General features: G+C 44.2%; 1 protein-coding gene across 1 annotated transcript; it reads right to left on the reverse strand.

The window, feature by feature from the left end:
- Positions 1–12,846: 12,846 nt before the first annotated feature.
- CDS1 (CDP-diacylglycerol synthase 1) lies at positions 12,847–41,926 on the reverse strand. Its single transcript, XM_063156774.1, has 13 exons — positions 41,837–41,926; positions 33,696–33,823; positions 30,620–30,716; positions 27,361–27,458; positions 26,940–27,079; positions 25,329–25,387; positions 22,914–22,996; positions 21,371–21,458; positions 20,337–20,405; positions 19,267–19,419; positions 18,615–18,734; positions 16,732–16,835; positions 12,847–15,585 (listed from the first exon to the last, which is right to left on the reverse strand). Exons 1-13 carry the CDS (start codon positions 41,915–41,917, stop codon positions 15,456–15,458), a joined length of 1,350 nt encoding a protein of 449 aa, XP_063012844.1. The 5' UTR covers positions 41,918–41,926; the 3' UTR covers positions 12,847–15,455.
- Between the last annotated feature and the right edge of the window lie 12,484 nt (positions 41,927–54,410).

Consider the following 54,410-nt stretch of genomic DNA (forward strand, 5'->3'; position numbering starts at 1 on the left):
ATTATGTTAAGTTACACAATCTGTCTTTTCCTTCATGACTGTCTAAAGACTATATGAAGGCAAGAAAAAACAAAAAGCTCAAATTATATTGGCTCACATGACTGACTCCTAATACTCAGATAATCACATTTCTGTGACAGTTTTCCAGCAGTAAAAAAGCTTCTAAATGAAAGGTGAGATTGCTTAGTCATCAGGACTTGATGATGTAGTTGTACCTGCCACAGGGGATTGTATTACATGACCTATGATTACCATTCTATTCCTATTTCTCTGTTGCACAAACTGCCCAGCAGAATTCCTAAAATTGAAAGGTGACTCAATCTCCCTATCCAGAAATAACGTTGATATTTTTTTGCAGGGGTATAAGCTCCAGCTTGCAGTGTGATGATAAAATCCTTCCTGAGACACCCAGGGAAGGTCTCTACCATGTAGGAGTTTCCATCACTGTTCCTAGAGGCTTACTGAGCAATTCACATGCTTCCCACGTACCACATTTCCACCATCTGCAGCTTCCACGTGGTTTCCAGATGTCCTATTGCCACCAGCAGCCGTTTGTGCGGCAGCCTCCAGAGCAGGGCTTTCTCACCGTTTCCAGGGCAATGCAGCATGGCCACACATGTAGCCAAAGCTCACCAAAACACCATCTCTGGCTACACAGCATCCCACCACCAGCCAGAAGGCTAAACTCAGGCCAGACCTTGTCTTAATTGCACAAAGTGATTCAGAGCAAGAGGAATTGTGTCCAGCAGGCTGCAGAGAGGATTTTTTGAAGGTGGATTGCAGAGGGCGAGAGCTGCTTGCAAGAGACAGGTGCCAGGAAGGGGACAGAGCTTTTGGAGGATGGGAGTGTTTTCTAATGAAGATGGCCTGAAGAATATGATTTGTGTGCTTGAGCACGTCCAACCAGTATGGCCACCTTCAGTTAGGAAATGTTGTGTGCTCCTTCCTGATCATGGAGACTGATCTCAGAGTTGGCTATTTTGCACAACTGCTTTCATTTCGGGTCATTTCAGTCCATTCAGAAAAAACTTCATCTGCTTCCTCTATCATTGTCTTTCCAAAATACAGAAAAGCCTTCTTTTAGATTTTGGTTTGTTTTTTGGGTTTTTTTGCTCAATGAGCAGGTAAGAAGCATAAGTGGCCAATTCAGAAAGATTGCTTGTCCCAAAATTGCAGGAAGCATTTGCATGCTCTTGTGAAAAAGATGTGGCACCTTAGTTGTTACTTGATTTTCAAGTTGTTGCACCTAGACGAAGTCATAAGGTAGAAACTCACTTGGTGTTTTAAATAGCTAGTTCTGGCGAAGTGTCACCTTTCCCTCAGGTTTGGGGAGTTTGGTGTGTGAATACAGCTAATTTAGGCATTATACTGCATTCTCTTGGCTGGGTGGGTGTTGGATCAGGTGTTTGTGGCTCTGTGGGACCACCAGATAGGTGCACTCTGCAAGACCATCCTCAGTGCCAAGGGCTGCAGGTTTGCATTCAGGGTGGCTGGAACATGAGAATGTCACCCCCAGCACCTGAAAAACGCCCATTCTCAAGCTTCTGGCTCTGTGTTGAAGGGTTTTTTACAATACCTTACAGAGGAGATGCCTGGTGCAATCTGTGTTTTGGTGGATGCTGCAAGAGGGCTGTGAGTTGCAGACAGTGCAAGGGAGAGGGAATCAGTATCTCCTGTGAAGCTGCAAGCAGCTTCTTCTAGGGACAGGCACACAAGCAAACTTCCTCCTCTTATCTCTCACTGTACTTGTCAAATCAGACAGTGTTCAAAAATACTAGTCTGGTTTTGTGGAAACAAGGGCTGTTCTCTAAAGACATTGGAAGCAGGTAAAGCAGCTACCTTGGTCCTTTTGTCTAAAGGAGACAGGTTTCATTTGAACTACCAAAATATATTGTAGTTTTTTAGTCCAGGACACAAGTACTGTTTTTCAAAATACTGCATTCAGCTGCCAATCTCTTCCTATGAGAATGCACTGGATTTCCAGGTTTCCCCTCTTAAGTCTTGCTTTAGAGATTTCTGCTTTAGGGTTATGTGTGTGTTTTTTAAAATAAAAATAATTAACCCCCTCCAACAAAAGTTCATCTTTACATCTAAAAAGACAAACATAAAATAACCTGCTTACTGATGGCTAGATGAAGAACAAAGCTGAATGGTGAGAAGGTTGATTTATAATGCATTTTCCCAAAAAACAATTGCTGAAAGAAGAATACGAGAACCAGGCTTAAGCAATGGAAAAATTGCACATCATTTAAAAATAATAAAAAACCTGCTATAATAATCCTCAGTGAAACAATAGTTTAGTCCTTCTCCACTCTAGAAGTAAACTACAGTCTGAGCAAATGTAATATTATTCACCCAACTGTGTTCTCACTTAGGTCAAGTTTAATTAAGACTTGTCTTAATTCAAACAGTAATATCACATCCCTGATAAAGAGCAAGTTAAACCTCCCCTTGCATTGAACACCATCACATTCCCAAGAGTTTCAGTGTTAGCTCAAGTTAATTATGTTTAAATTATTTCCTTTAGTGTGCTGCTGTAAAGATCATCATCTGACCCCTCAGAACAGGAGCAGCAAATTAAAGCTTTCTGCACTGCCAGCAAAGGCTGCCTTACCACTGCACCCTCGTGGTGGTTTGCCTGCCTTGAATTTTAACACTGAAGGGCTACATCATGTAGAAATCATTGCTCAGTTACACTGCTTGGCTTCTTATCTCTTAAGATTCTTCCAGGGAGGTTTTCAAAATTCTTATCATCCAAATATCTTTGTCTGGCACTGGCACGGAAACAAAAATCACTGAGCATAAATGCTCCCCTGTGGAAGTTTTTAAGCATGGGAATGTGTAAATTGGAAGCTGTTTCTGTCTTACTGCACAGCTAATTACACAAAACTTCCAGGTGAGACAGTTGAGAAAAAAACAATGTTTCTTGGGCAGCATTCCCTTTTTGATTGTTTTAAAATGAGCCCTTCAAATAGACAAGGGACAGGAATGAAAGAAACTGGATGAAATTGCCTTGAATCTGTTTTACAAGTTTTCAAAGTTTTTAGCTAAGGAACATTCAAATTATCAGAAAATTGGGATCTTTTTCATATATTGTGAGTATACAGGTGCTCTGGTCATAAAATCAAACCAAAAAACAATGAACCAGAAGAATTTGTTTGTAGTTAGTGTTATCAGAATTCTTGTGCTGAAGACATGCCGAATGTCTGCACAAATTAAAAACCATGAAGTACACAAAGGGACCTTTTCTGATTCTGGCAAATGCTTCCTTCTGACCTATTGTGGTGAATTTCTCCACTATAAATAAATAAAAAATTACTTAAGGCTTTCTCCTAGACACACTTTGTGATCTGATGGGTAGGGATGATGCCATCTGAAGAAGACAGACCATTCTTTTTTCCTGCTGTACAGGGGTTTTCACAGAAAAAAAGCTTAAAAGCAGCAGAAATCTACAAGCTGTTTTTTCTTACAGCCTCTGTTCAAAAAGGGTGGCATTACATTTGCTGCATATCAGATGAATAAACATGATAACCTCAATGCTGAAAAATTGTTTAAGAGAAGGCAGAAGGCAAATACTATGTTGTCTTCTAGCCAAAGATTCAGAGGACTTTGTCCTTGGTTTAAAAATTAGGTCAAATACACCAATGCCTACAGACTAGCGCTCGTTTCAATGCCACCCTAGCAGGGAGCTCAAAGTCCCATCCAACCTGGCCTTGAATGCTTCCAGGCATGGGAAGTTTAAAGCCATTCTTCCTTTCTCTATCACTACCTGCCCTTATAAAAAGTCCCCCTTCATCTCTCTCATAGCCCTTTTCAATACTGGAGGGCTGCTAGAAGGCCTCTTCAGGGCCTTCTCTTCTCCAGGCTGAACAACCCAAACTCAGCCTCAACTTTCACAGGGGAGGTGTTCCAGCCCTCTGATGATCTTTGTGATGTCCTCTAGACTCCCTCCAACAGTTCCATGTCCTGCTCATGTTGGGGACACAGTACTCAGGGTGGGGGTCTTAGGAGAACAGAGTAGAAGGACAGAATTATCTCCTTTTACCTGCACATTGCTGGGTCATGTCAAGCTTCTCATTCACCAACAACCCCAATTCTCCTCTGGGCTGCTCTCAATCACTGCCCAGCCTGTACTTGTACTTGGGATTGCCCTGACCCAGGTGCAGGATCTTGCACCTTGTTGAACTTCATAAGGTTCACATGGGCCCACCTTTCAACTCTCCCAGGTCCCTTTGGATGGCATTCATCCCTCCAGCATGTCCACCACACCACACTGCTTGGTGTCATTGGCAAACTTGCTGTGGCTGCATGCAATCCCCCTGTCCACGTCACCCACTAAAATTTTAAACAACTTCTTTTCTAGCTAAGCCTTCTTTTTCCCTTTGAATCAGAAGTGTTTGTAAACATGTATATTTGCAACATGAATTTACTTTAGTTGCATAATAACTATAATTTGTCAGTTTACAGCAGAGCAGGTTAAGGTCAAATTTACATGCTCTGTTTGAAAGTACATCTGGCATTAGAAGAGCCAAGGACGCTGCAAGCTGGAGAAAAAAGCTTCCCCTCATGTCCATTCACTTTGCCAAGTAGTCTCCCTAGTTTTTGTTTGAAGCTGAAATTAGCTAGTTTGGGACTGGTTTGGAAATTTGTTTTTGCTGAAGAGAGAAGGGCCATTCAAGTGTGGGAAAAACTGTTTAGTAACAAGGTGTCAGATAGCTTTGAGCCCAAGTTGAAAATCTAAGTTTTTCCCTTCTATTTGCTAACTATGCTTAGCCTTGAAGTAGTACTGACTGCATGGGGTAGGAGCAATTTGGCCACTTTGCTTAAGTGCCTGGGTATAAAAGCCTCTAGAAGAAAATCCATCAAGATAAAAAAAAATCTTTCAGATCAACACAGTATTTTTCTATTAAGCCTGTTCCAGTTAATGCAAAATCTAGAGTTTCATTTAACCTTTGCTGCATATTTGGGAAGCCATAATCTCAAAATACATTTGAAGTCACTTTTGCTCAGACAAACAGAAAGGTTAGGGTGTATTTAAATACCCAAATCCACATATGTGTTCTGCAGGATTCCTGCTAACTGATCCTGAAGTTCTTTGACAACACAAATGCCTACAAGCTTTCAAATTAAAGCTCCCCAGGTTCACCAACTTCTGCTTCTGAGACTACTCAAAACATGTCTCTTTCAGCCTGAGGATTAGCCTGCATATCCATGTTTATCCTGAACATACCAAACCCAGATCACAGCTTGCCACATCCTCCCCTCTAAGGTGCTTGGCATGCAGTGTCTGCCAATGACAGCTTTTTCCAGAAGAGACCAGAAAGACATGATTGCTTCCCAAGACAGAGAGAGCACTGGGAATTGGGACCTGCAGCTTTGGAGGTAAATGCCTGTCCCTTTAGGATAACTAAGCATTGAGTTTCCTTCTCAGACAACCTCCACATCACGGAATTCTGCTACAAACAGCCACTGTGGGAGACAGGATTTCATTCCTGACATAGTACAGAGGTGCTCTCTAGAGACAGGGAGGAGACTGGAACCTGAGCTGGCCACTATTGTACACTGGAGTAGACAAGGAGGGGTGATGGCTGCATTCCTGCCCTGCTGCTGGTTGTGGAGGGAATGATGGTCCTTGCTTGGCTCTCAAGAGAGAAGAATTTGTTCTCTCTTTTCAGCAGCAGGAGGTACCTCACTATAAACACAGTACCAAAAGACACTGAATTCTGACCAGAAATTTAAGGGGTCTAGGATGTACAGGAAGTTGTCTGCAGCTGACTCTGCCAACTCCTCATTCTGAAACACCCAATTCTTACCAACATTTTTAAAAATGCCTGTTACCAAGGTTATCCTGAAATCACATCAGGACAAAACACATCAGGACATCCAGATTTCTAGCCTCAGAACAGTGTATCCCTGGTGCCACTGGAAGTCTGCTGAGACACAGCTTTGCTCAGTAGAAGCTGTCCTTTATTCCTGTGACCTCTACCACGGCTGGCTGTCCCTTGCTATTCTTTCGGTGAAGAAAGTTTCCTAATACCCAAGCTGTATCTCCCCTAGTGTAGCTCATCCTGTTGCTTGCTACTTGGAAGAAGAGACTCCCCCCACCTCACTACACCCTTTTCTCAGGATAAGGTGTCCCTTGTGTCCCGATTGCGCAGCTCGGCCGCCAGGCGCGTTCTCCCGCAGCGGCTCCCGGATGAGGGAGGGATGAGACGGGATGAGGAGGAGCGCGGCGGGATGCGCGGGCGGCGGGGACACCTAGTGGCGCCGAGGCCCGGCCGGGAGAGGTTTTGGGTCCTGCTGCCCCACGCAGGTACCTGGTGAAATGCTTATGGGAAAAGGAAAGTCAGTATTTTTGGACCTCTCTGTTCAAAAGAGGGAAAAAACAAGTTCAGTGTGACTAATTGTCACAAAACCGGGTCCACAAAGCGTGGCTGTTTGCAAGTGATGCACACATTTATTTAGCCTAACACTCTTTAAGTCTTGCAAATCAAGCTTCAGGAGGGAGATTAACTGTTAGAGAGGAGGAGGGTGCATTCAAAAACAGGATGTACTCAATCCAATCAAGCCTCATCCTAATGTCCTGTGTCCAACACTGACATTAAGCAGTTGACACCAAAAGCATAAGGCCAGAGCCTTCCTTAGGGACACTCCAAATACTCTTTTGACTTCATAATTTTCAGCTCATGCTAGGCCACGTACTGTTGTTGTCCATTTAGGATGTCTCAGTGTGGTGCAGACATGCCTTATACTCATGGGGCTGCAGTGCTGTGGCACAGTGGCTGGCCCTGGGCAGCGGGAGGCCCATCCCATCCCATCCCATCCCATCCCATCCCATCCCATCCCATCCCATCCCATCCCATCCCATCCCATCCCATCCCATCCCATCCCATCCCATCCCATCCCATCCCATCCCTCCCATCCCATCCTGCCCATGGCACTCACCAGTCTGGGTCTGCTATGGAGCCACCAAGACCATGTCAGGGAGGCAAGAGCTGCTCCTTGCCCTCCTACTACAGGAGATGTTTCTTAAGCAGATATAAGAACTACAAGTCAGATAGTTCTGATGCCTGCAGGAGCCATTGCCTGTTTTTAAAATTTAAAACTGTACTTTTTCTCAGCTTTTTGTGTTGAACCAATTTTTTTGTACACACACAACTCAGGTAATTGGGCTAAACTGACAGTTTTATTGAAGAAAAATTATAACATATTATATACAAATACATATAAAACACAGTCTGTTTGCAAAATGTATGTGATAAAAATTAACTAGATCTAATCATAATGTCTGAAGGGGAGTCACAGACTGGTGTCATGAAGACATGGCCAAGAACAGTCTGGCATCAGGATGGCCTGGGGACAGCCAGGTGCTTGGGGCACTGTCCCTGCATCCATCCCTGCTGTGTTTCCCTGTGTCACTCTCTCAAAGGACGCTGCTGAGGCTCGGAGCAGCGGTCTCCAGGCACCTGCCTGGCACTGGGAGCAGGACACTGCTGCTCCTGCTCCCGTGGGTGGTGGGTGCCATGGAAGGCCCTGCGCACAGCCCTGAATGCCCTCCTGAACAGGGACTGTCCCTGCTGCTGCACTGTGGCGTGACGGGTTGTGAGGGAAGGAGAGCTATCTCCAGGGGGCTGTGAGTGCAACAGGCAAGCTCCTGCCTGCCCTCCTGGCACGAAGGGCACTTTCCAGGAAGAAAGGCCAGTTTTTGTGGGTCTGGTGCCACTGGCCTCCCCTCGCTGCTGTGGTGCTCGAGTTGGGAACATGGCTGGCTCATCCTCGGTGTCCATGGAATCAGATGTGCTCTGCAGTTTGCTGATAGCCTCTCCTGTTCCTGCTGTGCCCTTATCCTCTTCCCCTTGAAACAGCTCTTGGTCACTGTGCACTTCAGATGTGCCTTGGGACTCCTGGCATTTGCTGCATTCTTCCCACACGTCTGAGGGCACTGGAGATGTGACATCCTCTTCCAGTGTCTCACGTGACTGCTTCTTGTCAAGCTTGTTTTCACCGTTCTCTTCCTCATTGGCCAAGGTCTGTGGATCATTGGGAACATAGAATTCAAGCCACTGCAGCACCTTCTGCCTGCTCGAAACGGCCTCCAACCTCTCCAGACCTGTTGGCAATGGCTGCCCAAGGTTGAGAGATGAGCTCCCCTGGGAGGTGAGAAAGGAGAGAGGGGTATTTCTTGAGGAGTTCTTCCCCAGCTTGAGTAAGAACTTCTTTACATTGAGATGGCAGAGCCCTGGAATAGGTTATCCAGGGAGGTTTATGGAGTCTCCCCCTCTGGAGACATTCCAAAGTCACCTGAACTTTTCTGCATGTAACCTGCTCAAGTTGATCGTGCTTTGGCAGGGTGTGGGACTGGACTATCTCCTGAGATCCCTACTAATCCTAATATCTGTGATTCTGTGTGATTCAGTGATTCTGTTATTTGTAAAGGTCACCTGTCTTCCTCCAGGAAATACCTGCTGGAGACCTAGCAGCAGCAGCTGCTGGAACAGTGCTGTGGGAGGGGGATGGGGCTGCAGAGGTGCAGTGCAGTAGCCGGGCCTGGTCAGAGGGAGGCTCATCCCCCTGTCCCATCCTGTCCCATCCTGTCCTGTCCATGGCAGTCACCTGCCTGGCTCTGCCATGCAGTCACCTCCCTGGCTCTGCCATGGAGCCACCTCCCTGGCTCTGCCATGGAGCCACCAAGACCAAGTCAGGAAGGCAAGTTCTCCTTGCCTCCTGGCCCTCCTCAGTGGAGCCCTGCACATGGGATGGGCCTGGCCAGCTTTCTTTAGCCCTTGCAAGGGCTTCCACTTACTTCACATGATGGCTGGGGAGCCCTCCATCCCATGAGCTCTGTGGGTGGAGGAGCGGTCTGAGCCTGCCCCCATGGAGGGACAAGGCCTGGGCCTCTGGCTCTCCAGAGGCTCTGCCTCTGGCGGCCTGTGACGGACCCTTGGGAAGCAAGACCAGGAGGAGGAAGAGTGGGATGGAGGCACTGCCTTGGCAGTGTCCCCCACAGTGCCAGAAAACCCAGCCCCAGCCCCCAGGCAGCTCCGTGCAGCCCTGGCCCACAGCCGGCCTGTCCCTGCTGCCCCGTCCCTCACGTGGTGCATCACGTCCAGGCTCAGCAGCTTCCTGTGCATCTGCAACTTGGCATTCTTCACATGGCTCTCTGTGTCTGTCTGACACTCTCTGCTGCTGGGGCTCCAGCACCTCCTGGGGGAAGGGCTCTCCTGGGAGTGGGCACCCCAGGGCTCTGCACTCCTTCGATCCCCCAAGGCCAAGGCCAGGCCTCGCAGTGTCACAGTGGTCTCTGGGCACGATGCAGCCCCTCATCACAAAGCCCTGGCAGCTGAACCCAGGCCCCATTGCCTGTGCACATCTTCCATGGCAGACAGAAGAAATTATACAAAAAAATTTATCCCTCAGTCCTTATACCTTAAGCAGATATAAGAACTATAAGACAGATAGTTCTGATGCCTGCAGGAGCTGTCACCTGCTTAGAGGTAATAAGAATACCCTGTGAAATTTAAAACTGTACTTTATTTCAGCTTTTTGGACTTGAACCAATTTTTTGTATGCACGCAACTCAAATAAATTGGGTAAATTGACAGTTTAGGTAAGAAAATCAAACAGTTACTATATAGATATGTGCAATACATTTTATTTGTGAAGCATTTGTAGTAAACTTATGGAACATATCTAATCATAGTCTGTCTGAAGGGGAATCATTGGCTGGTCTCATAAAGCCACGGCCAAGAGTAGTCTGACAGCAGGATGGCCAGGCTGTCATCGATCCATCAAGACCTGCATACATGTCAGGGTTGGAAGTTGCTCCTCCTGCTGTGGGAGTTCTCTTTCAGTGTCTCCTGCTGCCATGGCAGGGTGGCATTTCTTCTCGGAGCCCTGCGCTTGGGACGGGCCCGGCTGTTCCACTGCAGCAGCTGAGGAAGGCCCTTCTTGCTTGGCAGGGTGCTGGGGTGCTTCCCACCATCCCGAGAGCTCCGTGGGAGCAGTGGCAGCCTGTCTCCATTGAGGTCTGAGGCCTGGGGCTGGGTGTCTGGAGGCACTGCCTCTGGCTGCCTTTGTCCCCCCTGCAGGAAGGAAGAGGAGTGGGATGGAGGCAGCTGCCTTGGCACAGTGTCCCTCACAGTGCCAAGCAAGCCCAGCCCCCAGGCAGCTCCGTGCAGCCCCATCCCACAGCCGACCTGTCCCTCACCTGGCACATCCAGACCAGGCCCAGCAGCCCCTTCTGGCACTTGGCATTCTTCACATGGCTCTCCATGTCTCTCTGACACTCTCTGCTGCTGGGGCTCCAGGGGAGATGCACCTCCTGCGGGAAGGGCTTTCCTGAGAGTGGGCACCGCAGGGCTCTGCACTCCTTCAATCCCCCACAGCCAGAGCGGGGCCCTGAAGTGTCACAGTGGTCTCTGGGCACGATGCAGCTCCTCATCACAAAGCCCTGGTACCTGATTCCATTTCCAGTGCATGTGTTCCATGGAAGATATAAGAGACCATATAAAAACATTATTTTTGGTTTTGAATCAATTTTTTTTATGCATACAATTTAGGTAATTGGGCTAAATTGAGTTTTATTGAAGAAAAATTATATTATATGCAAACACATATAAAACATAGTCTGTTTGCAAAATGTGTGTGATAAAAATTAACTAGATCTAATCATAATGTCTGAAGGGGAGTCACAGACTGGTGTCATGAAGACATGGCCGAGAACAGTCTGGTAGCAGGATGGCCTGGGGATAGCCAGGTGCTTGGGGCACTGTCCCTGCATCCTTCCCTGCTGTGTTTCCCTGTGTCACTCTCTCAGAGGACACTGCTGAGGCTCGGAGCAGCTGTCTCCAGGCACCTGCCTGGCACTGGGAGCAGGACACTGACAGGTCATTGCCAAGAAGCCCTGCGCACAGCCCTGAATGCCCTCCTGAACAGGGACTGTTGCTGCCATCATGTCAGGGACAGGGGAGGAGATCTGTCATGGGAACTGTGTGGACATCAGACAAGCTCCCGCCTGCTCTCCAGGCACTGGGGGATCTTCCCAGGAAGGAGGGGATGGTGCATGGCCAGTGCTGGTGGGTGTGAGGGTGCTGAGCTAGCCTGGCCAGTGCTGCTCTCTGTGATGGCTGGGCCTGGCTTGCCCTCGCTTGGACAACACTGGACTCAGGCATGTGGCTGGCTCATCCTTGGTGTCCATGGGACCAGCTGGGCCAACAGACGTGCTTTTATAGGTTTGCTTCCATCTGAAGTCAGAAGCTTGTTTTTAGCAGCTGGACATGACACAGCATGGAGTCTGGCAGAGCTTGCTTTTCTCTCTGTCCCGGAACAGCCCATGCTTGTATCACAGTTTGTCACATCAAAAACAAGGTCAAAGTATGCAGAGCTACACACACCCTCCAAGTACATACAACCCCCAATGATAAGCCTCAGTTAGGTAGGCAATATAAGCCACTATTGGGCAATAAGAGCTCTCGGTATGTTTTCTTTAGAGGTGTGCATGATATCTGCCAGATAGCATGAGTATTTCCCTTCCTGCAATCAAAGAGCAGGGTCCCAACAGCAGAAGTAAAAATCAGCCTCTTGCTCTGAAAACTGCGTGGGACTAGCTCAAAACTTGAGTTCCTGCTGAGCTGGGGACAACTGGCCCAGTCACTTCATATGGGAGCAGCAGCCACTTGAGGAAGCAAATTGCTTCTATTGCACCTCAACACAGACAAGTGCAAGTCACCTGGTGGCAATTAAAGGGGGCCAAACCTTGACTTCCCTGTGAAAATATTTACACAATCACTTGCAAAGGATATGTGCATGCTAACAAAATCCTTATAATAAGCAGTCTTTGTCATCACCTGTTCCTTGAGGGATCAAAATATGTCCCTGTATTCACCAAAGAGCAAGCATCAGAATTGAGAGGGCAGGGTGCAGTATGTATGCAATGAACAAATCCCAGTGTCTGTAGTACTCAGCTGTACATTCATGGAGGACTTGGAGTGCTGGGCTAATGGCTAGACTCAATCGTGTTGAGGGTATTTTCTGACCTAAATTGGGTATGTGTTTATGGGTGACACATTCCCACCTGTTTCTGGCATCCTGTCATATACAGGACTCATGCTTAAGTTCATGCAATTTGAAATTGCTGAACAAGGAACTGAATATCCATTTTATAATTGGGAAACTACTTGCAAGAGAAAGGGAAATTGCAACTTAGGTAGTAGTACCAGCTGGACAAAAGGACTCTGTGTGAGTCCCAAATGTTACCTGTTTAGCAGGAGAAAACTCACTGCTAATTTTCCCCTTCCTTCCCTCAGAAGACCATTAGGAAGCAGATGTGGACCACAGGAAAGCTCTGTGCTTCTCCACAAGCTTCCTAAAATCCAAGGAGGTGCACAGCACACACCCAATTGGCTGAGAGTCAGTGTTTAACAGATGTTACACTCTGTGTAATTCAGAAATAAAGATGCATTTTTTACCTGGCTTGTTTGAGGCTGCAGGAGGTGAAGGGCCTCAAATCCAAGACTTAAAAAGGAAAGAACAGGAAAGCAGGGAGAGGTAGCTGCCAGCTGCCACCCCTTCAGCACCACAAATGGTGAATTGTGATAGGCCTATATCAGTATTGTTGGAGTGAGCACCTTCAGGAAAAGATGACAAGCTTGCATATCTTTGGACACGAGGCACATTGTACAATTTTCAGCAACAGACATGGATAGTCTGAAGCCCAGAGGGGCAAAAGGTCGGAAATTAAAAGCAGACTTTCTATTAAGAACATAAATGTAAGGAATCAAAGGAATATAAATTCTTGTTAAGAAAACTCCACCCACTACACATGCTAGAGGAAATAAAAGACAGGAGGACTTCTGTCCCAATTTTATTTTTTTTTACAGACCTGCTTCAATGAAAGATTGAAACAGTCAAACTAAAACAGACATTAAATGCTCATACCATTTACAATATTTACAGAATATACATTTTTCTTTTTTGCTCAGCAGGTAATTATAGCCACTTGGGACAAAAGTGCAAGTGAAAGGAATCACTGATGTACAAAGTTAACTTCCCTGTTGATCATGTTGCAATGCTTGAACTAACAGAAGTAGCCAGTGTGGTAAATTCTCTTTATAGTAACCAAGCATGGATGTCACTTCACAGAGACAGATCCTGCTCAGTCATACCAAGCCTAAACCAGAAGGAAGCTATTACTCTACCTAGAAAATTGATGAGTGAGTTCACAGGTGATCCCATCTTCATTTTAACATTGAAAAGCAGAATTGCAGTGTTGAATTTTCTATTGTGCACATTGACAGCAATTAATTTCATATGCTCTGTTGTATTAAATACTAAAATATATTTTAACTTCCTTATTGTACATGCTATAAAATTACACTAAAAATTTCAAGTTTCTGAAGTAACAATTACCCTTTTACATATATATTCTCTCTATATTTTTAAAATATTTAGATTTTTTTTTAATACCCAGGATAAAGATATACTAGTTCCAGTATGGCTGCATTTTATCATAACATATACCAGAGTCCCATACATAACCAAAGCCTCATCTAAAAGCTAGTTTTGAAGATATTCTACTTTGGTTTCCTTCACATTTTTTTTCTTCCCTTCTTTTTAAATCATCTTTCTAAAGGTAGCTGTGCTACCTTTTAACTTCAGGTTGTGCTCTACCTGGAGTGTGGGCTGAACTTCAGTCCCCTCCAACTAATAAGCCAAGTCACAGAGCCACTGATGGACAAGCAGCAGGTGATGTTTTTCATCTCCTGGAGTGTTCCTTCAATACAGTACTGCAATCTCCAAGTCAGACATAATTTGAGTCTGTCAATACTTGACATGAACAGGAATTACTTCAGACCTGGATTTTGTTGAATCTACAAGGGGCTGCCTTTCCATACACAAGCTGTACAAGCTCAAGTGCAAAACAGAGTGCACGGTGGTCTCAGCTACGTGCTGTTCAATAAAAAGAAGTTTGAATTTTACTGATACACCCAAATTTTCTCCACAATCATATCCTCAAGTAGCACCAACCATTTAAATTTTAATCTTTAGTATATATACATACATCTTTTAATAATTTATGTACACACACATAGATATGGCATCGGTATGTGGAGAAACTTATTTACAGTTAGTTGGAAAAATGAAATTGTATCAATTTACAGTATATGAAGACAAAATTGGCATTTGTGCTTTCTGTTTGTACAGCAGTAATTTTTGTGATTTCAAAAAAAGTTCATATTTTTATTTGCATCAAGACATGTTACATGATGAAAAAAGTTGTAAAACAACTACGATTTAGAATAATGGAGCATTAATTCTCCTCATACATCCCACTAAGTCTACAGAATAGTTGCTTTTTATAAAAATTCTCCATTTAAACCCCTTTGTGGTTACCCAAGCTTGCTTGAGGATCTTCTTAATAAATAAAGATACACAGCAGAAGAACCACGCATCCTGTCTTGCACTGTGCACATTCATGAGATAAAAGTTTCTGCCCTCACTGAGTAACACACTGATACACACCACTTAAACCTCACTTGTTAGTCAGGACCTCAAAGTGCTTTTAAAAAGAAGGAAATACCCCGGTTCTACAAAGCAGTTAGGAGGCACAAGGAATAAGGCTTGAATTTCTGTCTTCAGACACCGACCTGGCCATGGAAACTAGGGACTTAAGCTTCAGATTCTCCCTGATCTGTTTATTGGGCTGGAGAATTCTGTTTTCTCAGGTAATCTATACTCCTGGAGGTACACACTTGTTTATGATGTGTAATGTTAGCAACAACAACAAAAAAAGCAGCTTCACAGCCCGAACTACCCAACTGTATTTCAATGCCCAGCTGTATTTCCATAAATGTATTTTTCTCTTGAAAGCATGAAATGGTTTCATAAGAAAGCTGTTAAATTAAAAACAGAGCTAAGTTTAATCTTCATAACAACTAAGTAAATACAGGTAGTCTGATAGAGCAGGCTTGAACTACTTCTTTGACCAGGCTAACAAGTGTTTTCTGGCCAATAGTAATTTCAGCATCAGCCTATACAGAAGTTACTGCCTTCCTGACATGTTTACACTTCATTAACCATTGGAGACCATAAAGGTATTGCTAAGATATACAGCTTTAAATAATTAATTAAAAACTTACAGTGAATTTCATAGTTTTTTTCTTAAATACAAAGACTAGTAGGCTGGGTGCTGAAGAACGACTGCTGCCGTCCATCTCAGGAACTAAAATGCACAGCATGTGTACCATTACTCTGTAAGCATTTGAATTATTTTAGGAAGAAGAAATCTTTAGTGTCCTAGTAGGAAGTCATAGCATTCACATTCATTTCAGGAAACATTCACCTTTTCCAGACTACATACTACTCTTCCTTTAGCCATTATTTATGTGCACTTTTGCAGTGTTTTTCCACAGGCTTCTGGTAGATGGAGTTTTCTTCTAGTCCTCTGTTTTGACAAACTACCCTCTTAGAGATGGCTGCAAGATCCCTTTTTCAACGAGGTGAGATTTCAGGGTTTTATACACACTTAGTTGTTGTTCAGGCTGAAGTATCAACAGCTGTTTCAGTAATTTGCTGGGATTTGGACCCCTGTCAATGAAAAAAAATTTGTTTTGTGACCACAGCTCTAATGAGCCTTTTAGATTTCCTCTTGCTGCCCAACCAATGCCTTCCCTGTCTTGAGGGCACCAAGTTACAGATTTCTCCCAATCTGTCTCCTCAGGATGCATGGGCCAGCATTACTGGCAAAGCATACTCTTAGCTAAATATAAACAGAAACTAAAAGCATTTCTATTTGCTGTCCAATGGGGATATTAAGAAGTCTTATGACAAATAAGATTCCTTGATTCATCTTTTATCACTGTAATAAATTTTTTTATTAGCACATCCTCGTTTAGTTTCTGTTGTCTGCCAGATAAGCTATGTACTACTGAAATAAATGGGAAATTGGCCAAGTCAGTAAAGAAAACTGCAAATTAAACTAAGCTTTTCTAAATATCAGCCACATTTTTAGCTAGCCATTTACAATCTACTTCTAAGATGAACCAAATATAAGGCAAAGAATCTGTTGCTGATTAGGTATCTAGTAATTATTTAGCCATATGCATTTACAAAACTAAGAGCATGTCTTGATTTGGCCCCTTGAACCACCTCTGCCTCAGAAACTAAAATGTCTGTTATAAGAGAATTGTGATTCCCATGATTTCATCTTGAAAGCTGGTGTGGTTCAGGAAAGATGAGCAATATTTTAGGAAGTTGTCTCCTTTCTTTAACTATAGCATTTTCATCTGAAACAGAAAATCCAAAGCCAAGCAACTGAGAAATACTGAAACTCATGGGAAGAACTGCAGTCTCTCAATCTACAAGCTCTTTAGGAACCACACAGGGAAAGCAGATGCTGCACACCCCTCCTGCCTGAAACCCCATCCTACACCTTTCTGTAATCAGTAAATTCTAGTAAAACTTCTGCTAGGCTGCTACACAAAACTTTCTTGTATTTCAGGTACACATTATTACCTTCAATAGAAGTCACAGAAATATTCAGGCATAGTTTGAACCTGACAGAATGTCCCTAGGTCGGGACACTTGTTTTCTTAATAGTCCTGTATTTGAAGTGACTGGATAAATCCTATTTAGCAACCTGCAATCTCTGCTATGCTAACATAACTCCTATGCATTCATTATGGCACAGCTCCTGTGCATGTTTCAGTAATTAATATTGTAAAAAGTCCATACCTTATGAAACTGGTGATGTAGACATGAACAAAAGTGGCCATCAAGTACTGACAATCAAAGCGATCCATTATCCCACCGTGCCCAGGGATTGTGTCTGCAAAATCCTTTTGGGTGTGAAGGACAAGAAGGGGAAAGAAAAAAAAAAAAAAAGATGGTCAGTGGTTCCCATGAAACACACCAATGATGTTATCTCTTGGCAGCAGCACATTAGGGCTGCAAGTAAGCCATGGTTTCACTGCCTGGAGCCAAAAGTTAGCGAGAGGCTCCTTTGCTAAAGGAGTTTTTAACTGCAAAGGCAAGCCAAGGGGTGAGAAGAAAAAGAAGAGAAGCAGCAATTTGTCCACAGTTTTGCACAAGAGGACAGTAGTAGGTCAGGTGCAGGTATGCCAGTACTGAGAACAATTGTGTGCCTATATACACTTTGTTTTGTAGCAAACCTCTTAAGCTGCTGGCTGTTGTTTCTTGCCTCTGCAGAATCTAATTCTCTTCTTTAAGACCTTTTTTGCTTTATCATCTACCATAGTTAAAAACCATAATATGTGCAAACAATATAAATTCATCTAACAGAATCAAAAAACACACTGTGAAAAAATTATCACTACTGAAAAAAAAATTTCTGATGCAAACAAAGCTTGATATACTACCTTTGTGTTACCTAGCTCATCTATAGAACAGGTTTATCAATAAAAATACCTTCAGACATCCTTTCTGTCAGCCACATTCACTCGTGTCCTCTCTGAGTGAAAACCTTGACCTTAGCCATGTGGGATGACTGCCAGCAAGTTAAACTAGTTCTGCCCAATGAAGAGCAGGCATTGAGGGCACTGCCTTCAGCAGCAATTCCACAACATCCCTGACTTCTGTCAGTCCTCAAGTCATCACTTTGGGGCCCAGAAGTATTAAAAGGAATCTACTTTTTTACTTATCACTTTAAGAATAAGTGCTGCTTTTCAGCAGCATTTTTTTCACCCCGAATTCCTTCTTCACACAAAGTCTTTTGCTATGTGGCTGTACAGGAATGAGAGTGCTGTGGCCAGCAAAGTGCTGGGCAAGCTGCTGGGACCAGCATGAGAAAGAGGGGTAAGTACAAGCATATGTACAGGAGTTCAGCACAAACAGAGAGGTTTACAGAATTCTGTGCAAAGTACACACCGGCTTGGTGGACATACGGAACAACAACATGAACAACAAGCAACAGGGTAAGAATTACAGCAGTCCTACCAAGACATAAAGAAGGTCGGGAGAAATTTGGGGCTGCCCTCTTGCCATACTCCTGCTGCCATTTAATACCAGCCAAGGACAGCATTGCCACAAGCGACAGCGCACACCTTGCAATAAACAGAGGGTAGCAGGTCACACAATTTGCCAGTACACACTCCTGTTACAAGGCAGATGTTTGGCAAAGGCAGCCAAACATCTCATGCTTTGGTGAGCCTGACACACTAGCATCTGCCTGTGACACCAATGCCACCTGTAAAAACCAGCCAGCCAAAATCTGAAGGGTAAACCACTGTCAGCACTTTTGAGGTGTCTACAGATTGCCCTTCATGTCAAGTACAATATCTCACATCTTGCTTGTCTAAACCACTTCTGCAACATGATTTGGAAGAATAATTATTGTCCAAATTATGTAACCAAATTATTCTTAGATTTCCAGCATTGAAGTCTCATGCTGACTATGCAAAGTTTGAAGAATATCACACACATACACCTGATAAAACTAAGTCCTGCTTCTGATACTAAAAACCAGCCAAAACATTGTTGCAACTCAGTAGAAATACAATTGTAATGAAGGATTTAAAAAAATCCCTAACCCACCAATTTATCTAATCCAAAGAGAAAAACAAAAGACAATTTAGAGGCTTATAGGATTCATTACATACCTTGATTTTGAAAGCTCTTTTAAATCCACTGGCAAAGAATCCTCCAAACGGCCCAATTAATGAGGCAAATGTTGACAGTGCAAAGCTGTGCAACTGAAATGGGTACATATTCACCGTTTCCTACAAGAAAAATAATTAACACTGTGTTTCAATATGTTTGATTGTAGGCATCTTTAGCTTACATATTTAAAGGGTCAGAGAGTACATTACATATAACCAATGCTGGTAGTGCTTTTTCACACAGCACGGAAGTAATGGAACTAACATTCAGGATTCTGTGTGTGGAAGAGAGTAAAACTCCAATCCTAACAGCAGCTACACACTACAGGCTTACTTCAGCCTGCCACTATTTCCAGCCATAACAAGCCCTTGTCCACTTCCCACAGAAAATTCGAAGGTTGCTCTTCAAAAATAAGTTTGCTAAATGCCTCAGTGGCATCCATGTGCAGCACAAAGAGAGCACAGGCCTCAAGAGCACGGGCAGGTTCCCCTCAGGTGACCACATCCCCTGTAGGAGCAATGGAGGGGCTCATGGTATCGATGCAGTTCTTAAGGTTAAGCTTTCCCAGCATTCAGATATCCTTCTAAAATTATTTGGAAACCCATTTAAGCAGGATTTCAATTTTAACCAAAGCCTGTTTTTTTCCCTTACCCATCCCAACACAGCCTGAAGCAATGGTGGCACAGAGTACTTCTTCATTTGGAAGAGCTCTGAAGGTTCACACTCTGTCACAAATCTGTTGGTTTCACTGTTGTATTCCACAGGGCAGACAAAGTACTGATGTTGAGCCAAAAAATAGGAAAACTGAAAAGCAAACAAGAACACCTGAATTAGGCATTTGTTATTACACTCAAAACCCCCACAGTAAATGGCTTTATCACCACAAGCTCAGGGTAATAAAAATCTTTCTAATAAGAGACACCGAATGGAGAAAAATCAGCCTGCCTTAACTAGAGTGCCTCAACAAGGCAGATGCTCCATGAGCTTAGTGAGGATTTCCCAAATTATTTTCCTTTTTCTATCTCTCAGATTCTATCTTCTGTATTAAAAAATCCAAAAATGTCATCCACTCATAATTTTTTTGCAGTTCACTTGTCCATTAAAACTTGAATATTTCCTCTACTAAGTTTGGCTATTATGAGTTCTGCTGACCTTGGTGACAAATTATCACAACAGTTATTTCTGATGGTATTACCATCTGTGCATGTCATTAGAGTAAATTGCTTTCCAGGAGAAATATCATTATAAAGCATGTAACACAGAGGGACTACTTCACAAAGCATAAATAATGCTACTGGTAAACTTCAATTTCAAAATGGGGATGCAACTAATAGATAAAATTATTCCAGATACTGTAACAGAAATGCCAGAAATTGGTCAATATGATCTCTTCAGTAGAGGTTAAAACCTTGCCTATACTTTGCAGCTAGTAATGAATTGGCAGAATTCTCCAGGCAAAAAAACATCCTAACCCTGAGGCTTTCAGGAGCTTGAGATAAAATTAGTTATAAATTTGGATATTTCAAGTAAAAATATGAAGTCTGATTCTATACAAAGAAATTCCCATGTGCCTGGAAATGTTCAAGACCAGTTTATATGGGCTCTGAGCAATCTAGGGTAGTGGAAGGTGTTCCTGTCCATGGCAGGGGGATTGTAAAGAGATGATCTTAAAGGTCCCTTCCAAACATGACCATTCTTTGGTTCTAAGAGTGCTTACTCACAATAAATCCAAATACAACAGTGGAAAAGAAGCCTCCAATGAACCCCTCCCAGGTCTTCTTGGGAGACAGCTAGGCACAAAAGAGATAGTGTTAGTCCATCAGTTAAATCATTGCACCTTTTTTTACTGTATTTCTTGATGTTGTTTGTGAAAATTAACCTCCTGCTTTGTTTTTCAAAGGTTTCTGTGAAATACTGAATGTCAGCAGCTGCAGCTACTGAGAAGAGTATGGTCATGACCCATTCCAGGCAAGGTGTGGAAAAGCCAACCAACCAACTTTGTCTGGTGCCAGTGGCCAATTTGAGGGAAGGGAGAGCTCCCATCCCACCCCATCTGTGGCTGCTGCTGACCCAGGTTAAGCAGCTGAACCCCCTTCATGCAGAAGACTGGGAGACCTGCAGGAGCACACCTCAGCTCTGTTGGAGACCCAGTGCTGGGGATGCTCCTCAGGAGACACCAGCTCTCTGCACAGAGACTGGATAACCAGTACAGCAAATAACCAGAGAGACCAGTGTGACAAGCTGTTACCAAATTCTATCACATTTTCAATTTAAGAGCATTTTAGTATCAGAACCAACTAAATCCCCAAAAGTTAGCATGGCAACCTCATGAAAATAATTCATGGCTTTCTGTGGGGTCTTGCATATTCTACCAGAATAGGAAGATTAATGCTTGAGCCCTTCTCAGTCAACAAGAGGAGCAGGTATATATAACTTAGTGGCTTATTTTAAAAAAGTTACTGTGCAGTAGGTATGCAGCCAAACATGCATCTGAAATCCAAAAAGAATGCAATTATAAATGATGAGGCAATAGGCTCAAACTGCATTATCCTGTAACACCAATATCATATTCACATTAATCCCAGTTTCCCATATTCAAACTTTCAGGAACAGGATAGTCTGAGCTTTTTTAGCAAAGCTGTGAATCATGTAGTACAGTGTAAACTATTTTTTTCCATTAACATGTTTTTGAACAAGTAACAAAATTGCTATAAATTGTAAAAGCTTGTTAGCAAGGAAATACCTAAGCACCTACCTTAATTAATGGAGTTCTGCCAAAGAAGAATCCAAAAATATAAGCAGTAATGTCATTACAGATAACACTTGAAATTGGAACCAGAAACCTAGAGAAAGACATTAAAAGTTTCACAGAGAAAAACTGCCTGAACCTAAACACTGGACAAAAATGGAAAGAGCCAAATTTCTGAGAAATTTTTATGTGGTATTTAGAAGGAATTATGTTTCATAATGTGTTTGCCTTGCTCCCCATGAGCACCACACTCAGCTATACTGGTTTTAGTCTTCAGCCAAGCTACATTATAACATATTCATGTTAGTTCAAGTTAAAGTGTTATTTTGATGCATGAGCTTAAAACATGAACCGGCTGGCTTTTTCCTATCAGGCTTAAAGACTGGTACCACAGGTAAGAAGAAATCAACATGTTAATGTTTTTGTAACATCAAAACAAGCAAATTACTGAAAAAGTTTAAATGACAGCTAAATTTAAAAAATATATAGTTATCCTTTATTTTTTCCCTTTGTAAGTTTGGAGCAGCTTTTAAAACGTTCTTTGCATGCAGACTGCATCTGAAGTTGTTATTCAAGCCTATAAAGCTCTCTTTTCTTTCCCCCTTTTCAAAGCAGGGATGTATTAATAAGCTAAAAGTCAGATTTTTTCATCTCCTGCTGAATTGTCTAGCAAGAGTGGCAATAAGAAATAGTTGGCTAGCAAAGGAACTAGGTTCAGTTTTTGACACATGAACATAATCACTATGAAAAGTATTTGTATATAGAAACTTTGTCAAAGGCTTTGGGCTTTCTTTCTAACTGTAAATATGTCTTGTCTAAAATAATCTCCCCAGATGTACATATATCAGGAAGAGGAGAACGTACAGCATTATGTCCTTGGAAGAACACAAACCATCTTCCACATGCTTCTTCTTTCTTTCTCAACTTGAAATTTACCCTGTCCCTGAAGAAGAGAGGGGGAGGAAAACACACCCGCTCTCTGAGGAGTGGCTTTACATAATCAAGTTTAACTGCATTGCCAAAATTTAATGTATTACTGAAAATGAGGCACAAATGTTGCCCAATCATAACCAAGATTAAAACTCTTAAAGTATTTTAAGTACTCGGAATTTATTTGAACAGGACAGGCTGCAGGGAACACAGCCAGATGAGAGATTTCAAATTAAATGGTCCAACTTCAATAGCTCTGAGCAACTTGAAGCTCCAAAGTAATTGCAAAAGAATTGCTGGATATTCATTTGTTCAGCAAAATGCTGTGGAAACTATTTGACCTAGCATGCAATCAATCCTATTCCCTGCAAGTAAATGAAGTGATTGTTCAAAACTATCAGACTTGTGTCTGTCAATCTAGATAAAGAGGTTTCTGCTTCCTCTCCTGTATGCTTTACTCCACTCCCAATTCTCAGATTCCCCTTCCAATTAGACGTTAATGCTCCTATAATTCATCCTGCTTAACTGTTCCCACAATTATTCCCTAACCAGATCTATGCAAAAGAACCAACCTTCCAATGCAATAGAGGTACAAATCAGTTTGTTACTGTCCCCTTACCAGATCATGCCTTCAAAGAGATTTTGGATGACAAGATGAGATTGAGTTACAGTGATCAGCAAAGTGACATGAGTCCATGCGAACTGTTAACAATGCAACAACACAACAGTTAGTGAGAACACCGACCCGTAGACCTCCATAAATCCTGGCACATCAGCTACAGGAGCTACTGAGGAGCTCCGTGGGAAGACCAGTTCTAGTGATAATGCAAGAGATGAGTGCATACAGTATATCACAAGTGAGCTGGCTTTCTTAGGCAAGTTCTAAAACTTCAGCAGGTCTCTTCATCACTTACCTCCACCCAGAATTTTTCAACATGCTGTTTTAACACCTGATTTAATAAGACATACACCTCCAGCATGAAAGCAGCAAAGAAGTTTAAGCAATGTGATATTCTGTATATACATATAACAAGCATGTTAGAACTGTAACAATAAAATGGCAATGAACTACTCATGAAAGAGTACTGTTACACAGATGTGGATGTCTCATAACTTATGAAACATGAAAATTCTCAGGATTAGCAAAAATGAAGTGTTTGTTCTTAAGGGCATGGTCATTTAAACAATCATTTAGTTCAGTACTACTGTATGCACTTGGTGTTTAATCTGTAGAGCCCGTGTACAATAAAGTGGTTTCCAAACAGGTTACCAGTAAAGATTCTGCAACAGATTTTATTTTCCAAATGCTTTTAAATCAAGAACTGGCAGTTTTCTCATGATACACCAAACTTAGGCACTCTAAATGTCTGGGCTGTTTACACTCAAAATGTCCTACTTCTTTAATTCTCTTATCATATGTTTACCTACGGCAGCCAGGCTCTGCTTCCAGATAAGACAACTCAAGAGGCCTTAAAGGGCGGAGTGGGGAGGCTACAAGAAATGACAAAAGGTTTCTGAAAGGATTACCAGCTGGTTAGTTAACACTGCTCTGCAGCAGAGTTTTTAGCATTTGTACAGTGACATTGGAACACCACCTAAACCCAAATGCCTGCTCTACTAGAATCATGGAGCAGTTTGGATCACATAGGTCCAACCCCCTCACTACAGGCAGGGACACCTTCCACAAGACCAGGTTGCTCAAGGCCCTATCCAACCTGGCTTTGGACACTTCCAGGGATGGGATAGATTCTCCTTTTCTTCCTAAACACTGTGTTGCCACACAGTAGATATATGGCTTCACTTTGTTTTGTTGCAATTCCTGGGTAGGCACATTTTAATGTTTTCTGGGTAGACACCAAGTCACATGACTGACATTACACATTTTCACCTTCTTTCCAGCAGATGAAAAAGGAAAAAATAATGGCCAGTGAATATATTTAGGTTGTGCCAATCTGAAAATGAGGAGGTTTTTTGGTTGGTTTTTTGGGGTTTTTTTGCAGATTAGAAGAGAAAGACTAGAAAAGCTGCATCTCACTGTCAGGTAAACTCTCTTACAAACAGGATCTATTATTTTGAGTAAAAGATCTTTTTACATGTTATTATAAGGCTCAGTTAAGCCCTGGTCTAGAAGTGGGAATCCTCAGTGGTAAAGTCTAGAAGTGGGAATCCTCAGTGGTAAAGTGCTACCTAAAGCAGTGCAGAAACAGAAGGGTTAACTGCATTACCAGAGCTTTAGGAAATCTTTAAATTGTGCAATGCCCCGATTGCTCAAGTTCTTTCAAGACAGGAGCTGTACTGCACTGTTGTTTCACTGTGATTTCTAATCATTCCTACATAGAAGTGGGAGTTGGGGTGTTGTCAGTGGGGTGTTTTGTGTGTTTGCTTTGGTTTTAACCTGTAATGTTACAGAATTAGTTTTCAGCATATAAGATACATATAAGAAAAAGGTTCATGCTGTTGCTTGGCTACTATGCTGATTATTAGGTGGACAAATATGAGAGATGAGAATGCTGGTTTCTTTTAATTCATCAGTGATCTATTGAGACACTGCAGAGCAAAAGACCAGAACAGCTGTGAAATGTCATGGAATAAATATTTCACACAGGGGTTAAGATCAAGACCCTTCATGGTACTTCAGTGGGGCCTCTAAAAAGCAAACTTGAATCCCAATAATCACTTTCCACACAATGCTGAACTGTTTGGCTTCAGACCTGGCAGGGAGATGCACCTCCCTTCTCCAGGAAGCTCTTTCATATCAGCCTATCACGAAGGGAAACATATCATGTTTGACTTGCACAAGGCCTCACCAAGGACAGCTTGTACTGATTGAGAGGCCACATCCTGGGATATAATAATAATCATCATCATTTGGAAGGTGAACAGATACAGTCCAGCATGACTTGATTTCATGTAACTCTCAATTTAAGCACATTTTCCATGCCACTCTTCTGAACTATTTTATGAGCATACGGACATGACTGTTTCCAGTGGCATTTGGAATGTGAATGAGCACAGCAAAGTGGGTAATACACACCATGTAAAACTGCAGACGATAATGTTTCTTCACTAAACTCAAAACAAACATGCAGAATCCTGTAAAACAAAGCAAGTGCAGTTTGTACATCTTATATTTAATGACACTGAACTGTGATATACCAGTAATCCTCTTCCTTTGAAGTAGTTTTTAATCCCTCTGCTGCTAGAAGTGTTGGCTTATATTCAGTCAAAAGTACATATAGAGTTGTTCTCATACAAGACTATGATTTAGTTGACACAGATTTAGCTAACATCAGTAAAGAACATTCATAGTAAACCATCAGTAAAGAACAACCCTCTAGGCACATACCAGGTTCCTATTGTGGACATCAATTTTTAGCAAAGGAGATCATCACTTTTAAAAACCACTCAAAAGCCAGGTCAACAAACTAGTTTCGAATACTTAACAAAAGTAAACGAAAGGAAAAGACCAGCTTGCCCCTTTCCCCCAAACAGGCATATGACTGCAGGCGATGCAGGTGTGAAGCACAGGTGTTGGAGAATTCAGCTGACCAAAGAGAATTTTCTGGGTGGCTAATTGAGCGCTCCTCCCCTCCTATGGTAACCTCCTGCACCAACAGGGACCACTGGCCCTCAAAAGACCCTGAATCCCGGGGACTGCCCCAAGTGACCCCACGATCCCAACACCACGGGGTTCTGCGATGCCCTGCCTCCTCCCTTTGCTCATGCTTGGCTTGTCTCATGTCTCCCCTCACCAGCTCACAAGGCATTATTTAAGTTAGTTTCCCCAAGCCAAGGCCAGCTGAAAAGGGTCAAGTCCTGCAAAGCTGGTTTCAAGTTTGTGATCTAAGCACTGAGCAGAATTTTTATTTGATTTAAGAAAAAAAAAAAAAACACAATAGAAAAACTGATAGATCATCACAAAGATCAGATTTCTCAGTACACATTGGAAAAACTTGTAGCATAACAAGCCCCTGTCCCTTAAATCAATCTGAGTCTTCAGCTGATTTAATTTTATGCTAAACTGCATTGCTGAAAAAATGTATTTACGTGTTCACAAAGCAATACCCAAAAAAATACCAACTTCTGTCTCTTCTTCCTAGAAAAAAGGCTTTTTAAAAGTTTTTTTGGACAGGGAGGAAATTTTTCCATGAGGAAAGTATCTGAATATGTTGCAGACAAAATTAAGACTCTGGCATTTTGACTAATCAGTTTAAAAATATATTAGTAAATCCTATTACTGGAGACCTAGGAGAACACTCGCACAGTAAAGAATCAACCCAGGACAGCAATTACACACAGAAGTCATCTCTACAGCCTGCCAAAATAGCATCAGGTCTTCTGCAATCAAAATTAATGCTTGCCAACCTATTCTGAGCACTATTATCTCAACTGTCTCAAGATCATCCCCTTGTTTAGGTTTTCTTCTTTTCAGTGAATGCAAAATTTGTACTCATATTTTCACAGGAAAAAATATAACTGCAAACACCTCATTTCCTCAAGCATTAAGAGGAAAAAGAAACTGGAAGTGGATAATGATGGGGAATAATTAATATTTTTAATTAATATGGGGAATAATTAATATTTTAAAATTAAATGAGCAAAAGCAGCACAAAGTTCTTTCATTTTTGTGATTTCCTGCACTTACCTGTTAAATAGAGGGCAAAAGATATAAATCTGTGGTAACGAATGAGGAATTGCAGCTGCTCTCTTCTTTGCACAAATGTAGCAAAGTAATCAGCTACAGTCTCTCCATAGAAGAAGTAGTTCACACAGAGCAAAAAGTACCTGCAATATGCAACATCTAACAGTTATTTTAATAAGATAATCTATATTAAATTCAATTCTTAAAAACAAAACAAACAAACAAGTTAAAAAAATAATAAAATGCCAACTGATTTGTCCAAGTTCACAGGGGGAACACAACTACAAAACTCTGTATTAGAGACAGATGTCAAGTTTTATGTCTGCACATGACCCACAAAGCTGTCATTCCACCACAACAAGTGAAGAAGAAGATGATTTAAGTATCACATCCTGGCTCATTGATGTTCTGGCTTGCTACTCACCAGCTGAGGGATCTAAACCACGGTAAATCATACGAGTGGTAGACTCTGTAACCGATAGTAATGATTTCATGATAACACTTCACTTGAATGCTTAAGACCTAAAATAAGAGAAATAAAAACTTTGTAAATATGTCGCAGTTGTTTCTTACAGGCAGTAAGGAGCACTTCAGCCTGCATTAAGGAAGACATTATTCTGAAGTCAAATTCCAGTCAGAAAACAGCTTCAAATCAAATCCAAGGAAAAACTAAGCTCCATTTAAAGCTTTAAAAAAATCTCCAAACCACTGTACATGAAGGAAAAAAAACCCTCACATTGGGCTAGCTTCAAGAATATACTTGTGAAACAAGAGAAGGCTCCTGACCTTTCTGCATTAAAGCAGTTTGATAGCAGCAGGTCAGAAGTGTTTCCTGTAAAGAAAACTCTCCTATTTCTTTTGGCTAAGTTTTATCTTTACATTTAATTCTAGAAATATTTTCTCTGCCCAATGGAAAAAACTAGCTGTGCAACACAGGACACCTTGGTCTTTCACTTGCAAGCATCTCATTAAGGGTAATTAGCCTTTATGATTAGAGGCAAAGCTCATCTAACCCAGGTCTGAATGCCACACCCTCCCAGGCCTTCATTTGTTTTGCTGACCTCACTGCTTGCCTGCATTGCCGGGCAGTGTGTCCTGTCATGCCTTTGGGCCTCAAAGGACTCTGCCACGCCTGACCAATCCTCAGACTCCGAGTGGATCACCAGACATAAGGAATTGCCAAACTCAGTGCCCGGGTGATGCCGCAGGTGCCGGCACGCAGGGCTCCGAGCAGGCCTCACCGCCGGCGCTCCTCAGCGCGTTCCACCTTGCTCAATGCCTGAGCGCGGACTCAAAGCTTGCACCGCCCCAGCGAGTCCATGGTGAAGCTCCCCTGTCTTGTGCTCTTTCTTCTGCCTGGCCAACCTTACAAAACTGAAATGCTACAGGCAAGAGCAACATTACAGGATTGCACTTTACGGTGGAACAGGGCACCAGGGTCCGAGCTACGGGAGCCTGTTACCCAAGGAGGCAGCAAATGCAGAGCATACATTCCAGCTCTGTAGAGCAGGCTCAGGTCTTGTCCTCCAAACCTCACTGGATTAATCCTCCTACAAGTCTCCGGGCATTTTCAGTCCCAGTATTGAGATTTGTTATTTAAATAACAGTTGTCATGTTAAAACCAACTGTTATTTAAATACAAGCTATTTTATTCCAGTCAAATTAAATAATTCATGAACAACACTGGGTTTTCCTTCCATTGTCCTTTTTATGTAGTCTCAAATATCAACTAAATTACCAGCTCATTATAATAGAAGACAGACTTTTTGCTTTATGGCACAAAAGAAGAGGTCTATTACAATTCTCTACTAACTGTGATTACTTTTTGGTTCATGTCTTAACTGCTTGCCCATGATTGCAATCTCACAGTATACCATGAATACACAAAATCACCCTGCAAATTAATTAGTTCCCTTTTGTTCATAATTATAATTCTCAAATGTAACTGACTATTAAAGGATAGATTGTGGGGAGAAAAAAATCTTTTTACAGCAACCTGCACTTTAAAAGGGCCTTTTTTGTTGCTTCTTCACACACTAAAAAGAAAATCCTCCATGAATGAGACAATGAATTAGTAGTTTGTTATGTCATTCATCTGAAAACAGGAAATATTAACCAGACTAATTCAGGTGTAGAAACTGTAACGCAGACCATAATGCTGATGAAGCAGCATTCCAGTCCCTCAAGACACTGGATTTTATGACCTTTGGAAGAAGGGGCAGGTGACTCAGAATGGCTACAAGGATGTTGTGAGGTTATGCAGGAAGAAAAATAGAAGGGCCAAAGCCCAATGAGAACTTAATCTGCCTACTGCCATAAAAGACAATAAAAACTACCTCTAGACATCAGAAGCAAAAGTAGGGCTAAGGAGAAGCTCCATCCTTTGTTGGCTGCAGGAGGAAACACAGTGACAAAGAGCAAGGGACAAGCTGAGGTTCTTGGCCTCTTCAGTGGTAAGACCAGCTATTGAGCTGGTTACCCCGTCCCCTGAGCTGGGAGACAGGGCTTGGTCTCTTCTCCTAGGTAACAAGTGAAAGAAAATGGCCTCAGTTTAGATGGGAGCGGAGGTTTAGATTGGATATCAACAAAAATTTCTTCACCCAAAGGGCTGTCAAGCCTGGCAAGATGCTGCCCAGGGCAGTGGTTGAGTCGCCATCCCTGCAGATATTTAAAGGATGTGTAGATGGGGGACTTGGAGACACGTTTTGGTGGTGGACTTGGCAATGTTGGGTAAACAGTTCAACTCAATTATTTTAAAGGTATTTTCCAACCTTTAGGAATTGTATTTAGGAATACAATACTAAAATTGCCTCATAGGAGGCAAGAAAAAAGTTTAAAAATTTTGATACCTGAAGAAACTTAGAGTCAAAAATCTAAGCAGTAACCTAGAAAAATCAATTTCAGCATATTAAAAGCTAAATTCCTGTCTGTACCTTTCTAAGACTGGGAAAGATAGTTAAACCATCATTCCATAAAAATACCAGCAATTAAAATGGTGCACAGAAGCAGTAAATTCTGACCTGCTATATAGCATGTATGAAGATTATTATAACTTTTTTTTATTGTTATCCTCATCAGTATTTCACTTCATGACCTAAAAATGCACTTTGTCTGTACCTCAGAAAGGGATCTCGCTCCAACTTACAGATAAATGAAGCCTCATAGAGAAATATGGAATTAAACAAGCATGGCTTAGGAAAGCCTTTCATGCCAGTTGCAGACAGGAGGCCAGGGCTGCCTGCTTTCCTTAGCCTTAAAATTGCACCTGACTCTTAATTTTTTGGTTTTAGATTTTTTCTGTTGTTAGCTGATCTGGAGTTTTCCCTGAATTGGTTTTGGTCTGATTTTTATTTGTTTGCTTTTTCAAACAAACTTCAACATGCAACAGTAGGTGATACAAACTAGTTAATGAAATGGATGATAGTAGTTAAGCAAGACAACAGTAATTCAACTTCTTGGAGCTACTCTAATTCCTAAAGAAAAAAAAAATTACAGCATCCAAGAAGTCCCTAATCTGTAAGGTCCAGTTTTTAATCCCTCAAGTGTTTTTCAGAAGTATTTACATTTACAGAAATAAAAGACAATTGCTCTGAATTGTCCATGCAGTTTCCTTTCAGCTCAGGCACAATGGATGAAGAGATCAAATAACTCTTGCACAGAAGAATGCATTTAAATAAACTTACCAGAAGCATCAGCATAAATGATCCCAGATATATAATCAGAAAAAATCCAGAAATCATAGCTAGGGAGAGAATTCCACGAATCCACCAATTTTTCCACCTATTTAAAAATTAAAAAAAAAAGCAGCAAGCAGTTATAAATGAAAATGAATTCCACTTCCTCTGCTAACTAGAGATTAAACTGTATTAGAAACAGTGGGAAAAGCAGAAGTTTTTGTGTTAATCAATGCATAGCAAGAAACACAGGATCAAACAACTATCCTACTGAACAGGATGCACAGTAACAGAAATTAAAGCTGGACACCTTTCTTGTTCCTGCGTGCTGCCTCAACCCTGCCAAATGTCATTTGCAATGAATTGGTACAACCCCACATTGAAGCTGCTGTGAAAACACATCAGGACCCTCAAAAAGCATCACATCAGCTGCAAGACTGATGAGGGCCCAGCCATGCAAAGGCTGGCATATGAAAGAAAGGCTGCCAGTCAAAAAGCAAATGACTCTTTGAGGAGTAACAGACACAGAACAGAACCTCAGAACAAAACCTCCTTTCTACAACAAAGCAGCTCTTTTGCCAGGTAGAGGGTTATCTATTGGAAGCAGCCCTATGCTCTTGTGAGCACTGGAACCAGGACAGGAGAATATGTGGCAGTTTGGGTTGATGGGTCAAACTAGCTGTACTCTTTGACCTTGTAGATCTGGGCAGCTGCTAGTGGCTACCTAAGGAAAACAGAAGAAAAATTTATGTTACTACAGAGTCATAGAATCATTTGAGCCGGAAAAACATTTAAGATCATCGAGTCCAACTGTTAGCCTAGCACTGCCAAGTCCACCACTAAATCATGTCCCTGACTGCCACATCTACACATCTTTTAAATACCTCCAGGGATGGTGATTGCACCAGATCCCCAGGCAGCTTGTTCCAATGCTTGACCTTTTTCCTAAATTAAACCTCTCCTAACTCCAAACCTCTTTCCTAAATTAAATTTTTGTAACATCCAACCTAAATGTCCTTTGGCACAATTTGAGGCTGTTTCCTCTAAAAGTCCGCTGAAGCAACTACTCACAAGCTACTGCTAAACACAAAGCCCCCTACTATAGCCTGAAGACATTCTTCCTAAGGTTTTGCTTTTCATCAGTCTTGTGTTTCACTGCTTCACCAGGAGATACACCTGGTTCAGTGTTAGTTTTGAATCAGACTCCAGTTCCAATGTAAACTTGAATAATTTGATTTTCTAGAATGTGACTCATTGACAGGTTAATGGCGCTACAGCTACTAATTGGATTTGCCTTAAGTATCAGAATAGAGGCAGAAGAGGCTTTATCACAACATGTTTTATGATGCTCTACGATGTGGGATACACAGTAGCCGCTTGGCCCTGGTGGCATATCCATAGTGAGCAAGCCTCCTCCAGAAGAATTCAGCTTCCTTTATGAGTAATGTTAAAATACCAACATGTTACCTTGGGGGTGTTGGCAAGCACAGCACTGGAAAGACAACTTCGGTAAGACAAGAAGCCCCAGAATTTAGGAAGCCACCTGGCAAGTTTCTTGTATCCTAACTCTCTGCTAGAAAGTTATAGACACCATTATTTTCAAAGGTCAAATACAAGGAGCATCCACATTTCTGAAAGTTACAGCGCAATCCACCCACATTGCACATGATGAACAATGACTCTGCTGGGATTGCTGGCTACTGAACTGGCAGGTAATTTCAACTTCAGCATTCATAAAGCACCAAGAATTTGATTTTTCAGTCAAAGCACCCTTTCTACACTTTGGTGCAAACACACAAAGAATTTCAAGCCATGAAACAGGAAAGATGTCAGCTGCACCTCTTAGTTGCAGGCTTTGAGGTATCGCCATGCCCTTTGGAACAAGTCTGATTTGGAGACCTAAGACTTCCACATTTAACACAATGACAGAACTCTGAAACAGACAGTCCTTGCAGTGTGATGGTAACAGAGAATATCACATTCTGCTCACAGCTGCTGCAGTTTAGAAACAGGCTTTTTAAAACCTGAAGCATTACATCTGCTTATAGCTCATGGACAAAACAGAAATGGACAACAGATTAGAAAAAGAGCAAGGCAAAAAATTCATTTCACAGTGCTATTGGAGATATCTGCTGGAGACCAGTTTTATTACAAGGTTTTGGAAGGTTTTAATTATAGTCTGGATTAGAGATCCTTCTCTGACTCTGCAAAACCGAAGTTGCTTCTGAAATATACACTGTATATTGCTTAATTTGTTATATTGAGCATAACATAAATATGACACCCATATTCATTTTAGTAGGTAGTTTTTTTATATCTATCACGTGAATGCTCTTTTGTTGCGTCGGTGAAAAAACCATAATGCAACTTGCTTGCCCCTAAAGCATTTGACTGATCGGGTGTTGTAAAGGGACTGCATAAAAATTATACAAGGAACTTTATCCAACAGCCTTCATGAATATGCACATCCACACGACTATCTGTCTATCTGTACATATACACATCCCCTCACATTTGATGGCCATCAAGATCCTGGGAAGATGGAGGTAGAAACTTAAGTTTGAAAAGAAACAGCAAGAAAAAAAAAAAGTATTGCTCTAAAAAGTATGGACATATCAGTTGTGATGTACAGTAAATTATTTAGAAGTGGAAATGTCACAAGAATCTAGCAAACCTTATGTTGAGAATTTGCACATCTTTTCATTCATAAACCATCCACCTCTCAATCTTGGAGGTAGGATATCAGTTTATTACAACCTCCAAAAATAATAATTCTGTAATTTAAATTCTTTAGGCCATGTTATTGCAACTGCTTAGACTCAGTAGATATTTATATAAATTGTGCTCATTTAGAAAAGCATGCAATGGGTAAACACAGGTGTATGCAAAAAATAGGTCTACTGAAGGGACTATCAAAGTATAAATAAATCAATAATATCCAGCAACAATTTATCCTTGAAATTTTCACATCTACCATATGAAACTTAAAACTCCAGTACAATTTTTAAGACTTAAAACTCCAACATAATCTGTAAGACTTTTAGCCACCAGCTGTTAAATTTGAGATATCTTTCTTTCACTTTACCTGGCAGATAAGCCTGACAAAGCCTTCTTGAGGATTTCTGGAGTGCTGTCTGTTGGTGGAGGAACATCAGGAATATCTGAATCACCTCTAAGGTCCAACTCATGAAGTCTTTCTTCCAAATCCACTTCCTATCACAAAAAGAAAAATAAAACTATCAGAAAACTCAATATAAAATTAAAGATTATCAGATATTTTGTCAGAAAACAGTATTCTGAGTAAAACATTAGGAACCAATAATATCTGCATTACCTTCTCAAAGACAACAATGGTGTGCTAGTGAAACTGTAGATGTAGGAGACAAATGTATGCCAGTAAATGTTTATAGGAAGGCCTGTACTTGGATGTTGTGACATTACCTGCTGTACTCAAGAAACTTCCCATTCTAGGCATTACTTTTTCATGGATATTTGTTTCCAGAAATACTTCAGCTGACAGAATACTGGAGTTCACCAGAAATACCCGAGCCTTTAACACATTCCCTCATCTACATCTCAAACTACCCTTCTATGGAACAAGGGGAAGGTTAAATGTCACATTAAGAAGAAACAATAGAAAATGTAATGTGTGAAAAAACAGTCCCTTTATACAAAGAAGAGGCTGCTGGCAGTTTTATACATGGTACATTGAAACCTCAGGCTTGAAAAGAACAATCCAAAACCAAACTGTGAAGTGACAGAGTGTTCCACAGACAGAGTATTACTCAAAATAATTTTGTGTATGACTAGAACACTGTAATTCTTTCTTCAGTGCTTGCTGAGGACTGCTAGAGAAGACATCATCTAGACAGACTGCGTGTCTAACCCAAATGCAAAACAGGTGCTACATATTTTGGTGTCAATGCACAAACTGTTACCAACTCTCAGAGCATAATGTCGGGACTAATTTTCCCTCAGTTAAAGCCAACACAAAGGGTGACTTCAGTCATTGTAAAGTTGCAAACACCACAGCTCCAGGGAGCTGGAAATCTGCACTCAGCCCTGGCACAGCAGTAACACAGAGAGCAATCTCTAGCTCAGTGTCTGGCTCTTTAGAGACCTGAACTTCCTCCTGACCTCCCTGACTCTCCTCACCTTCTTACAATCTCAAACAGCTTCCAGCCTGCCCTGGTGCCTCAAGTTCATCAGCTCTTAGCCATTCTGGGGACTGTTAAGTAACTGTGCTTTAAAACTTTCTTTTCCACTGCTATATGCTATCTCTCCATCTCCCTCTCTTTCCAACTTCCTCATCTCAGTTCTCCATTCTCCTTATTTCCATTCTCCTCTATTTCCATTAATTAGAAACTTCTGCTTCTCTTTCCTACTCTTCCATAACAATATTACTTTTTTCCCTTGTTCTGAGTATTTTTGTCACTTTTTCTAAGCCATCAGAGGTACACCGTCTCTTTCATCCCCACTACAAGACAGCACAGAATTCAGGTGCTTACACCCCCAGCCACCCCACCCAAGCCCAGCGTGGTTACTCTGTTTATAATCCATGGCCTTTTCCCTGCGGCTGCACCTCGGTGTAAGCTCAGTCCCAGTGCCTGGCCCCTGCAAACAGCACGAGGCAGAAAATAAAGTTTCACAAAGCTGGTTGCCCAAAGGCAAGGGCCCAGCCCGCACCCCGGGGTTGGGCAGAGGCAGCGGCGGAGGGGCCGGGGGTCAGGAGCTGACCAGGGTGCTGCAGCAGGCTCCAACCTCAGACCCTCCCCGGGGACACTGATCAGAGGAAAATCACCACCCTTCCCATTAAGACTGTGCTTTTGACCTTTCAGAACCTGAGACAGTGTGCTTGCACTGCACACATGCACATGCCAAGTGGGTAGGTATGTCTTCTCTTTTTTAAAGTTAGGCCTGGGTTTTTCTCATTCACTTGGTGTACTACATACATGCCCTAGATGAAATCATCAATTTTACACCATTTACTTCTTTCAAAAAGGTGATCAGTGCTTCCCCAGACTGTGAAACCCCACAGCTGAATAATTAGGCAGACTGCCTAAAATTAATACAAGTAACAAGAGCAAATAAGCTCTGGTCCAGACTTCAGAAAGTCTGTAGAACACCTGAAAAAGCACATAAATAAATAAAACATTACCACACTCACAACCCTGCTATTCAGAGATGTTTCTCACAGTTTTGCACCATAGCCTAGGAAACCACCTATAGATGCAACTGAGGGGATCCCAGCTCTCTCCAAAAGCCATATTTCAACTCCTGTGACCTGCTCTGGAGTGCAGCAAGCTGTCTGTGCAGTGCTACAAGACACCACTCACTGCGCAGATGACGGGCAGTAATCCTGGCCCTAAGACCATGACTTAGCGTCTTTAATATTAATCCCTGCTTGCAGATGGCAGAGATGTTCTCTCTTCTAAGCACTCAGAACTAAGAATATCCCAAAACTTTGTTATTCCACTTTGGTGTTGCAGAAAACAACTGTGTTTAAACAAACAAACAAACAAACAAAAACATACTTAGTTTTGTCCTTCTGATCTTTAAACACACAATTATCACTTATAAGCACCTCATTATCAGCAATAATTTGCTACTTCTAACATCTGAATTCACAAGTGCACAGCTTTTTTCAGCGTATCAAACCAGCTGGAAGAAGGGGCCTGTGTTTATCTGATGTGACGTTCAGCAGCTCATGAGAGTTTGGCTGGTGCAACCCAAAGTTGCTTAGAACTTGGTGCAGTTTTTTTGCCTTATGTTACTAAAGTCACCGGGGGGGGGGGGGGGGGTGGAATCAACACCTCAACTATCTTTGACTTCCCCGTGCAACATACCTCAAAAATTACTATGAATGCTTTATTTTCCAGTTAACAGCTATCACAGCCACAACAATTTCCTGAATGAGGCATTTAATTTGTAAACTCAGGAGCCAAAGAGGACATAGCTCACTAAAATCTAGTTAATTGTCTTCTGCATCCTTAAGTGCTTAGAACCCCACCACTGGGGGACAAGACTTCCTTGATAATAGTTTTCTAAACTATTTTATGTGATTGATTACAAACATTCCAGTTTATAGCCACAAAAACGACAATCATTATGGAAGGAAACACTAAGTTAATAACTATAAAAGCACTCCAAAAAAAAAAAAAACCAAAATCAAGAGCCTTACTACTGCAGCTTGACCTTGTAGAAGCAGTTCTGGAGTTCAGCACAAACCCAAGCAGCCCTTCAGATTTGAGATGTGGCCAAGCTCAGTACACAGTAACACCAAGGACCTGTGAAGGTCCGTGGGAAATGCTGTGGGTTTCACACTGTGAGCAGGTATTCAGGAGGTTTACAAAGGTTAATTGAGACCAGCACAGGTTGTACTGTCCTAAGTGCCTAGGAAACCTTTCAACCCTACTCCAAATTAAGTGCTTTATCCAAGGCGTTTGGATTTTTTTCTAGAGTTTTCAAACTGCTGGTCACAGGACTGTTTATTTATATACAGAGAGTGTGCCACTCCTGCCTGCTTGATTCACACACAAAGTGTCTCTAAGGAGTAGATGGTTTAAGTTTAGTATTCTCAAAAGACAAGACTTTCATCTTAGTGCTAAATCTTCTCTACAAGAACACAAATACTTGGCCATACAAAGGGGGAAACCCAGCCAGTCAAGAGCTTGAGCCTCCATACCAGGAATTCAGAACATGTGACATCTTGCCATAAATTAGGCGTCCATGTGGATTTCTGCTTGCCCACTATTTTGCAACAGCTCATGAAATACAGCTGTGTGTCATGGAGAGAAATCCATCTTTCATCATCTAAAAGGCCACACATTTGAAGTGCTGTTTTGTACCACATGCCCTCCACTGCAATTAATACATGCCAAGCAAACCACGCACCAGAATTATTCTGGTTACAAAGGCACTTGCAATGTTCCTCTTGTATGGCATTTTCCATATGGACACCATAAGGAACTCCTAGCTAGATAGCAAATATGTTCTTCTTTGAGGATATAACATCCCCATGAAGAGGAACTAAAAAAATGAAGCCACTGTCCAACAATTTATGAGCAAAAGTATTTAGTTATGGTCATTTTATAAGTCTAAGTACTACTTGAAGTATGTTTTCTTCTCCATCTTTGATCTTTCTGCAGTCTCTCTCAAAAGTTCCATAGTAAAGTCAATAGTTCAGTTAGAGCACATTGTAGAGTGTTTAATTAGTTGCACTTTGATACCTTCCTCTGAAGCCAAGATATCAAAGTACCAGAAGATCCTGAATAATGAAACCTGTTTTTCCAAACTATTAAAGCCTGGCATATGCAGAAACTCAGGCGAGAGCCTGCACATACTGAATCAGTAACTGGAAACTACAGACCCTTCACTCTCTGCATTAGCACTAATTCACCACCATTTCCAAGAAAACAGATGCTTGGAAATAGTCTGCCCTGATTATTATTACCATGCATGTAGCAGAAAGCATAGAGGTTAGACTTCTCTGTGAAAATTAAACTGATGCATTTTTGGGGTACTCCAAGAGACGTAATCCCAATGAAGTAACAAAGTGATCCATGGCAGACAGACAGATCCACAATAGTCTATACTGCAGTCAGGAACTTCGTTTATCTCCCAGCAGGTTTCTGAACTTTTGGACATTGAAGATACAAGTGACAAACTGAGCTTCACAGGTCTGAACAACTTATCTGGCAATTGATTCCTTGGAAGGGCTGTCCCATGGAACAGAAACAGCTTTTTCAATGCCACAAGAGAAACAGCATTCAGTGATTCCAAGCTTCTTGTAGTTATAAATGATTAACAGCCAGCAATGCAATACAATCACAATTCCCCCTCCCTGTCCTACTCTGACAACTCTGTACAGTACAAAGAAGAATAACTGTACGATTTCTTCCAGGATATGCTAATTTTTTGGAAGCATTTGAAAGCACTGTCCCTTGCTTTTTAGCAAAAAAAGCAAACAATTGAAATTTTAAAAGAATCATGAACACATGAAGATCAGCATCTGAATGCCAAGTCATTCCTCTTTCTCCCAATGCTCACAGAGTATTTATGAAGGCACTTTGACCAGACATTCTTAGGGAAAAGAGCAGCCAGGGCAAGGAGCAGGAAGTAAGAAAGCGACAACCAAAAAATCACTCCTGTATGCCACAGGACAGTACAACAAACTTGTGAATTGCAGGGCCCTACACAGCAAAGGCACGTTCACAGCAATTTTGCAAAATATCACCAGCTCAATAAGCTAATGAGCAAGTGGAGACCCTAAGACTTGCAGAGCTTGGGAACTTCAAGAAGCTTTCACAAAGGATATATCATATTCCTTCATACAAAACCAAGGAATTGAACTTTCCTTTGAAACTCCATCAATATAGAAATAGCTACCAGTTGTTTCAAATTAGTGACAAAAGGCATGCAAATGAGGAAGAAAATCCCCAACGGCTTCACTTAAATTCAGTAGGAAATGAGCATCTATGGACATAGTAAGTGTAACACGGAAAGTACCAGAGAGCATGCTGAAAATAGGGCTCAAAGTAGAATTCAGAAAAACCTTCAAATGTATTTAGTGTTTCTGGAGCTCTTCAATAAACACAGAGGGCTTCTCTACTTAGACAAAAGAAGATGCATGTTGCCTTTATGTATATGGAAGGCTTGGTTTGGGCCAACAAGATCAGAAGCAGAATGAAGCACATACAACCCAAAGAAACAAGTTTTCTCCTTCATTACAAGTGATGAAGGGGGTGATGTTTCTGAGTTGCATTCTAGAAAGCAACGCAAACCCACTGAATCATGGCTATCTTGAGTAGTTATCAGCCAAAGAACCAGTTTTGAGTCCAAATACAGGATCACCACACGAAAAAGGTCATCTCAAAATAGCCAGAGGACAATAAAAATATCCACTTGCTGTAAAGTCCAGGCAAGAGACAGAGCAGAGTGATAACCATCTAGGAAGCTGTATAATGTGACACCTGTGAATCCTGATGACCAGATGCTACTCATCAAATCACCTACAGCAGACATTATGTGTGTGCTCATATTCAAAAGAGAGTCCCAAACTGTGACCCACTGATTGAGAACTCAGTACAAAATACTGGTTTATCTCTGCAGTTACCAATGGCACTAAAGCCAACTTAATATGTAAAATCAATCCTTATTGTCACTTGTGAGCCACGACAAGGGTCACCAGTGCTGGGCACATTGCAGATGGGTTCAACAACTCCAGTGGGAACACAGAGGGTCCCACAAATAACCCATGAGAAAGTCTCCTGTGCAGTGGAAAAGGCTTTCCCTATCTGTTGTTCATGTGAACACAAATGTATGCACATTGAAATCTATCTCCTGTAACCAGCATCCTGGCTGCACACACAGCACCAGCCTCCTGCTCAACACCATCTGAAATGGGGTGAAACACTAAGCTGTTGAGTGACTGGAGTAAAACCACAATAGGCCTGTTAGTAAGAACAGCATTTCCTCTCTGAAAATCACACAGGTAAACCAAGATTAGAGGCACCCTTTGGAGGTCTGGGTAGCAGAGGCTTTGAATGGCAAGAATTCTTTGAAGGCAACTCACTGCACACCTCAGAAATAAACTTACTCTGCAAAATAAAGCAAACCAGAGCATCTCCACAGGAAAACAGCTTTTGGAGCACACTGTGATGAGAAATCATGTTTAAATTTAATTCTCATCTACAGAGAAATAATGTGCACAGCTATAGTCTAAACACTATCTTATGTGATCACAGCTCTCAATGCAGCACAGCACTACAAATTTGCAAATTCATTGGCTTTGAATTAAAGCAACCAAAGCATGGAATAAAAAGTCTTGAGTTTCACTTTCCAGTTCCTTGCCACAATGCCTAAGGCAGACTACACACTCTGCAACATCATCGACACCCATGCAAGTTTAAGCACTTACTGATTCAAGTAAAAACACAGTATTGCTACCTCACTTTAGCCATCAGAAATCTTTTTTCTAAACTTAATTCCAGTTACCCAAATGAGACCTTCTCTTTCATTTTATTCAGACAATTAGCAAATGTAATGTGGTGATGTGCCTAGCTTTTGTAGAGATAAGCCTTAACTCCACAGCAAACAAAAGAACAGCACTGTGGCTGTTTTGCCACTGTAATGAACCTGATGCATAGACTTAGTATTTCAAAAACCTCTTGCCTTAGCAGAAATGTCATACTGTAAGTCCTTTCCAGGCCAGAGGTGAATGCCTATCACTTAACAGGCCATAAAGCAGAAAGAGTTGCTGAGGAAATGCTGACACAGCCTTTAAATGGAGCAGATCACTGTTCTGAGTTAGTTCCAGTGCTACTGGACTGGCCCAATCACACTGAAGCGTGCTCTTGGCCTGGGCCGGTGTCCCAGTTTTCTCCGGGATAGAGTTAATTTTCTTCCTAGTAGCTGCTACGGTGCTATGTTTTGGATTTAGCAGGGGAATAACGTTGATAACACACTGATGTCTTGGCTTCGCTGAGCACTGCTCAGCCCAAGTCAAGGACTTTTCTGTTTCGCGTGCTCTGCCAGTGAGGAAGCACACAAGGAGCCAGGAGGGGCCAGAACAGCTGATCCGACCTGGCCAAAGGCTCTCCTGGGGGGTACTGGTTGAGAAAGGACGATTGATTGCTGCTCCTTATTGTGCATGTGGCGAAGCAATTGTATTCTGCACCACTTGCACTTCCTTGGGTTTTATAAACCTTTTTGTCATCTCCCTTCTCATTAATGCCACTATTTCATTTCAATTATTAAACTGTTCTTATCTCAACCAACTGGTTTTACCTTTTCTGCCCGGCTCTCCTCCCCATCCCAGCGGGCGGGGGGAATGAGGGGTGCGAGGGAGCGGCCGGGGGGTGCCCAGCAGCGCTGGGGTCACACACCCCGCCATCCGCTCCCTAGGCGAGAGGTGAGACACGACAGGCAGCCACGGCGCTGGGCTTTCGCTGCGGGCCCGGAGAGAGCCGGGCCGCTCCCATTTCGGTCTCGCCACAGGGAACGGCAATGGGGTAAAACACGCGTGGGCACACACCCCCTAACCTGGCACCTGGCCCTCTCTCTCCTCCCGCCGCCCGAGAGCGCGGCCGCGTTACAGCACCGGGAGGGTCCCTGGTGCCGGGGCCGGGAGAGCGGAGCCCCACGGGCGGCGCGTCCGGGCCCTGGCGGAGGCAGAGCTGCCCCCCTGCCCCAAAAGCCGCCGCCGCCGCCCCCGCGCGCTCTCACCTTGTCGCTACCCGCCTCCTCCTCCTCCTCCTCTTCCTCCTCCGGCTCTGTGGCCGCCCTCCGCCGCCGCCGCGCCGACATCGCGCCGCGGGAGCGCAGCGCCCACCCGGCGGGAGCGGGCGCAGCCGGGGCCGCGATCGGGACGGGGAGGGCGCGGAGGCCGCGCCGCGGAGCCCGCCCGCCGCTTCTCCTTCCTCCGCCTCCCGTTCGGAGCCCGGCGCTGTGCCCACCAGCGGGGAGGCGGCGCTCCAGCCGCGGACGCCGCCGCAGCTCGGGGCCGCAGCCGGACCGGCGCCCCGGGAGCGGAGAAGCCCCGCGTCCCCGCGGCCGCGGCTGGGGCGGAGCGGGCGGGCGGCGTCGCTCGCTCAGGTGCGCCCGGCGCTCCGCCCCCGCCGCCGGCACCGCCCCCGGGGCGGGCAATGAGCGCCCGGCCCGCGGGGCTCCCGGCCCGCTGCGTGCGGTGGGCGCCGCAAAGAGCCTGACCCAGGCGGGGAGCTCCGGGCTGTTCTCTCCTGGATGCCGGGATGGCCGCGGGACGCTGCGCCTGCAGCCCGCCGGAAATCCCCCGGGAGCCCGGGACGGGCATCGCTAGGCAGCCCCGGTGGCAGCTTCGCATCGGCGCCCGTGCTGCAGCCCCGCGGGTTTCGGTAGAGTGCTTTGTTTCCTTCTGGGATACTCATGGCCACCTGCTCTGTGTCCCTTTATGAGGACAGGTGCTTGGCTCGTCCCTGCCCCACCATGCCATGTGCCCTGCCAAGTGTGGTGCCACCAGAGTGCACAGAAACGAAACGCACCTGACTAGGAGCTCACAGTGGAGAAAAGCGCTCTGCAAGGCCAGCTACAGTGCTGAATTCCCGCAGCACCCTGTATCGGTGCTTGTGCCACTCCACCGGTTTTGTATGGCCACTCTCAGCCTGGCCATGCCAACAGCTGGCTGCCAGGGAGCATTCCCACAAAGACATGCAGTCCAGATGTCACTTCCATGTCCACACACCAGTTCACTGTGCCTGCAAACACAGGGCCAGCACCTCCTGTGAAGCAGTGCTGAGCCACTCCTGCTGTCATTTATATTGTCCTTATGGTGACTGGCTTAACCAACCTTAATTGGTTTTGTTTCATTTTTTTTAACCTTTATTACATAAACAAGATTATTATTATGTCCCTCCAAAAGTATGCTTGGTATGTTTTTAAGGTAAACACCATGGTTCAGAGCTGATGCTGTGGGTGGACACGGATTATGACATTAGTAAAACAATTCCAGTCTTTCTGCCAGGAAGTGGGCACACCTCAGTATTTCAGACAAACAGCCATTTATGTGAAAGATTTTACCTGTGCACTGCAGTCTCAGGGGGTAGTATGTCTGCAGCATCCCCAAAAAAACTGCAGAAATTTACTAAGAGAAGGGCTGGTCCAGCACAAGGCAAAGCAGAGACCCACAGCTAGGCCAGATAGGCCACAGAGGCAGTTTCTGGCATCATGTCCCTTGGTGAGATAATGTGAAAGGTGAAAGCAGCAGCCCACTGCAGGTCAGTGATGCGGTCATACGGCCGGGCCAATCCAACATTTTACTCTTCCTAAGTATAATTTTGATGTATTTCTCAATAAGTGAAATGGGGTAAATTGAGTTGGAAAATTTCAGCTCTCCTTGCTCAGAATATGAGAGGGTGAGAAACAGATCCCCAGCAGGTCAGAAACCCAAACCATACAAGGTGAGAAGAGGGGACCCCGATCAGTAATGAGGCGTCCTTTCCACTCTCTCCTTTTTCAATATATTTCCCCTATTGACTTTTCCCTTGTGAGTGTTCCTCCAGCAAAGCTCTCAGAAGAAACCAGTTTCCCTTACTCCAAGTGCAAGATGTGCCTTTAGCCTGTTGGCCCTGCAGATGGGAGGAGCTGTCAGGGGGGAAAGAATAGACGTTTACTTTCTCTGTGCAGAGAGAATAAGGAGTGGTTTCTCTGGTCCCCACCCCTTCACTTCCCATGGCTGCTGCAGCACGTGGAGCAGACATCCAGGCTGTTTCCCCCAGCATGCAGCTCCCACTTGTTCCTCAGTAGCCTGGTTTGGGGTGGACACCAAGTGCCCTGTTTGCACCGTGGAGCAGCTGGGTCTAGCTGAACAAGTACATGCCTTGTTACAGCCCTTCCTGGTAAACCTGAAGTGAAAAATATAGGGCTAGAATGACCAGATTTCTTTTGCCACAGGAAAAACCTTTCTGTGGTCAATGAGACAGAGACTATCCTTCAATACCTGCATAAAGATCATTAGGCAGATCTTTACATCCCATCTAGGAGAAGAGTAAGGACCTCCATTTCTTCTACATCTGTGCTCCATCCCTAACCTAAACAGTAAAGGGAAAGATAATTTTTTTTTAGAAAAGCTGAGAGGAGAAAAAATATTTGTTTAGCAAATGGTGTGTTGGAAAAAAGCAGCAATAATGTCAAAGAAGGAAAAGGTGAAGTAGTCAATGCATATTAATGAGCAGAGGCAAGGCAAATTCAAGAAGATAAGTCAGTGTACAGCAAGCAGTGAACAACTGGTGACCGTGGGATGAGGGGTGAAGTCCTCTGGGCAGGGCCACTGGGAGAGAGAAAATTAAAAACAAGGACTAGGCCCCAGTGGGATCAGGCAGGAATCCAGCCCCAGCTTCGCTCTTCTCTCCCAACTGGGCGTTCCTGCTCCTGTCATCCACCTTTTCACCCACAGAGTGCTCAGAAGTGCAAGAAGGGACAGCAAAACCAGTTGTATCACAGCAAAGCATTTCAAGCCTCTCTACCTCAGAGGAAAGAGGCAAGGGGCTCCCAGAAGAGTTGTGGGGCAGAGGGCTTATGGATGGAGCAGATCATGGGAGTGTGGTTGTCCTGCTTCTCAGCTGCAGCACCTTGCAGCCATGGGAGCCTGGTACCTGGTTAGACTGGTCGGATGGGAATTTTCCAAGTCAACACCCTGTTACTCAGGTTCCTTTGGGGCAAGTAACTACACTGGCTGGAATGTAACATCACTTCTGCAAATGTTGTGACTAGGCATGGTTTCACAATGTGTGGCAGAAACTTCCATATGCTCCCAGGACAGAGGGATTAGCATGTCAGCTGACGACTCTCCTGATATTCAAATACTATCACCTCTCCTGGATGGATTTCAGTGTCTTGAGGTGTGAGGCCTCAGAGGTTTCTGCTGCTCTGTGTTGCTCTGTTCCCTCATGAATTTAGTGGCTCAAAGCTGCCAGTAAACAACCCAAACCTCATCTACCGACTCAACATTATCTGCAGCACAGGGAAGCTTCTAACAAGCACATCCTTGCACTTCCCCCTCTGCCCCAAGCTAGGACACATCACCTGCCCCGCTGTGCTGCCCCCTGCCCTGCACCCTGGTTATCCAGCAGGCAGATCTGCCTCCTCTGCCACTGGCTGAGCCCGGAGCTGCCTCTGCTCTGAGCCCCGACCTGCGCGCAAAAGGAGGAGTTTTCTGCAGGCAGACGCAGAACCAGAGCCCTGACATTAAAGGAGTTATATAAGCCCTTACACAAGCTGCATCCACGCTCCTGGAAAGGCAGTGGGCACGGAGCTGCTGCTGACTGCCCTGAGCAGCAGCAAGGCCCTTGCATGGCAAGAGGCAGAGTGGAGCTGCTTCATGGCTGCAGCAGCAGAAGGAAATGGAGGGAACTGCTTCCCTGTCTGCTCAGAACCTGGGGAACAGAAAGTATCTGTTTCAAAACATGTGTTGGAAAGAAAGGCACATGTGCAATTGTAACACTGAGGATGCCTATTGCCAGCAGTCTCAGAAACAGAAGTGGTTTGCAGGGTCTGAGGTTTCTTTTTAATGGATTCCTACTAAAGCACAGAAGTGAGACAAGTGGAAAATGTTGATACCTACTGGTCAGCACAGATAGCAATGTTAGGCCTTGTCAGCAACAGTTCAGTATCCTCTTAAATAATATCAGTTATGAACAATATTGTAATGCACTGCTTTCAATCAATTTTTTTTTTGCATCCCTAAATCATTTGAAAGAGGATAACCCCAAGTCAGAAAGAAGCAGAGGAAACAGCGATACAACAGCCTCAATCAGGCTGTATGATTGCTCTCCAAACACAAGCCTAGCTATTAATACCCTGTGCTCCCCTGACGAAACCAAGAGCTGCAAAACACTGCCTGGTGCTGCCTTGAGACAGTGCATGGGAGCCCAGGTGCTCAGGATATGCTTAAAGCTGAAATTCCAGGTCAGAAGCTCATTATTACACAACTTGTACACTCTGGGATGAATCCTCCTCCAGCTCTAAGCTCTAGACTCAGATGCTAAAAAAAGGGAAAGCTGCACTGAAATATGGGCTTGTACGAGGTTGCTTTCCCCCCCTTTAAATGAATAGAGCATGAGCTGTAATACTGTCTTACTGGGTTTAACAGGGGTCAAAAGCCAGTGATACTTTGCCAAGGCATCCTGAAGAGAGCATACATATCTATATTTTAGTAATTTAAATCTACTGACAGCACTGAATTGTTCTTTTGTGTTTAGTTAATATGTCGTGTAATCTGTTTTCATTTGCTAGTCTGGCATAAAAACCTCATAGTCTGTGGCATTTGTGGTCGACTATTTGCTTATTAGTTGTACATTTGAACTTTATAAAATAGGCCACTTGTATGCCAGTAAAAACAAAGCAACAAAACAAACTGACCTCATTATTTCCAAGTTATGCACCAGAGTCTGAGGAACACAATCTAGTGACCACTGTGAGAGTTCTGGCAGCAGGAACCTTTGCCCTAGGCAGCTGTCACCTTCTGTTTGGTCCAAGTGACTGAGTATTGCACAGCTACTGAATTATTCTTTTGCCTTTATTCCTATCATAATCCCAGGGATGGTCATACTCTTTCCAAAAAAAAAAACAAAACAAAGAAACCAAACCAGGGTTCATTTGTGCATTTGTGGTGGGTGCTTAGCAAGCTGCTGCTGTGTTTGCATTAGACGTGAAATTAATTCTTGAGCTTGTTGAGGCTGTCTGAACATGCCATGAAATTGCAACACACCCTCCTTGTGCAATCACACGTGCACTATGCGTTATATTACCCCTGCAGATTCTTTCTTGTCATACAAACCTCCCTTTGGAATGCCATAACTTGCAACTCTTCTTTTTGCAAGGAGATGTGGGCATGGAAAAAGGTGGAGAAAAGTCTGATGAGGAAACAGACTTGGCAGGGGTGATGACTGTATGTTTACAATTCCAGCTGGGAAAGGCTAAAGGGGTAACCACTGGATTGTTTAAAGGGACAAATGGCACCACTCTGTCAAACACAGGTGGCTGCCAGAGAAAATAGAGGAGCTGGCTCCATTCTAGCCAAGTCCCACAAAATGTGGCACTGGCAGAACCAGCTGTTCCCCAACAAATTCAGTCTAAAGTATTTGGAGAAACTAGCTTGCCCTTGGGCAGGACTGAAGAGCAAACCATTGTTCAAAAAGTTGCATAAGGTGCTTTTTAAAGGGCCTCAGTGGATACACAACAGCTCTTTCAGGTGACCCCACGCACAGCAGCTCCCCAGCCCTTCAGGTACCAGCCTGGGGGAGACTCGGGGGGTGCAGGGACACCCCATCCCTCACAGGACACGGTCAGGAGCCCCAACACACAGCCTGCAGCAGGCAGGGCAGGAGGAGGAGGAGGAGGAGAGTGGGTGCCTCCTACATAGCTCCCATCACTCTGTCTGGCAACACCTCCTTGTCAGGAGAAACTTGGCCAAGCAAATTGTGCCCAGTGCCACTTCCCAGCGGTTTCCCTGGAGGTGGAGCCCATTTATGTTAACACATATAGGGCTGGCACCAGCCTTAACACCACAACTGCCTGCAATTCACAGCCAGCTGCAAGAGATAATCCCTTCTGTATGAGGTCAAGGCAGCAATGTTTGTGCCCCAGCTTCACTGCCCTCCTCAATCCCAGCTCGCTCTGGCTTTTCCTGTGTAACTGAGCAGACCACGACGCTCTCTGATGGACAGACTCTCAGGGAAAGTGCTTTCCTACCACTCTATGAGCAATCCCCATTTTATCATCTGGCAACACTCACGTGCTCCCCCACAGGCCAGATATGAGGCTGAGCCCTGGTCCCATCTGTGGGAATTTTGCCATTTTAGGCCAAGGCAAAAGCTCTTTGACATTTTCAGCAATATCTCCCAACCTCAGGTTAGAGTAACTTCCGCAGGAGGTATTTACTGTTTACTGGATTTGTGGTGCACAGAGCACAGCTTGCACTTGTCTCTGCTCTCTGTCACTGGGTTTGCTCCCCTCCTCTTTGTGTTGCTTTCTATACGTTCCATATAATTTCATTTAATTGAGCTCCTGTATTACCCACTCTATTACATTTCAGTTCATGAGAAAAGTTCATCTAAGGTATCATCAGGCATATCACCATTGATTTTTAGCAGTTTATGAAATATCACTCTGTTTTGCCAGCAATACCATCAAACTATCTTATCTCAAGGGACAGGAGGAGCATTATGGCCCACTCAGAGTGTATTTTATAAGTGGTGAGCAGCCGACAGGATGCAATTAAGCCAAGTATTACACTCACAATCTGCAAAGGTTGCCCTGTAAAGTCTTGGTTTGCTGCCACTTTGCTGTGGTAGTCCTCAGACTGAAGTACATCTTGTACCATACAAAGGTGTTCCTACATATTCACTTAGGAGCATTCTCTGAAAGTTACCTTCCAGTGGTATAGCTGTAAAAATACCCTAGAAATTACCTGCTGGTTATACATCTTTTTCATCTTTTTCCAAACCCTGTGCACTGGAACTGTGTTACACGAGATCCTGAGGTTTTTACTAGGGGGATACCTGTTGAAAGAAGCATCTTCCCTGTAGTTAAAGAGGCAAGACAAAGTGAGCTTCAAAACATGGAGACTTGTGGCCTATTCTCTTTTGTTCTTTGTGTTTCCAGGGTTGTGGTTGAAAGCCTCTCAATAAATCTTGACCAGTGACTTTTGGATATTTGCCATAGCACTCCCATTTCTGATATCACTTTTCTTCTCCCTAAGTCACCAGCACATGCAGAAGCAGCTCCCGGGAAGTTCTTCTTATCCCTCTTTTTCTTATCTGAAAATGCCAGGTTTATTGGGAAAGCACTTGATCCTGGAAAGCTTCTTCTAGAGACTTGCTATGTGTGCTAAATGGGCAAAGACACCTGGGCTCCATCAGTGTTGCCTGTCCCCCAAGCCCCCTGCTGGCTGTCTGCCTTGATCACAAGGAAGGAGGGGTCTGCAGCACCGGGAGGAATGGGTACTGGTTGCTCAAAAGAGAATCAGTTCCAGCTTTTAGCATTTTTAGCTCTTTTGGGGGCTGTGACCAAAGTGGCTGGTCCGCAGTGAGCTACTGCCAGAAGAGCAGGACCCAAAATGGGAATGGAAAGCAACAACAGCAAGGGGCTTTCTGCTGCTTCTATTGTTGTGCCAGACAAATGTCTGCTTACCCAAAGTCTGCAGTGTGAAGCCAAAACAAGAGAAAGAAGTCCAGAACAGTATCTTCAGGCTCACTCACTCTCTGATCCAGGTAGTATTTTTTTTCATGTAATTGCAAACTAAAGAAATTCCCTGTTTGCCAGCCCAAGAAGACTCAGTTTTAGCCAGCTGCTGTACCAGCATGGTGCTTTCTGAACAGCATCCTTCACGCCCTCATGTCACATAGCCAAAGATAGTACTGGAAGAAATTACCTGGGTGTCTTATTACAGCCAGGAATTCCCTGCTGTCCTGTCCCCAGTGCCACTAGAGGTTGATGCAAGCTGCACAACGTGACTAGACATCACTGGTTGTGAGAGATGAAAAGAAAAGTGTGAGTGTAATCAGAGCAGGAGCTGATAGAGAGGACTGAGAAACATGTAGAAAAATGACAGTTTCCTCTGTGGGGCAAGAAACAGGAGTGTGCTTTATCCCAGGAGTTCTTGGCATTACCACTGCAAACCAAGGCAAGAATTGGGATTCAAACTCTCACAGTGGAAATTGCCCCTTCTTGATGCAGGCTTTTTAGTGGTCTACATTTCTGATCCTTCACTAGAGAGGGAAAAACAAGGGGGGGGAAAACCCCTAAAACACTGAACAGTTCCCCTAAGGATCCAGCTTCTCACAGAAAAACCTGACCAGCGGTTTTCCTGCTTCCTCAGCAGCTCCTTCACACCTCTGGAGAGCAGGTCCAGCCATCCTGTGCTTCCCTGCACCGGGTCATCCCCAGCTGTGAGCCTGCTGCCCCTGCCGTGAGCAGCATTTCATCTTCTCTGCCAGGGAATGGGCTGGAGCCCGACAGAAGCCACCACATCCCCTCAGTCTATAGCACACAGCACTCACCTTGTTAATTGCCTCTAACAAACATAACTCAACATGTTAATTACCTCTAACAAACCCCCAGGCTGCTGCTGGGGCCAGTGAGCTGGAGTTTGTAGGGCTGGGAGGGAGGGAGGGAGGGAGGGAGGGAGGTAACTCTTTCCTGCTGCTCAGTGCACTGCCAGGCTGCTCTGCTCCAAAGGCAGGAATTCTGCACACCAAAAGCAGCAGTGGAAGCTCCAGCCCAGACCCATCCAGGGAGATGCTCCTGCCCCTTCCATTGCCGCACCACAGCCACTCCTGGCATGGGGCAGGCCGACGCACACTCTCCCTCCTGACTGCACGAACAGATTTGTGCCTTGCTGCGGTTTCCAGCACCGGCCAGCGCTAGGTGGAGCTGCCGGAGCGAGCACGGAGCGCCGGGATCCGGCCCCAGCATCCCAGCCCCGCGTCCCAGCCCCGCTCCCCGAGCTCCCCGTGCTCCCGACACCGCCCAAATTCCTCGGCTCGTTTCTGTGACACCGAAACTGAAACGGAGTATACCGCTACCAGTGGTTTTTTCCATCCTTTGGGCTGAATCCGCTAATCAATGCGACCCTGTCAGCCTTTGATGTGATGGAAAATGCTGAAATATGATTTTCTAAGAATCATAAAATTATGCACATAGTGATGGCCGTCGCACTGCTTTCCCCCTCCCACCCCCATTTAGATCATCAGTTTAATGATTTTCAGTTCCCTGACACTGGACCGCGCTGTGCCAACAGCTCCCAAGCAAAGCTCTCACTGCTGATTTCCGTGGTGGGGCTGCCCAAAGATCAATAGCAGCCATGGCCTGGTGTACATAGATTTGTCTCACAGAGTGAAAGAAACTGCATAAAAGGTCCAGCTTTGCCAATTAGATTTCCATACATTTTTGCTGCTAATATGGAACTGAAGCAAAGCCAGACATTAGTTTTAGCCATAGAGTATATGTGGTTATCCACATCAAGAAATATCTCACTTGGATGCCAGGGCAGTACCTGGATCCATACCCAGCTGTTGTGGGGGCACTCACTGTCCTGTTCAACTGGTCAGCCAGGGCTGGGGGATGATGGGTGAACTTCTGTTGGATTTAACTGGTGTCTTTATCCACATCTCATATGCACACACACTGCAGAGTGGGAAGTTTCTGTGCAGCAATGTTCAATGGAAGGGAAAAGGAAGGTAACTTTGGAAGAGTGGCACCTTCACAGCCCTTAGGCAAAGATGAATGAAGGGGATGGAGCCCCAGTGTTTCTTGCCCCTGCTGTTGCACATCTGGTACACTTTGGCATCACTGTTTGCAGCAGGCTTCCAAAATAGTTTCTTTGCCTGGGGCTGATTGGCTGCATGCATCCAGTCCCCACAGAATTCCCAGCTGGAAATGAATGAGGCCCCTCACCAGCCACCACAGCACAGACTGAGGTGTGCAGAGGCAGCAGCAGTCCCATTGCTGCTGCTCCCAGGTGGAGAGAGGGGCCATCCCTACCACAAGCACTTTGGTCCTTAGCAAGTCAGAGGGAAATGCCTTGTCTGAGTGCCAGGTCACATCACGGGCACATCTGTGCTGGCTGCAGTGTTTAGGGGCACCACACGGGAATACACAAATATGGGAATGTTGAGATATCTGTTGTGCAGGGCAAGTAAAGAGTAATGCCACAGGGCTTTGGAGCCAGGATGCCAGCAGGGAGGTGGGTGCACCTGCAGGAGACCCTCGTGGCCACATTAAATCGATGTGTGGTGTTCCTACAACGTGGTGTAAGAGTGGAGGTGGTGACAGGTCCTGGAGGTGGAAGCTGGACAAACTTCAGGTAAAGTTTGTATTGCCCAGAGGGGAGAGTGCAGTGTGGGCAGGGCCTGAGCAGGGCATGGGCCTGGGCTGGGAATGGCTCTCGGAACAGGAATGGTCTCGGGTGAACCTGTGGGTTCTGGATGGACTCTCTGCGCTTGTAATCCTCTCCTGCTAGATTCCCCCAGCAGGGGTCAGGCTGAACCAACGATCACAAATCAAAAGTAAATGTAACTACTCCGTTTCAGCAGCAAATATTCTCAATGTTCCAGAAACGAGAAAAATATTTTGCCTTCCTGAGGATACGGAAAATGCTTGAGCATTTCACTTAAGAACAGCAAAAGAAATATTGAAGTGGTAACAGAGGTGAGTGCAGGCAGCAGCCTGCGACACCCTCCTCTTTGCAGCTGTTTTTAAAAGGCAATGACCGCGTCCCGTTCACACTCAGCCTCCGCTCCCAGTTACTCTGGGTACGCTTCAGTGTAAATGCAAAGAGAAATTGGGGCAGAATGCTCGGAGCGCAGCGGGGCCAAGTGACGGGAGCGCGTCCCCAGGAGGGACCGGGAGCCGGGAGGGCAGAGCCCGCAGCATCGCCACCGCCCGACAGGGAAAGCGCTGCCCGCACAAACCATTCCTGCGCGGGCACACGTGAGTAACGCAGAGCGGTGCCGGCCCTAGGGCGAGGCCAGCACATCCCAGAGAGAGCTGGCAGCGTTTCGTGGTCCTCGGCACTCTGCAGGCAGCCCAGGGAGCCCGCGGTGGCATCTCCCGCTAAGCGACGCCTCTGACCTAAGCTGTCACCAGAGGTCTGCGGGCAGACACTCTGCAACAAGAATGCCAAAAAGCAGGTGAGATGTACCCAAAGGACCGTCTCCTGAAAATTCTTTTGGCCAGCTTTGTCTCAGTTTATCACCTAGCAAGAGGACACAGGATGGCATTTCATGCGTGGAATTTTAATTATAAATTTATTATATTTTAGTGTATTATTGGCGTCCGATTTTGTAGTCTTACAAGAAATTTCCGTTTCCACATCTCCATTAAATGTCTGATTCATTTTCTTGGCTCGTGGTAATGCCTCAGGCTACATCACTAAAGAATCAGTGTTCTGCATTAGATAAATATAAGACCAAGTCTGATTAACCTATTAACTATTTTTAATTAACTTTTACTGTTCTTCAAATATTCCGTGTTTTTGAGGAAGCAGGAAGAGGATGAGAGCAGGCTGGTGCTGTAGAGATGTATAGAGCTAGCATATGGACCGAGATTATTCATCATCATTGGCAGCAGCTCTGCTGTAGGGAATCTTGCAACAACATCACAATTTTCCTCTAGAGTGAATGTCATAATGGACACATTTGTGGGGTGAGTTATGGCCAAGATAGAAAAAAAATTCAATCTTTATAGCGTTTTTATGCTCTGTCTTCCTTTTTGGTAATCAGATCTTGATTAAGAGTTCGAATTAGCGCCCAGAAGAACATTATGCTTTCCTGGCTCAGCTCCTTCCCACGATGTAGGGCAGACGACAAATGATTCAAAGGCTTTACAGTGCTGCTACAACAAAAAGGTGTCTATGTACCCATCCACCACTTTGGGAAAGTAACGGGCTGCCTGCTTGCAATGAGGAACATATGGTAGTGGCAAAATATTTTATTTGCTAAATAAAGTGACTGCTTCATTTAGTTCAGACAGGCTCCTCTCACAGCCACGATGACTTATTAGGGAACAAGCTGGGCAAGGTGGGGTTCGCTGTCTCTGCTGTTGGGGGCTGGAAGAGCTCTGTGGGGCAGAGCAGCCCTTCCCTCGAGGGCAGCACCCCGCACGATGCTGCAGTGCGGGCTCTGTCTCGGCAGCTTGAGGAACATCTGACCCTGCAATGCCAAAGCACGTTCGACCTTTTAATTTTAGGTGTCCTTACGGTTTGGTTGGGGTATTCTTTCCCTTTCAGATACACTGGGACCATTCTGGTGGAAGTGAATTTTGAGTGAATTTTGGAGCCATAGCTGCTCCAGCCTCGAACGAGCAAAACAGCTTTTTTTTTTCTTTCTTTCTTTTTTTTTTCTTTTTTTTTTTCCTTTTTTTTTTTTTTCCTTTTTTTTTTTTTTTTTCTTTTATTCTTTTTTTTTGACAACGCTTCTCCTGCGTACCTGTGAATCCATTCTCACGTCTTCCTTACTGCCTCCCGGGGAGGCCGGGCTGGCCATGGCAGCTCAGCCCCTCCCTGCCCGCAGCCCCCGCCCCTGGCAGCCGGGACCCCGCTGTCCCTGCCGCCCTCCGTCCCCGGGCTCCGCGGGCTTCCCGGGGCCCCGATGGGATTCTGAGGGATTCTGAGGGAGCTGCTCTCCTCTCGCTTTGCACCCTCCGGCTCGCCGCTCGGCCCCGCTCTCCTTGGTGGTTGCTCTGTTTGAAGTGGCGAAGCGCTTGCGATGAGACGCCGTGGAAGGGGTGAAACGCAGCCGGGCATTGGTGAGCAGCCCCAAAGGCT

This window comes from Melospiza melodia, chromosome 5 (assembly GCF_035770615.1).
Source record: "Melospiza melodia melodia isolate bMelMel2 chromosome 5, bMelMel2.pri, whole genome shotgun sequence".
NCBI lineage: Eukaryota > Metazoa > Chordata > Aves > Passeriformes > Passerellidae > Melospiza > Melospiza melodia.

Excerpts from the sequence above, each read along its gene's own strand:
- CDS1 (XM_063156774.1), bottom strand. The coding sequence starts at position 41,917 with ATGTCGGCGCGGCGGCGGCGGAGGGCGGCCACAGAGCCGGAGGAGGAA. Across the intron at positions 19,420-20,336 it reads CTGTTGTATTTGGATTTATT|TTTTCCTATTTTTTGGCTCA; the intron begins GTGAGTAAGCAC and ends TTTGCTTTTCAG. Across the intron at positions 15,586-16,731 it reads TACATCACCAGTTTCATAAG|GGGTCCAAATCCCAGCAAAT; the intron begins GTATGGACTTTT and ends TTTCATTGACAG.